This window comes from Manacus candei, unplaced genomic scaffold (assembly GCF_025592945.1).
Source record: "Manacus candei isolate 608988 ecotype Guabito, Panama unplaced genomic scaffold, ASM2559294v1 h1tg000049l, whole genome shotgun sequence".
Taxonomy (NCBI): domain Eukaryota; kingdom Metazoa; phylum Chordata; class Aves; order Passeriformes; family Pipridae; genus Manacus; species Manacus candei.
The window spans coordinates 573,308-645,396 of NW_026138097.1; the positions used below are offsets into that span (position 1 = coordinate 573,308).

General features: G+C 39.3%; 2 protein-coding genes across 12 annotated transcripts in view; both read right to left on the bottom strand.

Moving 5' to 3' along the window:
• Positions 1-558: 558 nt before the first annotated feature.
• Positions 559-27,927, bottom strand: STK17A (serine/threonine kinase 17a). The gene is made up of 7 exons (XM_051799430.1): positions 27,570-27,927; positions 20,075-20,287; positions 12,780-12,924; positions 6,644-6,770; positions 5,860-5,908; positions 5,560-5,739; positions 559-4,753 (listed from the first exon to the last, which is right to left on the bottom strand). The coding sequence occupies exons 1-7, from the start codon at positions 27,749-27,751 to the stop codon at positions 4,420-4,422; spliced, it is 1,230 nt and encodes a 409-aa protein (XP_051655390.1). The 5' UTR covers positions 27,752-27,927; the 3' UTR covers positions 559-4,419.
• An 11,451-nt stretch (positions 27,928-39,378) lies between these two features.
• The window catches only part of HECW1 (HECT, C2 and WW domain containing E3 ubiquitin protein ligase 1), a 258,654-nt gene continuing 225,943 nt past the window's right edge, over positions 39,379-72,089 (bottom strand). For 10 of the 11 annotated variants that reach the window (XM_051799421.1, XM_051799422.1, XM_051799424.1 and 7 more), the window contains 6 exons: positions 56,162-56,260; positions 54,652-54,781; positions 50,797-50,943; positions 49,278-49,392; positions 47,844-48,042; positions 39,379-39,870 (listed from right to left, as the gene is read on the bottom strand). In XM_051799421.1, coding sequence (XP_051655381.1) covers positions 39,759-39,870; positions 47,844-48,042; positions 49,278-49,392; positions 50,797-50,943; positions 54,652-54,781; positions 56,162-56,260 — 802 coding nt within the window. In that variant the 3' untranslated portion in view covers positions 39,379-39,758. Of the gene's footprint in view, positions 39,871-47,843; positions 48,043-49,277; positions 49,393-50,796; positions 50,944-54,651; positions 54,782-56,161; positions 56,261-72,089 lie in introns of those variants that run through there. The other variant, XR_007906638.1, reaches the window with a different exon arrangement.

A 72,089-nucleotide genomic window follows, 5' to 3' on the forward strand; every position in this document is an offset into this window, starting at 1 on the left:
ATACACCAAGAAAAACCCAGGAAGATTTACATGGATAATGTGACTATATTCATCAATCCCAATGACAGCTTAATTCAACATCGGTAAATGCTGTGTTGTGAAGACCTCTACAGTGGAAGCACATTGCTTTTGAGTGGAAAAGATGATTGGTGCATTTTATATTTTCTGCAAAAACTGAACAAATATAGAATTCAGAAAACTAAAATAATCCTTCTAATGAGTGTTGAGAAAAATAACTTCACAATAGTCCTTTGAGAAAAGCAAGAGACTCCATGTAACATACTACAACCTAGATCCATCAGAATATTTCTAGCTAGTAGTCAAAGCCAGGCATAAAGGTGTGCAGTCACCAACCACAGAACAGTTTAAGTTGCAGTAATTTGGAATGCAGCACTGTGCTTCAGCTTTACTATTAATTTCAGTCATCATGCAGCTATCCTGCACCAGATAAACCAGTGTAACTTTTTGGAATTCAGTTTCTAATCAGCAATGCTGTTTTGAGGAAAGATCATGTTTTTAAGTGTTTCCTGAAGCACAAAGAATAAGAGACCCATTAGCTGTTCAGAAAACAAAATTTCATTTATTGTAAAGTTCCTGAAACAGTAAACACCTTATCAGAAGTACAATGAACTGGCAATATTTCTTTAAAATATTGAACTCTCTTCCAGGGACAACACCTGAAATATTCAAGAGAGACCTTAAGCCATGGAGTAACTTGGTGCAAGGCCCACCTCCCTCCCCATTCCCTGCGAGCACCATCAGTGGAGAATGGGCAATTAATTTTTATTTGCATATGTGACTTAACAGCTCTCAGGATTCACTTGGTAGATCATAAGCTGGGACAAGCTTTTATTCAGGGACCCACAAATGAAAAGTGTGACAAATGAGACAAATCACAATACAAATTCAGCTTTGGACAAAATGAAAAATATTATTTTGCAGAACTTTTAGTTTAGTGACTATAAAATCTATAGCCCCTTACTTAAAGAGGGGAACATAGCAACAAGAGAAGACAAGGCTGTGCTTTCAGTTAGGTGTTTGCTATTTATTCCAACAACTGCAAGGGAGGTCTAAGCCTGGATCTACCCCTCTTATTGATAGAGTTCATGGGTCTTGCAACAGAACCATAGACATAACAACCCTTTAGGAACACTGCCCTTCCATTCCCTCAGCATCCTGCATCTGAGCAAACAGCCATGCTCCCAGTGCTACAAAGGCAGTCAGCAGGTGCCCAGTCTGGAGAGCAGGGACTGGGAGAGCATTGCCCACAAGGTCCAAGGAGTTGATTCTTTCTCCACATCAGCCCCTTCCCCACCAACACAAGCAGCTTTTTTTCAGATGACTCACATATGTACACACAGTCCTCTCTGTTCACAGAACTGTGGAAAACCAGTTCTTCCACATAAAATAACGATTTGTTCCCAGTCTTCCTAATGCGTTGCTTCACTAGTAACTGAGCCTCTCAAGAACATGGACCGCAATAGTCCCTTTCTACAGTGTAGGGTAAGAACACCTCATTTTCAGCTTTACCCACACTCACAGTAGAACAGAAACAGCTTCAAGTGTGTGGGATGGCTGATAGTCCTGCAGTTAAATGTTATGGAAAATTTTCCCTGTTATAGGGTGAATCTAAGATGCCTTGTTTATAAATTATACTATTAAACTTTCACAACTTTATACAAATTCTTAATGACATTAAAAAACACCGTATAAAACCACCTTAAGGCACAAAAAGTTAAACAGAAATGCAGCCCACTGGAAATCTCAAAGCAGCCAATTCAAGAGAAGCTGGCCTTGTAGTAAGTACATAGTTCATGTATACATGTTAAGCTTCATTGTCATACATTAAAAACAGTATATCTAGGACAAACTGTATACTGCTCAGCACCTACTCTTTTCCATTAGTACCAGTCTCCATCTGAGACATGATCTGTGGTTACAAAGAAGAATTGAAACAGGTACACTTCCTCAAATGATTTGCTGCGAGCAACCATGAGCTATTAAACATTTATGTATGCAGACGTGGCAACATTGTTTTGTAAGGGTGGGCTGTGAGCATGCTTCAACTCACTGCTTTGCTCAACTTTGTAAAGTAAGGAAGTATGGATGTACCAAAAAAAAAGTCAAAATGGCAGTGATGGAAGCTGGGAAAAACTGTAATCTTGCACAGAATTTCACAAGTCAATGTCCCCTCACCCAAGCAAACTGTCTTGGGCAAATGACTGGACGGTAAAAGAAAGATGCTCCTGAAAGGTACGGTCCTGTCTAACAACCCTGAAACCGATCAGCCTTGTAGGTAGGGTCAGCTACCATCTGCCTCCAGAAACACCCAGACAACACAGATACTCTGTTGGCTCTAAGATTCGTGTCTAACTCCGGCTGACAGCCAGACTGAGCTATCAAGCAACTGATTGATTTCTCCAGAGCACGAAAGGCATCTCTGCATTACAATATAAAACAAATCCAAACTCAATTCTCAGTACTACTGGGTGTTTTCTTATATGAAGGTCTTCAAGGAGTGAGAAGCTGCCCTACTTACATGAATACTCAATATGTAATTCCTTAGGGGAAGAAGACTGATAGAACAGTTCAATTTTTCTGATGTGGCTTGAAATGAAGGCAGTCTGACCTCTGGCAGTACAGCCTTATGGAAAACTACCCACTCAGTGTCACACTGGTTTTGGTTCAGCTTTCTTCTGTACTAGAGCTTTTTCCCTCACCATTCCAACCCTGCTGATCAGATCATCCCAGTACTGCTGGTCTTGTTAAGAAGCCATTTAACTTTTGTGTGAAGGAGGAACTGTAACCTTAGCACAGAGCACTGAACTCCTGCTCACTAAACAGAGTAAGAACATTTGATACATTTGAAATTAGGAAAGTCTGTAGTAATATGGAAAAAGGGGAAAAACTAGCTTAAGAGTTTCTATTCATTTTTTTATAGCAAGAAAACTTTTGTCAGTTTATTATAAAGGAACAGCATAAGGAAACCAAATAAATAGTTGAATAGTTAAACGTATGCAATATAATAGTACTAAACTTCAAATTACATAAAAATTAAGCTTTGGAACAGCATCAATATGAAAGATTTCTTAGAAAACTAGGACTCAGTCCAAGATCCTCAGATCTGTACATTGCAAAAACCACTCAGTCTTGATGCCCAGTTGGTCCCAGCTTTGTCCTCTGAGGGACTGCGTCCATTGAGAACTATGACCCATCCATACTGCTCCCTAATCCCACTCTCTGCCCCACCATACAACATGCTGTTTTTCCAAGTGTCTAAAGGGGAGTGATCAGGAAGCAGGAGGCATAAGCTGTGCTTTGTTGTTCCAGAGGAATTGGTATGTTCTTCCTCATGTGAAAGCTATATTGAACAAGGTAATGCAATTTAGCTTAAGAATACTTCTTTCTTCCTTAAAGCAGCAGTTAGAGGAAAAGAAAGAGGGCAGAAATGACCTCATGCTCCCAGTAAAACCAGAGCCAAGTACTGGGGGAGGTGGAATCAAGAGCTAATTAGTTGGCCATACTGTCTAATCTAACATGGTGAAGTCAGTGGAGAGAACTTCAACAACTTCAGAGGACCTACATCAGACTCTGTAATTCTTTTCCCCTCTCAACACTGTGCAGTCACACTGAGCTGGGTTCTACTGGCACATCTCACCCAGCACAGGAGGGGAAGGGAGCGATCTCAGCTGCCTCATGAGTGACTGACTTAAGCAAACACATCACCTTCAGGAGCAGGATTTTACTGTGCTCCCAAATAAAGATGTATCTCCAGTATAGATTTCTTCACCTGTGGGACACGTGCATCTCTTCCTAGAGAAGAGCAGCCCAGTGTTTGGGCATACATCATATGAGTCTGGGTCTTTGTTTATATCTTCCTGATGGAAACAAAGAAACATAGGGATTTCAAAATCATACTGTGTGTATGTCGAACCAGTCAATCAAATTCTCCTCTCGTACAAGTTTTAGATTAGCAGATAGTTCCACTAAAGTCAGGAGTGACAAAAGGCATCTGAGGAAAACCCAGCATTATATATTTGCATTAAATGCCAAAACATGTCCTAAAATACTCCTCTTGACATCTGTCACTGAAACACTTCCAATGTCAACGTCTCCAGAACACTGGAACAATTAACAAAAACGCTGCTATCAAGCAACAACAAAAAAAACCACCTCCCCAAAATAAAAATTACAAACAAAAATAAGCTTATAATCTTTGTTAAACTCCTTCCAGCCACTTGAAATCTTGTTTATCTGTTCCATGAAAATAAGAACTTGGCACATTTTCCTTGTATGCCATTTATCAACACTTTCTTTTATCTAGAACATTTATTGCATATCAGAAATTCACTTGGCTAGGATATTTTTGTTTAGTAGAAAACATTGCCTCCTAGATACAGCTATGAAGCTCCACACAGTTCAGTAAATGAATTCTCCTGGTATTTCCTGCAGTAATGGTTCCTCAAATTTAAATCGTTTGGAAATGGCTTTCTGCTCAGTTACTTTTTCTTTTTCTGACTGCCTACATTGTCCCAGTGTATATGAAGCCACTACAATTAGTTCTTCTGTCACTATTGATTCTTCCTCTTCAGTTTTCTCAGCATCTACTGATTTTTCAGTGGCAGAATCTGCATCCTTCTGGATGGCATCACTGGTCTCCCCTCCTGCACTCTTATTCCAGGCCCTGCAAGCAGGATTATCACTCTGTGCTAACCATGGATGTTGAAGACATTCCTCTGCAGTTGCTCGATCCCTGTAGAGGAAAGAAAGCATTAAAATAAACGTCCAAATGAACGCAAAATCCAGTGCCTTGCAGAAAAGATCCCTACTGATTATTCCAAGGATATGACTGTATTAAAGACAGATTGATAGAATAGGGGGGGGGAAAAGCACATTAACAGCTGTCTTTTACCAAAAGAGACCAACAGCAGCCCAAGACGATGAACTGCTAGCATTTAAAATAAAGGAGTTCATGGAACCTTAAATACGAGTTTATGCTCCCATGTTGCCAACCAACTTTCAAAGTTTATATAGATTTTCTTTTTATCCAACCCTTACATTCTTAAAGTATTCCCATAGACAAGCAGTAGGCAATTTCAGTAGCTGACATGCCCCATGAAGAAGTGGCGAAGTTTCACAGAAAACACCTCTTCTATTTAGAGACCTGGAACTTCCAATTTGCTGCCCACTGACAAAAATGTACAAATGAACCAGAAAAGAGCAAGGTAATCTATCCAGCAAAATTAAGGACTCAAAACACAGTTCATTTAAAAGACTTCAGCAAAGTAACTGTAAGAAAAATCAGTATACTGTACCACACACTACAATTCACACAGTTTTCTGAAACTAATTTGAGTTTTAATTACTAACACTCGTACGCATTCATAATATACAAGCTTGGATGGAAATGGAGGAATTATCTTTTCACATACATAAAAAGTAATAGCACAGTGAAATCAAAGTTTCATTACAGTTTAAAAATGAAAACACTAGCACTTGCTACATTTGAAATTAATTCAGTATGACATATTAGCATATACAATTGTGTATTTTACTTACTCGGGTTTCTTAACCAGCAGAGTTTTGATGAAATCCACAGCAGACTCTGATACAAGGTCAAAGTCCTCTCCAGAGTAACTTATGTTCATTTGAGATATATTTAAGAATGTTTCTTGTTTATCATCCCCCAAGAAAGGCGATATCCCTGTTAGCATAACATACGCCAGTACTCCAATGCTCCTAAATTTAAAGTGAAAAAACAGAAAAGCATTTTGTTTTAGTTCGCCTTGTTTTCTTAAAAAAACCAAACAAAAACCCTTTTCAGTGAAGTTATGATGACCATTAATTTGTTCAACTTACCACATGTCAGTTGCTGTACTGATTGGGTCATAACTCAGAATTTCAGGAGCTATTGAGGGGGGAAAAAAAGTGGGCTTTGTCATATGCAGACATTACATTATAGTTCTATAATGCAATAATGGGCATGTGGTAAAATTTAAGGTAAGCCATTTGAAGCATGACAGTCTTTTGAAACTAAGATATTTCTGTTCAAGTTAAGTGATTTCTATCATCCACTCTTTTTAAGTATAAAAAACGTTTTCCTTTTATTGCCATCTTCAGAAGCCAGGCCAGTCTCCTTCCCAAATAAGGAATCTGTATACACATTTCCTAAAGAAAAAACAGAAATATCCAATATTCCATATTCCAGCACTGTAACCTAACCCATAACCATGAAGATACACCGCACAACTTAAAGACATTTTCAAGTATACTTTCAAGGCCTGGAATGGTTTGGGCTTTTTAAAAAAAAAATAAAATGGATACAAAGCTCCACAGGCTAAAATATTGTATTCAGAGACTGAATACGCGAATTTAAACTTTTAATCCAAGTAATACTTGTTATCATTGCTAGTAAGAATCATCTAAAGCATGTACTCATCTTCAACACAAGCAGACAATCATTGTTCATTAGCCAGGCAAGACTTGCCAGTTCTACCTTTTAGAGCAGTACCACGTCCAAGGGATAACTTGATCTTGCAACACTGTAACTACACAGCCAGTCTGGCATTTTCAAATTGAGGTAGTTTCTCTTTTCACTCCCCAGAAGCCTGGACTATACATCACTCCTACAGTAACAACTTACCTACGTATTCTGGAGTTCCCATAATTTCTCTTAGTTCCTCACTGCTTTTCATTATTCTGGAAAGGCCAAAATCTACTATCTTAATATCTCCCAGAGGGGACTTACTGGTTAGTAGAATATTTTGAGGCTGAAAAACAAAAGAAGACTTTTAGGATCACCCAAATCTAATGCCTATGACATCATGTTGCATAATTATTTTAGATCATGAGTAGGATAATGTCTTCCATAACAAGCACGATACCCAGGATCATTTATGTATTTTCCCCAAGGTGATCTTGAAGAGACACGTAGGCTAAAAGGAGTGGCAGGATTTTCTGTTTAGAACAGAGGATCAAATCTTTTTTAGCTTAGAACACGTACAAAATACATGCCAATAGCTGTCTTTTAACAATAAGTACCTCCACATTTGTACCTTTAGTCCTTCATATCACCTTTTTAACTACCCTTCCTTCCCTCCTCATTTTCTTCCAATAAATAGTGTAAAATACATCTCATTGAAGGGTGTCCAAAAACACCCAATCATTTTAAAAACCCTGAACATACAAAACTATTTTGACTGCACCTTTTTAAAGAAGGTCTGTTGCAACCAGCCTCAATCCTGTTCAAAGTACAAAACAACTGTATTACAGAACACTAACTGAAGAACAGTTTAAAAAAATATAGCAGCCTGAAAAACAGGTTTTTAAGAGCATCACCTTTGGATAAACTTGTTTGTGCTGACGTCACTAGACCTTGGCTCTCTTCCTTCAAAGCACCTTTGTGGTCATTAAGAAGTTCTTTATTTTTTTAATTGAGCTAGCATTTAAAATAGTAATCTGAAAACTAACTTTAGACAACAGGTCTTAGATTTTTGCAACTGAAGCATATCCTTGCCAGAAAAAAACCCATAAAAAACAACCGTGATCTTCCCTGCCCCCAGGCCAGTGATCACACTGGGTTTTATCATTAACTTCTCCAAATAGTAACAGTGACAATTGACACTGCATTCATGCCTCTTGTGAGCACAAGTTCCACTGAAGTGAAGAAACCCTTATTGGGGACCTGGATTGTCTTGCATTAGGGTGGTTAAAAAGGGAGTAAGAACAGCAGAACAACCACTGACTGATAATCCAACTGGAGTAACACCAACATTTATATTTCTTCCCTAATCACAGAGCTGTTCTCTCCTCCATACTGTACGTCAGTCATGAAGGCACATGAACAGTCTTGCTTTTGAACACAGAAATGAACCTGTGCAAGAACATTTTAAAAAACTTGGGCCAGTTCTCCTCACTGCAAGACCTGAATAAAGTCAAGTTCTTCCACTCCTGCAAAGTTATACCGTGGTATTTCAAACTAACTCCGTGATGTCATCAATTTATTTCCTGTTTGTAAACCTACATATTAAGAACAGTTCTTTGTTTTTTCTTTACAAACTGGGATCTAGTGGCCATATAAAGACTTTTGGAGCCGCATATCACCAAATACTTTAGTTCATATTTATTATTCTCTATTTGTATTAGAAAAGCAAACATCCAAAAAAGCTGATCATACCTCCCTCATTACCCTCTTTAATGTTCTTCCCACTGAGAAATGTAGTTATGTTCTGAAGAGGCAAATTAAAAGCATGAGAAAAGTATTTGTTCTCTACATTTACATGAAACAAAATTTTTAATAGAAAAGTTTTGCGAAACCCTTCAGCCTTGTATTCTAATATTTTAATAGATAAAATAGTTGCCAGAAGTAGTTTTTATTTTCTTTAATAAACTTATGTGAAACACACCTATGCAGAAAAAACCCTGTCTACAGTATGAATTGAGTCATAACTCTAAATCAATTCATAATGAGATATCAGTCATTTTCTTATTTTAAGGAATCATTATGGGTTTCAGGTAAAGTGACTGTCTAAACACCAGCATAAAACCTTAAAGAGGTCATAGCTATGAACTTACCATAGTCTTCAGCTAGACACCATTACTCTAAAACTTTCAGAAAAGGAAGATCATTTTCCCACATCTGTAATGCTGTTTCTCTCTTGTTTACACTGCTAGAATACATCTAGGTTTGCCTAATGCTGATCAGCCCACAAAAGCAAGAGAGAAGCAGGCTGGAGGTTCTCTTGGTTGACATTCTAAAAAGGACCTTTTGCTCTCACCCTCAGGCACTTAATGAAATAACTGATGAAAATCATCAAATGTCAACATTTAAAAATCTCCATATCTACTGCAGTAAGGCTTAAAGGTTCTAACTTAGGTCCTCTAATTTCTCGTACCTTTAGCTGGTTTCAAGAAGATACATAAAGACTAAGGACACGTAATAAAGGTCAGGTTTTTAAACTAATCAATGCCTCACCCTACCTAACTTCAGCAATGTTGCAAGATATCTAATTTTATAATACTCTAAAAAATCACATCCGTAGAAAAAAAGACATGAATTATCCAAGAAAAAATGAGCAGAAACAGGAAAAACAGACTAGCTAAGATACCCAACTTCATTGTGTGTAAAGACACTAAACTAGGCTGATCAGTCTGACTTAAAAAAATTTAAAGGATCCCCATATCTTTAAGTAATTGAAAAGTAACAGAAGAGTTTGCTTGGGAGCTAGGTTTTTGGGGTTTCTTTGGTAAATGTGTACCAGTGGAAAAAATGCAACAGTCACACTAAAGGACAAGGCTTGCATCACAGTTTCTTTCCCAAAATAAGCAATGCAAGTCCCGTAAAATAATCAGAACGGGCTCTGTAGAACATGGATATTCTATACCTGCCTATTAACAAACAGTTTGGCTCTAATTGCTGTAAAGGTATGAACTCCAAATTAAAGTTTTTTTCTCTGAAAATTTACTATTTCCATTTTTTAACTCTTGTCTTAGTTTATTGAGTGTTCCTTTAGTCAAGGAATAACTACACATCTATTAATATTACACTTCTGTGCAATAAACATTTCACCTTAATCCACCTGGAAAACTCAGTTAAGAAAAATAGTCTTTGTTGTTATTCTAACAGGCCACTTTTGTAATTGCATTAGTTTGCTTTCTTAATATTGGTATAAAATGACACCCAAACCAATTTGAAATAATGATTTTGCTAGTTGCCATCTCTGAGTACAATCAAGAAGAAGGAAGGAAAAAGCTGTCTGTTGGACAGCCAGAGTACTATCCAGTATAGGAGAGTGCTGCTTGGAGCATTCATTCTCCTGCACACAGGGCTCTTAACCTGTCTCTGCTGAGGACAAGAGGCAGCAAGTCCTTCCTCAGCCCCCACACCTTAAATTCTCTTCCATTCCCAACTCCTTTAAGCTTTTACCAAACACCAAGATCAAGTCAAACAGCAAATGAGAACACAGAGAAAGGAGTCTTCCCTTACTCTGCAGCTTTTATGCACCATTAAGAGGAGATGAAAGACTCCTGACTACAATCTATGCACACCCTGAAAATTAAATGGCATTAACACAACACTGTCAAGTGATACTTAATTTGCACTCAGTAGTATTATATTTGCTCTTTCTCCAAGTCAAAACTGGACTATATAATTGTATTTTTGCTATTAAAACCAAGACATATTTCAACCATCTTTCAGTAAAACCATGCTTTTGGAAAGAAATTATCAGGTGGCTACCTTGCTAAAGCCACATCAAAATACCCCATTTCTTTCTGCAGTGTTCAGTCTCATAGGAAAAATCTTCTGTTTATAAAGAGGGCAAACAGAAGCTAAAGCAAGCCAGCTGTCAGTGTCATAGATCAAGTTCATTAGATTTATAGTATAAAACTACAACAGCAAGCTAGCAACTACATACTGACAACCATTTGGGTTTAAATTCTTTTGGGTGTAGAATTTGACTTTTTTGAAGGTGCAATGTACGGAAAATTGGATGTACCTTTCCAAAGGTATTTGTAAGGGACAAATGAAATTAAAATCTTTAAAGACACAAAGGTGAAACTAATAGTACAAGGAAAACATTTTACCAAGAATTTGTGAACTTTGCTATTGGCAAACACTTTGCATAACAGCAGCACACATACATGTCTTCCAAATGTCATCACAAAAGTAGCATTTACAAAAAATTTAGTATTTACTAAATTCCACAGTGCTTTAAGCCATGAGATAAAGCAGCATGAGACGTACCATACAACAGATGATGGTTTGAGGGCAGTGGGTTAACAAATATGCAGCCAAAACCAGCACTCAACTTAACTTTTTGAGTTCCTTGTAAAATGGGCCTTTTTTTAAAGTCTTGCAAGGCATGTCAATCAATCAATCTCTGCAAGTCATGGTTTTTAATCCTACAGTGTCCATCATCTTTATTTGCCAATACTCTGAAGAGTGTTAGTATTCCCTAAACCTTATTTTGCAAAAGACTGATAGTTTTATTTATCATGAAAGTCATCACATTGCAATTAGAAATCCTATTAAGATCCACCTTTAAAAACACATTGCACACTGTAGTAATGTATAAACATGTTAACCTCAATCACTATACAATTTACTCTGCTAATGAACTTTCTTAAGGCAGCAAAGCAATGTTGGATCTTTCAGTGAGAACTGCTATGGTCCATTTTATAACAAAAGTTTTCTGATCAGTTGGACAGTTTTTAAGTAAGCATTTACTGAACTTTGAAGAAGATACCCATTCAAATGCTGTAATCAACATCCCAGTCTGCTTTTGCCAGTAAGTACTGTAGTCATTTAAAACACATTTCTGATTACAGTTAACCAGCTGATGGTGCTAAGGAACACTCCAGCTTTAACTACAAACATGTATGAATATATCCTGTCCACAAGAGATGTTTTAATTTAAAACACTTTGCTTTAAGAAAATTCAACTGGCCAACCTTTGTAGAGACACTGAGTATCTTGCTTAAGCATACTAGAACTTTAGGGAAGTCTAACTGCTCATTTTTAGTCTTTCTGAACACTTACTCTCACATCACTTGCTAAAAATTTTCCATTAATTATTGTAGTACAATTATTAATATTCTGTGTGTATGACTCAAAGTTTTAAAGGATTCCACATATACTTTGAATAAATGGTTGGAAAACCAGGCAGGTGACATATTTGTGTGCAAATATGACTCATCATCTGCTTTAGCTGATGAATGGTTGATGACATGCTAAGTTATAAAGTATGTACACCTTGATACTGGAATCTACTGGTAGCTTTGTAATACAGCCAAAATACAACCAAGTAAGGATTCTCAGTAACAGAACAAACATGCAGCAGCCTACAACATACTTAGTAAATATGACAATAGGACATGTAAAAAGAATTTAAAAAAAATTAATGCAAGTTGCTTTTTATACAGCCTTGCTTAGTAATAAACTAGTTGAACCTCATAATGAGATAAAGGTGCATCTTCCATATGAGTGTATGGACGGAAGCTAAAGAAAATTACCTGCAGCTTTAGACCAGTTGGAGAGGATAGTTTCCTGGATCCCTGCTACAAGTCTCTTCTTGACCATGAGTGATATTCTGGATTTTGTATGATGGCAACTATTCTTTTCTCTTGATTTGGGTCAAAACTATTTTTCAGTATGAAAAACTATTTACTCCAGTAAATTATGATAATTTATATACCAATAGGGTGTTGGCCAACTGTTTGGCAGCAAATGGCAAACATTTAAATTATGTTTTATAGCTTTATCAGGAAAGAAGAAGGAAGTGCTATAAATGGATTTAACACATATTTAACACATTAATTTACCAGTGCTATATGAACATTTCATTCTGAAACATTATACTTGATACTACCAGTGTCTCTGCTACCCTTCTGCTTCATCAAAATTCAAGTCAATACAAAAAAACAAACCTATTTTTCAATGGCCATACAATACCCAGACATTTTTACTGCACTTTAAAAACGCGTTAGGTCTTACCCAAAGCACTCATTTGCAATTAAAGGTGCAAGGCAAATCCACTTTTGAATTCACTGCACTTCACTTAATCAAATGAAGTTTATATTTCACATAATTATAGAAACTTTCCAAAAGGCTTGCAAAGCCCAAGGTTAAATTTTATCATTCTATCCCAAAGGCTGAATTTTATCACTCAAGGTATAATTAGAAAAAAATTGTGTTAATTATATATTAGCATTATTTTGACATATGACCAGCATGAAAGTCAGCAGCTCAGAAATTGAGAAAAATACAGCAATCATCTTACCTTCAAGTCAAGATGAACAACATTGTTTCTGTGCAAGAATGAAACTCCTTCTAATATCTGCCTCATAAGTCGTTTAACATCTTTTTCTTTGAAGGCTTCCTCTCTTTCAGCCACACACTGGTCAAAGATTTCACCTCCAGCAGCACTATGGAACAATATGAATATTATTAGTTCAAAGACCAAGTTATAGCACCCATTTTGCTCTACTTGCACTGTTTTGTTTCATGCAAGCAAGAGCAGCAGGTGGTAGTGTCCGATAGTGATATTTTCAGTTATTCGACATTTGACAAGCTTTTACAGCCTCGGAAATGTTCTCTGCAATATGGCAGCTATATAGAGAAGCAAAGATTTTAGTCATTTAAGTTAGAGAATACAAATACTCCAGAAATTTTGGGGACTGCTTTGGAAACGCTGCTGACTACTCTTCCAGATGAATGCCACATTTGTTTAAGAACAGTGTTTTCATAAAAGATGTGCCTTTTGCCATTCCTATGAAACTACATGGGAATTTGGCTAAGGTAAGCCTTTGTAAACATAAAGAAAAGCAGCCCCACCTCCCATCCTCCTCAAAACTCTTTGCATGTACTTAAAAGACGAAATGTAAAGTCTGTAAATGAATTGTTTATGAAGCCTCTGGTACACAGGGTTGGATTGAATCTCTAAACATCTTTCATCTAAAAATACTTCTGAAAATTTTAGCTCTCAGCTTGCTTCCTCTTTTGTTTATATATGTTTTAATAAATAACAAAGTAACAAAAATATAAAAATAACTACATATGAATGAATGTTTTTAAAGTACTCAGAAGCCACACACAGTACCATCTCTGTATAGCAATGACTCAAGAGAACTGACAGTGTTTTACAACACAACCCTGTAGCATCAAAAATAAAATAAACTGAGCAGAGGTTCCATCTTAAAACAAAATGGGCGTAAGAACATTAGAATGGGGCCACTTTGCATGTGGATTGTTGAAATACTACTATGGAATCAACACATATACACTTCGTTCTGCATGAAATCCTATAATCACTCCTTAGTGAAAGATGGTGAAACCCCCGGGGACAACATCTTCTCCAGTTACACCAAACTGTGACATGCCAAACGTGACTTTGCACAAGCATTAATCTTTCTTGAGGTATCGCCATCTACTCTGCCTTTGCTTGCTATTTCCCAACAAGTTGTATTACCCAGGCAATCCAGAAGACAGTGAGGCATATTCAATATGAATATAACAGCAAATGAGAGTTCTACAAAAATGGTGCATTTAGACTGTGCACTCTCAGAAAAAGAACACTTAAATATACTCAAATTCTCATTTTGCCTATATTAACTTCATTGTTACAGTCCTAGAGTTCTGAAAAGTCTCACAGCTTTAAAAATGTTTTTTGCTTTCCCAGATATTCTCACTACTGTTAAATTTTCCCTTGCAGATTTTCTTAAAAAAAATAATTAAAAGAAAGTTAAATCTTAACCTTTTCTAAAGAGTTTTATACTTCTGTTCTATACACTAAATGGTACAGTAGTATAATTTCATTTATTAAACTAATATTTTCTTTCTCAAAAAGTCTATTAAATATTTTCTTCATTCTGTATCACAGATGATTGAGCTCAAGAATAAAATTCCTTTCTCAAAGGAACATTAATACTTTAGTTTCTTTTGAAAAACTGCATACACCTGACACTATTGCATCTTTCTGCGGTCCATTTTTATTTAATCCGTGAAAGTAGTAATATTTCAGCTTTGAACAGGATTCAGATATTAATGACATTTTTAAAATGGACAAAGTGTATTTACAGGTTAGTGTATTCTAATATTCTAAGCCAAATTCTTTGAAAAAGCAACATCAATTGGATCTTTCAGACAGGGATAGAAAAACACCTACTGCAATTCATAAATTAAACTTTCTACTTCAAGAATGTCATAATATATTACTTGAAAGAGTGATTTAATTCCTTTTTAGCAGTGATCTATAATGATATAGTGATAAGATCTACTACCAAAATTACTAACACAATGTGTTTTACAGCAACGACCCTGGGATTTTACTGGTATAGCTCTGCCACTTCGAGTAAGGAAAAAATACTTCTGTATTAATATATATAATATTTAATTCTGTGAAATAGGATTTATACTCAAAACCTATTGTTGTCAACTACTTTACATTTAATAAACCCAGCTGAAAAAACAGTGGGAGTTGAGGACACGGGGGGCCTTATAAAGCCCTATTTGCTATATCTCTACTTGGTAGTCATCTGTTACCATTTGTTTATTAGTGTAAATTAACACTGAAGTAGCCACCAAGCTAAGATGTAAGGTACCTAGAATATTAATACTACACTTAAAGAACTCTGAATTATAAGTGATAAAAGTCAAGGCAATAAAAGTTGAAACAATGTCCCATCACTGAAATTGAGACACAGTGCTACCATGAGAGAGTAGAAAACCCTTGATCCAGAAAAACTTTTTTTTAAAAAGGTATTTAAGTAACTCCCAGCACTTCTGAAGATGCCTGGATTCATCAGCATTTTTAAGAGTGAGACATGCAAATACAGCCCTTACACATGCACACCCACTTCATAACTTATGAGACGTTGCTGTTCCCATCTACCATAGACACCTGGCTTTACAAAATAGTTGAACAGTGACTTCCCATATAATGTTTCATTTTTTGATTTCAACTTTGCTATTCAGGATGCAGAGAGAACAACTTCTTCTGGACAATTCACTCTATCCAAAAATTACCACACTCTAACAAGTAACCAGCAACCATTTACAAGAACACACAGAAATTTGATACCGCAAGACTGTTCTGTGTATTGTTTCTGTGGAGTGAGGTTAATTGATTTCCTTAAACAAAACAGTCGGCTAGCTGTGAGCCAACCCAGTCACAAGTGGTTGGAAGCACAAAGTGAACTCCAAAAAGACTGCCCCGCACATCTATGTCAAATTTTGCCGAGCTCCTTAACAATACTTTCAACTCGGTTATTTTGTGTTCACCAGTTAGATTTTGGGAAAAAAAAAATCTAACAACAGAAGGGATTAAAATACCTGCTAGGAAAGTATCATGGGCATGTCATTGCTATGATTTCTGTATGCAGACATGCAGACCAGGAGTTCTCTGGTGTTAATAACATTTATGCATTTTTTCTCTAAGAACACATCGTCCATTAAACTGTAGTTTTTCTATTTGTCATTATGAAATAACTTTGCAAACAACTGGGCATCCCCACCCCCCTAGACAGAAAATGTTGCTAGGGAATAAAAGCAAAGAATTATCCTTAGGACAGCAAACTCTTTAGGAAAACAAGCCATCTTAATCTGAAAAAAACAAAATGGATAAGGAAATATTTAATAGCACAACATTTTGAAATGCAGTGTTACTTAGAATGCATTATTTCTCTAGTACATGCTCCCCTACCTAGCGTATGAAAAAAAAAAGTGAGATTGAGAAGCCTTTCCAAACTTGAAAGGTATGGCAACCATAATTCTTTAGCTATTTTAATTTATTTATGAAAGTACTGTTGTGCTATGAACTTCTCTAGTTCAAAGTGAAATCCAACTGCTCTTCATCAATGAAAAGCATGCTAACACTTTATTACTGCTTATCAGCATAAACGAGCTAAAAGTCATTTGGAAGTCTGAAGCACTAATCTTTGTTACAATTATGTTGACTTTAGATTAAATGGAGACTACTTATCTTCCTTGAAATGTATCTTAACAATGCAGTGTACGAAATTCATCACCAAACTTCCTTCAAGTGCACTTATGATACACTTACAGAGTCATTCAACGTATCATTAAAAAAATATTGAACAAATCTATTTTGGTGCATCTGAAAAAAAATTAAACATTCCCCCCGCTTTAATGGATCAGACGTTAAGCTAGTGTTCTGAAGGACTCAGAAGTACAAATCATCGGAGTACAGATATGTAGACAAGTTCCTAGAATATACTTGATTTCAATGCTGAGTGAGATCATATACAGTCTGCATGGGAAACAAGGTACTTCCTGAATATTAAGCTCGGTCAAAAGTCTGTCTTGAAAGGGTTATCTCTGCAAGATAATAGAAACTCATCTACTTTTTGTACATGGAGCTTATAATACAAGAAGATCACACCAAAGTGGCTGTAACACTATAAGGAAAGGCTCATGTTCACTGCTGCTGACAGCCATACCCCCTTCCCTTGGCTAGGTACACCATTAGATAGTAAATGCATTTACTGATAGTTTTCCCATTGTAAAGCTACTACAACATACCAGTGTCCCCAAAGCCTGAGAAAACCATAAATCCACATCTGATGAGAGGACATAAGGGAAGAGAAGTATACAAATGCATTAAGTTGTAGATACTGTTCTTTTAAGTTCTTGGTTCCCTGACAAATGCTTTTTTTCCTCCCCAGCCTTTCTAATCATGCAGCCCAAGAATTCAATGAAATGCAAACAAAAGGTTACTAACACCATTTGAGAAGTTTTCCCCTAAAACTTTTTGAAGAGTTCCAGTCTTGATTTGAGACTGCCATCTAGAACAACTTTGCTAATTACTCTACACAAGATACAAACCTTGAAGCACCACATTTATTTCTGACTACAGTGTTTTTGCTTCAAGTTTTATCTGTTGAATCCCATATCAAATCAATAGTTTCCTACAGCAGACTCCTACTCCAACCAGTCACACCTTCAGTAAGTAGGACAATAAATAATGTCCAAGACAATACAAGTAGTAACATTACCCAGGTCTAAATAACTACAGGTGAAAAAGACACTCCATCCAGCATATCTGATAAACACTGACTGTGCCTTCAAGATGATAGAGACAACTTTTTCCTTTTTTTTTAAAGCAGGCATAATGGAAGTCTACTATATTTACATAAGACCCTGGCAGGTAATGTCTCAGTTCAGAAGCTCTTCACAACACAGTACTTAATGGCTTAGATTTTTGAAGTTGCACTTACAGGTTTCTGTAACATCTGACCCACTAATGACTCACTAATATCATCTATCTCTTCAACAGATGTGTAAAAATATGGGGATGGAACACTTACAAAAAACCCACCAGATGCTCTATTGCTCTTTCTTTCAAAATAAATTGGAAAAAGCCAGGTAAGTTGTATACATGCATCAAGCCCCAAAATTATCAAACTTGCTTTTTTTTCTTCTATATTTGATGTGTCAAGTTTCCCAGACTGTATCTCTACCTTTTCAGTAATATTCTTTAGGACAGAGAGTGTTGTCAGGGTGGATGCAGACAGCCACCAATTTGCTACGCCACAGCTGAAGTCAACGTTGTAATGCCTCATTGCTTCCCATTGCTCAACACTTAATATTCAACAGTTAGTGGCTAATTTTAAGTTCGTTTTTTGTCAAAAATTGATACCACTTGAAAGACAGCCCTCCATGTAACATTAATACTTCTCTTCCTGAAGGCAAAACACAAGGTGTTCCCCTCAGCCCTTATGGCAGATTCAACATCAAGACAAGAAACTTTAAAACCTTAGCAGATAAAGTTAGTGGTCAACGATTATTTGTTTTACTCCTTCACAAGATAAAGATCTGCCACATAGACCATCAAGCTTAACAGAAACTGAAATGCCCTAGAGAAGCTTGCAGTCTAGGTATGTTCTTTAATCCTCTGCATAAAGAATGTCAGAAATTCACTAACATTCATACCTGCTTTGTTGCAACATGCCTCTGAAACATGTTGACATTAAAGAAGCATCCAGACATATTTGCTGAAGTCAGGGAAAGACTGCTTTTGTAATTTATAACTCTTAACACATAGCTATTTATCTGAAACAAGGTATGACTATTTGATGCACATAAACAAAATAATTTTGCTATTTACTGAGCAACCTAGTTAATTAATACTTTGGATTAAAACAGTTTTGCAACTATAAGAGAATTGAGATCTAAAAGAAAACTAGCAGTTTTGCATTGAAATTATCAGAAAAATCATTGCTCGTTTGGATTCTACTGCTCACATTAAATCACCATGGGATCCAGAAATTTAAACCGTATTCTAGTTTAAATTTCTGCTAGTGTCCAAAGCAGATATTTATGAGTCTCCAGTAACAGCAGTTAAAACTCCAGAAGCTCTGTCCCAGCTCTACTTGAATATTTCATATATTGTGAATTCCATGAGGGTACAATGAAGTTTAAAAAATGTATTCTAGAAGGAATTTTGCCTTAGCAGACACCATCTCATTCTAAAGAAGATGTGACTGGGAGAAAAGATTTCTCACAATTTTTTTTTGATATCAAGTAAGAAAAGAGCTGTACAAACTAGATTTATCTTAGCAGACAGGTTAAGTCACTTCTGAACTACTGAGCCTCACTGCTCTCCTAATTATTTAAAATCCATAGAGCCTGAAGAGGAACTTAGCAACAAGCATTTGGCTGCATCTTGGAACTTAGCTGTCAAGTATCTAAGCCACTGGCATAAACAGTCACAACAGCTGCAGCAATACCCATCTGGACAAACTCAAGTGGAGAAAACCACACAGACATGTGCAGAGTCACAAGTTAGAGGTCCTTTGAAAGAAACTATTCTAGGTCTCAACCCTCCTCCTCTTTTTCCTTCCCCCAGAAGATAATGTTTTAGAGAGCTTCTCATTGTAGGGGTTTTTGATAGTTTCTTTCTAACAATGATGTTGCTTTCAATATATTTTCCATAACTTATCACACATTCTTATCACAGAATATTCTGAGTTGGAGTTGATCCACAAGGATCATCAAGTCCAACTCTTAAGTGCATGACCCGTAAGGGAATCAAACCTGCAACCCTGGTGTTTTTAGCACTGTGCTCTAATCAATTCAGCTAACCTCACTGGTAAAAAACCCCCACAAATTTCACCCCCTTTTTGTCACTGTCAATGAAATAAACTTCATTTCATGAACAGATCCTCATTGCTTCTTCTTCTTCCTCTTTTACAAGTAGGGAGTGTACACATATTTCATTAAAGATTATTAAAGCTACATAAATTATAGTTCAGCTTTGAAAGATACTGCATAATTAGAGAAATTTATTATCATGGCTGGGCTTCGCAAACGAAGATTTGGGAAGGCTCTATCCACATTTGTTACAGGAGAAATTTATTATAATCTGAAGTAATTATGAGACTGCACATAACTTCTTGTAATAGTGATTTTCTTAGCAATTCTGTTCAAAGTTAAGCAAGGGTAACAGGCAAGCAATAAAAACTTCCACATTATTCACATTGATACACAGTATTTTTACATTGTTAGTTTTAAGCATATACTGCAGAAGGTTATTCAGGACTTATTACTAATACTTACTATTCCAGGACTAAAATCATCTCTGTCGCAGTTTCATAAACTTCATGCAAGTTAATGACCCAAAGGTTGCACTGTGCCAGCTCAAGGACTGCAATTTCATGGATTATTTCCATCCGACAGTCTTGGCCCTTTCTTCTTTTTCTCATGAATTTTGCTGCAAACTCTTTTTCAGTGTCTTTCTGGATACACTTCTTCACCACTGCAAATTTTCCCCTGAAATTAAATAAGGATTATTTATAATTAGTGACAGCTTCAGTACTGCCTTTATAAATTAACATCTCAGGAAACTTGAACCAAATCCCTATTAATGGGTAAATTTAAAATTTATTCCAAATTTAGAGAGATGCCTTGCTGAGTGATGATCCCTGTGCTTAAAAGTTAGGAACACTACAGCCCACAATGTAATATAACCTCCATGAAAAATGAGGAATTTAAAAAAATCTATCGTTTCAAAGAATCTGAATTTCAAAGATACAGAATAAAAAAGCTGTGCTAGTTCCCAAGATTAAGTTATCCTCAAAATATTAATTAAAAAAGTTGGCAAAACCCAAATGTACAAATTTAGGCAAATTGAAGGCAATTTATGCTTTCTCTGACTACCTCACAATAACCCAGCTATTGTTTTCTCAAGTATTCCACCATATTCAAGGGAAGAGCAACCAGCGCTCTCACCAAACCCTGCTCTATTTGCCATGCACTATCCAGACTCTACTCTGCATCTCCTAAGATGGCACTTTGTATTTTCACTATGGTATGTCTCAAATGATAAGAACCAGAGGTTTTTGATTGTTTAACAGTTCTCAAAATCCCTTAGTCTCACTGTGTAAGTAAGCAACATGGATGATTTAAATAAAAATTAAGCAGCTCAACTAACGTCAAGCTTTCTAATAGAATTTTTGCAGCAATGCTGAGGTGAACAGGAAGGCACTCTGCACAGAGCTGAGCACAGTGCTCAGCCCACATTAATGAGCGTCATCTTCCACAGAACACACAACTGATGATACACCAAGCCAGCAGGGCAGCTAAAACCACACTGCAGCACTTACGTCAGGAGACTTCCCCCACAGCACTTTGGCTGAAGTGTCTGCTCTAAACTTTCCTGCAATAGTCCTGCACCTACTCCACTCAGTTCCATTCATACAGTGCTGATTTTTAGACTGAAAAGGTTTTTTAATTAATACCTGTTATCTAATGAATGATGAATTCTCATACTTTCAAGTATAGTAATCTTACTTTGGTTCTTACCATACTGACATAATCTTCATCAAAACTATCTTTTTTTGTTTACATGTAAACATTTTCTTATAAAGCTGCAGGAATAGCTTGGAGATCTTTATTTTCGTTCTTTACTTAAGTAACTTATTTTAGGGTTGCCAAAACCAAAATAGTAGTCTTCATCTGTTCTGAAATACAATTACAGTGGGTTTTGCCTCTCCCACCTGCAAGCCAAAGTGCACAGAATTAACTAATTCAGCTCATGTCAGAGTTTTCACTTTCACATCTCCTGACCTGCTAGCAGAAGACTGCTATCCATAAAATCTAACTGCTAAACCAAGTTGTGGTCAGTTTGCTTTTAATAGGCATTTGTTTCAAAATCACACAGTCTAAATGGATCAAGTTGAATAAACACCCACAAAGTGGGTATTTGCTGGGCAACCTCAATAAAATAATTGGACTCGTAACTACTGATACAGCCACAGTTATTCATCTAGGAATAATATTTTGTGGAAGCACACATTATCTACAGCACAATGTGTATTAAGACTAGATCACAGCTCAGCCCACCAGATGTCTGGTGTAGGCAGACAAACAGTAAGAATATGCATTCAATGTCTTGAATAAAATTTTTTGGGAGAAAATTCTTAATTATTAATGTATACATGAAGACAATACTATAGAGCTTTGCAAATCCATGAAAATAATTTCACAGGATTTTGTATCCTAAAATTCACATACAGTACAAAGCTATGCATTTATCAAAAGTGTTAAAATACTTGCTGAAGTTCTTAGCACCAAAAGCATCACAAGAAAAAAACAAACAACTGGTGACTACGCTGATAAGAAAAAAACCCAACAGATAAATTGAGAAACTAACAGATAAGCTCTTGAACACCAAGTTATTCTAATATCTGATAGATACTAAGCCTTTATTCCAAAATATCTAGGCCTCTTTCTGGGTTCAGCCTTCTCTGATTTCCTCCAATAGTCTCTGAATGCACTGCTTCCTCCTGGTTGAACATTGCCTTAGCACAGTCAAAAGTTTTTAATTCTAGCACCAGGGAAAGACCTAGAGAAAGCAGCTTAGAAAAGTTTAAAATCTCTATAATACAGCTTTCAAGCACTGTGCTGTTCTGAATTACATACAAAATCTATCTGGAAGCAAGTTAATTAGCCTAATGAGTACCGATGTTGCCAATTCATCGCACATTAGTCATTATGGAAATAAAACAGTGTTCATGGAGCAGCAATAGACAGCAAGAGCCACCATCATTTGTGTGGCCACACGTGTCCTGTTTAGCTGAGCTGGCCAGAAGCCTGATAGGTGACGTAATTAAAAGGACAGGTTACACGGGAGTTCAGTTGGCTGACGAATAATAATAATTCTTAGTTGTTTGAGACCAAGAATCCTGCCCAAATTCTTTATGGTTATGCCTATAATTAGAGCTATTTAACTACTACCTGTTAGAACTCATCTTTTCTGAATACAATCCCCAAAAAGATCAAACTTGACAAACCTGATGTTTATAACTAACTAGTAGAACTATTTACTGTGCAGCGATCTAGATTCATGTCTGAGAAAATTTCAGAGCTAAGATCCAAAGATAGCATCCACTGTACGGCTAAGCCAAAGATAAATTTTAAAGAATTTCTTTTTGATTGAGAAAGAATAGTAGATAGACAGCTATAAACAAGCTTTCTTACAAAGTACACATTGCATACACTTCATCTTTGCTTTTCTTAAAATCCTGCTTTTCAGAACTCCTTATAAAAAAATACATCAAAGAGTGTTAGATCCCATCATTGTATTAAGAAGAGCTAGCAGAGAGAACACTGCATGGAAGGAAAAACAATTTTGAGATGAAAAACTTAACATACATTTTTGAAAACAGACTACCAGTCACCCCAACACAATTAAAAATGCTTTGTAGGGAGACAAGAATAGGAAATTAGAAGTAGTTCTCAGTCCTCACAAGAGTCTCATTCAAGAGTTATGATTTAAGATAAATCATATCTGATTACAAAGAAGCTCAATGTCACCTTTTCGTATTGCCAACAGAATTTGCATTGTTTCATCAGGCACACATAGCTTAAAGGAAAAGTGTCAAATCACAAATAAAATCAGATAAGAAGGAACATTTATGTCACACCAATTAATTTTGGTTGTCCTAGGTTCAGAACAACAAAGAACTAACCTTACGTTAATCATTATTTTTTAAGTGAGCTATAAAACACTGTCACCATAACAAATGCAGGAATAACAGCAATTCCTCTGAAGATATTTACTTTTTATAAAATTCAGAAAACTTTTCTGAGATCCACAATATTATATGCAATTTATTTCATAACTCATATCAAATTTTTTTTCTGAAGTGTGGGTTTTTTCCCCTGACAATTTTGGATTTCCAAACAGGAAAGTGCAGGGATTCCATTCCTGATGTTCACAAACAGTTTACTCACATAAATTTATTCTCAAATGGCGAAACCAACTACTTGCAAGACTACTTCTTCACCTCTTTTCCACTTCCACTTAGTTCCACAACTATTCCACCCCAGCCATGCCTCTGCAGAAAGCAGCTGAGGACAGAAGTGTGACAGCAGATACATTCTCACTGATGCACAAAATTGTACAAGTGTCATGTCCTGCTAAGATGCACATTACTGAAAGCTACCTGAGAAATAAGAATTGTTTTTCTTTTGGGGAAAAAAAAAGGATTTAAGACATGTGTTACCTGCATGTGAAACTACAGCCAGGTAACTTAGTCAGGAACAAAGAATATTTCAGTCTTCTCAGATGATTACAGTATTTCTTATTCTTAGGTTTGGGTGGAGAATGAGCTTGTCTGCTTAAACAAAAAACTGGGAATGAGGAGAATCAACTGAATTGCACTAGACTTATTTACATGTGTGCACTGCACACATTATTTCGCTAGAAGATCGTTTATTTTGTATCAATCATTTAAGGTGACTGTTCTACCTTTCAGAAGACAGGAAGATCAGTCATTTATGCCTTCCTCCAAGCCAGCTCTAGCATCAGGAGTATTATTTTCTGTACACAGAAAATGATGACTTCCAATATATGCATAGCTTGTTTCACATGAAAAAAAAAGTGCAATACTCCATCAACAAGCTGAAGAATTAATAGTCTAGTAATATTTTGTGTGTAATTAGGAGTTTTTTTGTTGAGGAAAATGAGCAAAGCAACTAAATATAATTATACTAGACTCTTTAAGGAAGCTCTACGTAGTAGAAAATGTATTGTTCCCTGTTTTACAGTACAATTATAGCTTAAGCATGGATGGTAAGAGGAAGAGTTAAGCAATTGGTGTCTTGTCCTCTGCAAAGGTTACACTACTTCAAACTAACCTAACTCAAGCTAGCACTGTCTGAAAACATTTAAGTCTCAGTGAGCTGATGAGAAGAGGCACCCTAAAAACATTCATCACAGGTAAGTTTCATTTTAAACCTCATGCAACTGAAGATTTGTGTGAGAACATTCTGATTTTGAGGACAGTAAAATTACTAAGGCTGTGAAGACTGGACCAAAATTTCATATATTAAATAATTTCATTAAATAACTGCTATTTCCATGTCATCCAAAGCAACTTAAAATAATTTCCTTTCCAGAGTGGCCATTATAACCAAGTTTTTGATATTTTTCTCAAATTAACCTGGCTTTCCTAACAGCTGTATCTCAATAGACTTGCAAACAGCTTCTCAGCTACTGAATGAAGCAGCAGCATTTTGAAGCACATTAGCTTTACATTTTCAAAGCAGTTTTTTCTCCATGAGCAGAACTAATGAAGCCTGACTTCCTAAGGGTTTGCACCCAAGTCCCTCTGGTGACATTGTGATCAGGTTCCTCCAGGCTCATGGACAACTTTGAGCAATGCTTCCCCCAGGACCTTTGCTTCCTAAGATGCCACTAGGGGCCTAAGTTTTGTTTGCCTTGCTAGAACTACACCACCTTAATATTTTAACATGTTCCCCCTTCTTCCCACCTCCTTCACACACAGGTTACAAGGGAACAGAAAACAGAGGTTCCAAGTGCCATGGAAAGTTCAATATGTATGTGTTGACAGACAGAACTGGAGGCCCAAGAGCACACAGACCTGCTGAGCTCACACAACAGCCCTGATCTCAGCAAAAGTGATAAATCTACTTTGTTTTTTCTCCCCAATGTCAGTTTGAAACACAATTCACATGAATGTTATTACTCTCAAACCTACCTAAAGTCTGGCTTTTAAATTATTTCCCTAATTCTAGGAAATGAGTATAAAAACCTTTTTTGTTAGCAAATTCAGCTGCCAAATTAGAATTATGATAGATTATGTTGTGTGTACGAGGACTGCTTTTCATCCAGGATGAAAATCTTTCATGTCTGGGTGCTAATTTGTCCAAGTCCTTTGTAAAGATAAACCTTATCCATAAGTAGAGAATTACACACTTTATGAACATATAGAAGTGACACAATCTGTGCTAATGTATTACCAATAAAATGACAATTAAAAGTGGCAGAGAGACTTTCCACCTATGTTTTGCCACAGAGTTGGCAAAAAATGGTCTTTAATGGGAGTACTTGAGCCAAAGTATCCACTTTTTAAAAATAAAAGAGTAGTAAAGAAAAGCATTCAAAATTGTTGAATAAAAAAACAAGCACATACATTCAAGTGTATAGATTTATATATTCTAAGAGACAAGATAGTGAAAACATTTGTGAAGTTGAGGAGAGAAGAAGATAGTCTGAACCAAAATATGTGCGACTTGCACAAAAACAAGACAAACATTTATAACCGTCACTTAACTAATTTTAACATAACTACAGGTGCAAAATCACAACCTTCATGCAAAGGTCATCTTTAAATATAGTTCTGATCAAAAAATATTCCTCACAAATAAAGCCATGCTCAGATTTACTTGTTTAAACTGCAGACTAAGACTTGCTGCAGTACTTAATTCTTGTTCATAGTGTAAAAGCTAATAATCTCAGTTGTACTTTTGTGTGCCAGAAGGAACCTTCATCTATTTCATGTTCTGACCGAGCCAATGACTATCACCCGGGTCTAAGAGAAACTCTAATTCCATGGTAGAACTGCAAAATATTTTCTGAAAACTCATCTGAACTTCAAATAAATTAAAAAAAAATAAAAAAAAGCAGAAGTGATACCAGGACATCCTGTTCCATACTGCTCCTACGCCTTCTTGGTTGTTTCTTAGAATTTAGGCTGATTTGTAGCCTGCTTCCCATGGGAACACTTTAGTTCACTATGCTTAAACAGGTATTATCCTATTAATACATCAGAGTTACTAAGTGAGCATTAAGCTAACACCTAGGCAACCTAAAAAATTGTTAGACATACTTACTGCAGCTACATTTGCTTTGAAACTCCTCTTTAGCTCCAAAGGGGTTGATTTTGCTGCTGTATAAACTGAGTAACACAGCAAGCATAACTTGAAAAAGAACATACATTGAGGAGGGTATCTTGTCATATATCCTGTGGTATTCCACCTAATCTTTTTTACCTGAATACTCTTTAGATGAAGTACATGCAATTCTAGGTAGTGTTACTCTTTTTATGAGAAGTGACAGAATTTTAAACAAAAATAGTGGTTCAGTGGTGCTGAAACTCTATATATGTAGCTCCCAAGAAGCAAAAACCTTCCAATGAGAATTTTTGCCTCAAACCTTCCTTTCTCTCAGACAGGTGTTGAAATTATAAATGGATTAAACCTTGCATGTGGAATCATTTCCAAAACCAAGATTTTCACCAGCTTTTTAACTCTTTGAAAAGTTCCACCATTAGGTTATTCTCAAGCATTTGTTACCCCAAACGAGTCTGGAGTTGTTTTTCCGCATGTCACAGATTACAAAGCCCAAGGAGAAAGGGGGGGAAAAAAAAAAAAGGGCGGGTTTCCCTCTCCAATGGAAATCTACAGCATTACCCACTACTCCACACCGGCTTCCAGGGAACACCACACCACCTTCCCAGCCAGATTCGCAAGGCTAAGGAGCTGAGGGTGACTTTTCCAGAGGGAGGAGGGACAGACAGAGGGGGCACTGCCGTCTCCCCGCACACTTCCAGCCAAGCCAGTGCTATGGGCACGTCCATGGGCTGACCCACCGCAGGCAGAGCCACCGCTGGGTGCCCCCGGACGCGGCTCTGCCCGGCAGGGCAGAGACCCCGCAAGGGTGGGATCCCTCAGCCCCTCGGCCCCGCTCCTTCCTCTGCCATCGAGCTGGGCTCGGCCGGGGCGGCGGGGGAGGCACCGCGCTCACCTGCCGAGCTCCCGGCCGGGGCTGAGGCTGTACCGCTCCTGGAAGGGCTCCGTGCGGATGGGCGTGCGGATCTCGGCCAGGAACCCGCCCCGCCGCCCGGATCGCCCGGCAGCGGGCTGGGGCGGCGGCGGCGCCCGGTCACCGCGGGAGCGACTGGGTGGCGGCTTCTCGTCGGGGCTCATGGCGCGGGGCTTCTGCTTCGGCAGGGGGACTCCTTCTCCTCCTCCTTCTCCTCCTCCTTCCCCTCCCGGTCTCCGTCCCGTTCCCGGCCCGGCTCCCTGCGGGCGCTGCCGCCGCGGGCTCGCGCAGGGCAGCGGGTAGCACGCGCCGGCCGGGGGGGGGCGGGGCGGAGCCGCGCGTGCCCCGCCCCGCGCGCGCCTCACCTTGGCGGGCGGGACGGCCGGGCAGCGCCACCTGGCGGCGGGAGCTGTGGACGGCGGCTGCACGTCACCGCGTAATTTAATTTAAATTTATTTAGTTTAAGTAAACCCCCGTAAAGCCGAGGTTGAGTGTCTGAGGGGACCTCTGCCTCTCTTCGTATCTATGATGTCTTCGTGTCGCAGCAGGTCGCGGGAGGCGATCCTCCCCCTCCACTCGGCCCTGGCATCTGGAGTGCCTGTCAGGTTCTGGGCTCCTCAGTACAAGAAAGACAAGGAGCTACTGGAGAGGGTCCAGCGGAGGGCCACAAAGACGAGCAACAGGAGCACCTCTCTTACGGGGAAAGACTGTAGGAGCTGGGCCTCTTTAGTCTAGAGAAGAGAGGCCTGAGAGGGGATCTCATTAATGCACGTAAATAACTCAAAGGTGGGTGCCAAGAGGATGACGCCAGACTTTTTCCAGTGGTGCCCAGTGACAGGACAAGAACCAGTGGCCATAAATTAAAACACAAGAAGTTTCACCTAAGCATGAGGAAGAACTTTCCATCGAGGGTGGCAGAGCACTGGAACAGGCTGCCCAGGGAGGTTGTGGAGCCTCCCTCTCTGAAGACATTCAAAACTCACCTGGAAGTGTTCCTGTGTCACAAGCTCCAGGTGACCCTGCCTTGGCAGGGGAGCTGGGCTGGATGATCTCCAGAGGCCCCTTCCAACACTAACAGTTCTGTATTTCTGTGATCTGCCTGGCCCAGGACCTCACTCTGTGGGCAATCAGGTGTGCCCCACGGGAGTGGCAAGGCAGGAGTGTAAAGCCTGAGGTGAAACTGCAGGAACCGGAGGTAAAGGGCATGGCCATGTGGAGAATCTGGGCTCGGATCTTGCACCGAGGAGCAAGGGTGGTGGAAGGCAAGGAGACAATTGGCAGCAGCAGCTCTGCAGGGGCCAAATGCACCCGAGCTCACCTGATGAAGCCTTGGCCCCTGCAGTGCCTGAGGCACGAGCCTCAGTTAAGCCTTTCCCACAGCTGGGGTGTGCTGAGCACCTCTCCTCCATGCATGCCTGAGATCCAGGTGTCCCTTTGAGGTGTGCAGGAATTGCCTCCCAGTCATCTGTTTGTGCAGGCTGGTGGGAATTGCCTCATGGATTTGGCATGAGCCTAACTGGAAAAGGCTTGAGAAAAGGGTGTGCTCTGCTCACTTCTCAAGCTCTTCACCATCCAGCTCACTTCATGTGCATGTTCAAAGGACCTGTTCTGTGTGGCCATCATTTATCGAGGCAGTGCTGTGGGATTTGTCTCCATTAAGGGCACAGAATCTCCTGCCAACATCCAGAGCACCGAGGAGAAAAGACTAATGAGGGAACAGCTAAAGATTCAGTCCAAACCTGGGTCATTGATCAGGGATTGAAAAACAATTGCAGAAAAGACATTTTGCTGGAATTCCCTCATTAATTTACTGCCAAATCTGATTTGCAGAAAAAAGTAGAACCATAGTATCATACAATGGTTTGGGATGGAAGGGACCTTAAAGGTCATCTAGTTCCAACCCCCCTGCCATGGACAGGGATACCTTTCACTAGACCAGATTGCTCAGAGCTTCATCCAGCCTGGCCTTGAACACTTCCAGGGATGGGGCATCTTGTAACTTCTCTGGACAAGTAACTTCTCTGGCCTCATCACCCTCACAGTAAAGAATTTCTCCCTAATATCTGATGTAAACCTACTCTCAGTTTGAAGCCATTCCCTCTTTTCCTGTCACTACTTGCTCTTGTAAAAAGTCTCTCTCTAGCTTTCTTGTGGCCTCTTGAAGCCTTCTCTTTTCCAGGCTGAACAATCCTAATTCTCTTAGCCTTTCCTTATAGGAGAGGTGCTCCATCCTTCTAATCATCTATACTTTAGGAATAAATTCCAGAACCAGTATATAGAGTAATGGACAGTTCAAGACTTACGGTATCATGTGGTTTCCATTCAAAAAGTTGCTAAAGTTGTAGCAGAGCCAGGCTGTTACTACTGAACAATAAAATCTGGATTAAACAGAGGTTATGAAATTGTTACATCTGAAAATACATATCAGTGGCATTTACTATGGAGAAGAGGTTGTTGCCTGACAAATATATTAGATCTTAAAAGTATGTTAATCCTAAATGAAGGTTTCAGATACTTAATTCTTGTGATATTTTCTACTTCTTTACTTACTTTCACAATCACATTTTTCTGGGAGGGACCCTGCAAAAAATTTAGGAATCTTGAGGGAAGGATGCTGTGGGAGACCTTGTCAAAGCCTTTACAGAAGTCCAGATAAATGACATCTGTAGCCCTTCCCTTGTCCACTGATGTAGTCACCCCAGCACAGAAGGCCATTTGTTGGGTCAGGAAGGACTTGTCCTTGGCAAAGCTGTGCTGGCTGTCTCAAATCTTCTCCCACTTTACTATGCACCATAGAGCAGACTATGTTTTTCCTAGTTGTACCAGAATATTGTGGAGCTGATACATCCTGTATTAATGTAAATTTTCCCTCTAGAAAGGATAAACATAAGCTTTATAACTCACTGTAGTTTCACCTGTGCATTAAAACAGCACTGATCTTAAATACTGCAGCATAAACTTAAATGTGCTATCTACACAGGTAGAAATATGTGTGGATATGAACAGTGCTTGATTTACTTAGAGACAAGCTAACAGACATATTTAGGCTGGTTACTGTCATACATTACCTGCTAGTAAAATGTGTACGCTTTTTCTCTGTTGTTTGGATATTCGGCTTCTATCACTGAAATATTATTAGCCTGCTGTATGCTCAGTTGCGCTCAGATGGCATAGCAAACAGTGATTCCTGCTGGTACAGGTAACATTAACTGTTTCACACTTCCATATATTTTTTTTTTCTGGCAGTAGCATCCAAGGAATTCATTCTCATGAGCTGTGTTTGGCCTGCAAGCTAAGCAGCAGGAGGTGAGGTGGAAGGCACCACCACAGTGTTCTGTTTAAAACAAGTCCTTTTCAGTTTATATCTGCATGCACTGGAGTCAAAGAGTGATTTCTATATTGCCCTGAAAAGGTGGATCAAAAATGTTGCATAGGGACATAAGCTTTGTTCAGTTTTATCAGTCTGACTCCAGCCTCATCATTACAAGACATTTCTCTTCTCAATATGTATGTATTCAGGCAGCTTGTGCATGATGGAGAAGTTACCCAAAGTAATCATCATCATCACGATCATCATCATGGTCCATTTATAACAGAAATATGAAATCTTACCATCCGTAGCTCAGCACACATAAGATTGTTTTTCAGGTGCTAAATTCATCCTTTCAACTTCCATAATGGTAGATCTTCTGTGGCTGGAATTTCTGCAGGCTGCTGAAGTTCCATTGTGAAGTTAGTTATTTTTCACTGAAGCTACTTATTTCTTGATGTGGTGGTTTTACCTATGAGGCAACAGGAAGAGTAGACATTCCTCACCTGAGGTGATTTGCTCCTGTATTCTTTAAATGCCTCTTGTCATCATGTAAAAGCACTTACACAAGAATTCTGAGTACCGAGCACCACTGAAAAACAGTCTTGCCGCACTTTTGTACGAATGGAGGTTTCTGACCAGCTGCAACAAAAAAAGTGTTACTAATCTACTCTTTTCTAATTTAAGGAAGGAAAGCACAGCTCCACTAAGTGGCAGCAGCAGGCATCATTACTGCCAGCTTCATTGAATTGTTTTTATATTTGTGAGAGATTTAATATAAACTAGTACTCATGTCACAATAACATTTATTCCTCTTTTTTACTCACAGGGTTTGATTTCATAATTTCCAAGACAGATGAATAAACTTGTGCTTAGGAAACCTAAGAGTAGTCTTTCCAAATACTCTCACGAGTTCATATTTTGCAGAAATTCTCATTTGAATATCAAATTTACATGTAATAATATTAATTTACCAGTTGGAAAACACATCCTAGAGGTCCCCATGCTTTATGTGGGTGCTCCTCAGGTCAGTTTCAGCTTCTCTGCAGTGCCCAGGCAGCCCCAAACACTGATTCACCTTTCACAGATTAGGGAGACTATATTTTACAAAATCCAAGATGCATCACTGCTTATTTTATGGCTTTGTCCAGAGCACAGAGATAAACTGTTTCAGTCTGTACATTAGGAGGACTAAAATATGTAGTTGAAGCACAATGATAATGTCCAAAAGTCATGTTGTGGGCTTTACATACCATAGAAGCAGGGGCTGAACTGTAAGGTCCCAGTTCTGTTAGTCAGTGCATGGATAACTAGAGCTGTTAACTTACATGCTTAAAGCAGGGAAGTTTATATTCAATTGCCAAAGATGCCAAGGCTGTCAGTAAACATATCCTCACACACTGTAAGTATAATCTTTTATAGTAATCTCTATTACTGATTTCAGCCATTCTTGAAAAGTCACTGATCAGATTTAGTACTGGCATACCTAAGAGGTACTGCAGTCAAATCACAGCTTGTAACACAGTTCCTAAGGAGATTCCAGTGCTGCCCCAGCTGCATTCCTGAAAATCTGTTACCTAAACAAGGTGACTCCGTGTGGCATGCTGGTTAGGAAGCTATACTGCTTTGTCTACAGAGAGAACCATATTAAGTGCTGAAAACAGAAAATAGGAGCATATGTAATTTATTTTTGTATGCTGTTTTGATTTTGGAAAAGCATCATTAGGAAATCACACCCAGCAACAATTTTTCAATTGCTCTCTGCGGTCAATTTCAAAACTGACTGAACAGATTTTCAGGGTCACACCAGGGTATTTACAGCACTTTTTTCTTACTACTGATTTATTTTGTAAGTGGGAAAAAAGAATAACCCAAACCAGTACTCTATTTTCATACTGAAAGATTTAAAAAGGGTCCCCAAAGTGTCCTCTTCACAGAAGGAAAGGAAGGTGACCTCAGTGTTAACTATTGCTTATCATTGACACAGAAAACTCCCCCATGCAGCTCCACTATCTTCTGGTACCATAGGAGTTAATGAATTATATGAAATCCTACATGCCAGCAAAGAAAAAAACATCATTAGTTGCACATTTTGTGCTTTCCAGTGACTTCTGTTCTATTCAACCTCAAAAAGCTGTAACATGGCACTGTGGGGATGAGCTTCATTTACACTAGAGTTGAAACTATAAACCTGCTTTACATCAAAGCCTAACATAATAAGAACCAGGGCTTGTATTTCAGGCAGAATAATGTATTGGGGGTTTTTCTTCAAAATTTAGTTCCAAGAGGGTAGGAACTAAACAAACAAAGCCACACACTCTACATCTTGATAAATTAATGAAAGGTATTTTCAGTCAAAATTGATTTTCAACTTTACCAGAATTAAATTAAAAAATAATAAAAGAGTGTGGCTTTGCAGCTCAAGGAGGATTTATGATTAGAGGAGACTCAGCAGATCCTTTGTGGCTTTGTTCTCCAGATGTGACAGCTATTGTCCAGTCTGCCCTCTTGTACAAGAATGAACATCAGGCTGCAAAAGGATTTATTGTCCATTGTAGGTAAAAACTATGACACTGCTACCACAGGGCTGGAAGGGATTATTATTGCTTTGTAATATTCTATAGGATTATGGAGTTTTGTTACCATGCCAAGAGAGACATCTGATGTACACATGGAGCATTCAGGTGGGCTGCTGCTCTTTTTTAATGGAAATTCAGTAATTGGAATAGAATGGGTTCTGGTAAAGGGCATAATTCCAGCCACATACACAGATCACCGCTGCAGAAACCGACACCTCTGATGCACCCTAATGATCAGCAACTCATCTCACTGCTTTTTATTAAATATTAATTTTCCCTTCCTTTATATGTGAACAATTCAGAGAAATCTAGCTTAGTGTCACAAATGGCCTCTCCCTCACTTCTTCCTCACACACATGCACAATCACACAAACAAGTTCTGAACAAAGTCTGTGCTGAGATCTGGATTTTTGAGCATGTGCATGTGCAGGTGCTGCTCTTGCCACCACCACCATCACCCCTGCCACAGGAGAGCCAGCAACGGCCTGGGGCTTGTGGACCTGTGCTTCTCCACACAGGATGAAAGGCAGTGCTAACTGCAGAGGGTCTCTCACCAGTTCTCACAGTCACATAGTTTCACATTTGCTACTGATTTGTCCTGTGCAAGATATGCTTACCATTTCTGTTGGAGCATCTTCCACGGATTTATATTTTCCCTCATAAAAACTGTGTCTCGTGTTTAAGCTTTCCCATCCTTCACATTGTACCATAATCCCTCGTGGGGTGCTGTTTGTGTAAGAAAACAGGTATGGTCAGCAAGGTGTCTGCTGACGGTGTATCTGAGGCGTGTTAATCTATCCTGGAATGTGTTAATGAAACATGCCTGAGATATTACAGTGACGAGCAGGAGAGAAATGGGTGTGACACACTGAGATGCCAGAGCATCTTGCTATGTATTTGCTGTCAACACTTATGCAGACCCAGCATATGCTATTAAGAAATCATTGCACTTGCATTTCATACCTATAATGCAGTAATTATATCTAGAAGCAAGGTATGCGTAAGCAGCATATACATTTCCTTTGTCCCTCTGTTTGACCAGACATTTTCCACAGTGAGGAATAAGCTCACAGGCTTTCAAAGCAGGGCTGGCCTTAGGGCAGTCTAGGAGAGTATGGGGGCACTGTTTATGCACACTTATCTGGAAAACCTCAAGTTTTAGATGTGTACCCTGAGAAATTGAATAAAAGCAGTGGAAGGGCCCGAATGCAACGGTCAGAAAGGATATGATCCTGGAACTGCAGTTCCTGAAATGAGTGGACTTGACCAATGCCAGTATCCACCCACTCTAACATACATCCTCTACAAAATAATTTATTTGTAATAGACAGTCCACACAATGCCATAACAAAGTGATTTTATTGACATTCCTCTATAGTGATATGGTTGAATAGAAAGCACAGCCTGAGTATCATGTGATATTTTTCTGTCAATATAAGCAAAATCAGTCCAGTAATGAGGACCTTTCCTGCCATTGACTTTATGTAGTCTTTAACAAAAACCATAACAGACATTTCTGTTAGATAAAGTGGAAGCTGCAGGGAATTTGGTTAATGGTACAATATTTACTATACCTAGTAACTACTATCTACAGGCATCTGTTTTTCTACTAGAACAAAGGACCTACATGACTCACTAGAGAGAAAGTAGCAATCCAATCTTTTGGACCTTGTGATAACTGGAAAACCTATCCCAGATTTAGTATATTGCAGTAATTTTATCTTTCAATAATGAACACTGAGGTACAGCAAGAATAATAAAAAAGCACCGCATTTGTTGTAGAAAGATCTGTTGGTCTGCACTGGACTGAAAGTGTTTAATCTTGACTGGGAAGCCCTATTAATATTACTACAGAGACAGGGCAAATATTATTTCAACAGAAATTAAAAAAATCTCCAGTCAAATTTGTCCTTCTGAAATTCCATAGACTGTCACAGGATTAATTGTGAAGGACGAGTTTAACTCGTCCCCTGTGCGCTTATATTTTAGCTTATTTCAGATTTGATTTTCATGTTCAAATTTAGTATCCTATTGTTTCCAACTAGAGGTATGTCAACTCTTTGTTACAGTGAAACTAGAATAACAAAACACAAACGAAACAAACACCCCCCTCCCCACAGGCTGTTTCTCAGACTAGACTATGAACTTAAACCTCAGCTACAGTCCATTGAAAAGTTCACTGGCACTTGAGCAAACTGGGTGAAAAAAGTCCCCTGTGTCAGATTTGTACAAAACTCATGATTTCTCCATTAGGTGTTAGATGTAGTTTGGACCACTCACTTCTTTCCTTGTCATAGCCATGGGTCTCGGTCTCCCTGGAACACAAAAGTCAAGTTTTGAATATGCACAGCCACATGACTGAAACTGAAAGCTCATGCAATGCATCGCAGACCCAACTGACAGCATTTGGTAATGCTGTTAACAATAACACTTGTTTTTACTGGATCAAATCCTGCATAGCTGATGTGGTTGAACAGTCAGTGAGACTACCTCAAGGTGGAAGACCTACTGGTGATCTAAAATACCCGTTTTCATTCTCTTATCTTCAGATCAATGTAGGGCAACAGGATTTCATAAAAAGAAATATCCCCTTCCCTCCCTCTACCATTAATACTATCATGACAACCACTGAGAAACATATAGACCCTCTGAAAACATACAAGTTGTCAATATTCATTGCTCCCATCAAAAACTAGAATTCACAAAAGCTGTCAGATTGCCTCTTTCATTTTTCATTTGCATTTTAAAAATCTATTGATGTTGATGTCATACCTTAATCTAGCCACCACGATATCTAGTCACCGCCATGTTTAAATGGAACTGAGGTTTAAAGAGCTCAAAAGATTATTTTACTGTAAATCTGCCCTATGGAATATCTTCTAGTCTTTCCCATGGGGAAACAACGAAACCAGAATTTCTGTAATCAACAGTCGGTGTTTAACAAATGAAAACGCAGACTTGGGGAGTGAGTAACAGCATTTGAATCAAAAGATGAACAAGGAAGGGTATATGGCTTGCATATGCATAACAACAACAAAGTCAACGAATTGCTTAATGGGCAGGTTAAATAACAGGCCAAGGGAGACAGGTTCCACCCTCTCTCCTGTTAGCACCATTCACTGCCTCACTCCAACATCACGACGCCACTTGGATGCATGGCTTCCCCTTACTCCAGGCTGGGACTGGATGCTGCCCATGGTATGACACAATGAAAGGAGAAGCATCGACCTGGGTATCCTAGAGTTTGAAAACCTGTTAGGGTAGGGCATTTGGGAAGAGAGAGGGATAGGACTGGAATGGTAGAATACCAGAACAGCCAAGTATGTAATTTTCTTTTTCTTTGTTTTACGAAAACAGCCAATTGTCTCTATTCCTGGCTTTAGATCCAAAAAACTTGCGAGGAAGTCTGCATGACTTCGTCAACTTAGAAAGCAACCTTTTAAAAATATTAGGCTGTGGGCTTGAAAAACAGCTTGGATCAAGGATTTTGATGGGAAGTAGCTGGCTGTGCTGCATGTTTCTCAGAGCAGGAATACAAAGTGCTCGAGATGGCATCTGCCAAACATAATCTATTTTACATAATCTAGCAAGTGTCAGAACATGTCATGAAGAAAAATTTTAGGAGAAAGCTTTCCATATTTCAACCAATGGGGTTTGATGCTGTCTCTGAAATACAAACATCTTTTATTATGCTACAAAAAATAGTTTCACTTTTTCTCAATAAAATATAGTTCTAAAATACTTAAAAAAATTCAACTATACAGCATTGTAAAGATTGGATTTTTTTTTTTTTTTACTTTTTTATTTTACTTTTTTACTATGTTAATGAGACAGCTTTTGATTTTCTCTGGCCAAACATGGACCAACCACCTGGATGCTTCTCTTTCTTTTCTTCTAATGTTGGAAGGCATCCAACATTTGACATAGTGCAGGTAACTATAAACACCTCACCAGGAATAAATTAAGAACCATACAGGAATCACTGGATTTTGGGGCTCAGAGGTGAAGAAGCAGAAATTGGAAGATTTCACATTCAGTCTTTCCTGGTGTCACTTGTTCTGATGGAATTTATGTGCATATGACAGATGCTCTCAGAAAAACGCTAAGTTTTCCATCTCTCCTGAGCAGGTGGGCTGGTCATGTGGAATAGATGCCTGAGAGTTCATTTATGGAAATACTAAACATCATTTTTGGTGTGTGGTACAGTGAAGCTTGCCTGTAGATGCAGCCTCCCTCTGCAACTGTAAAATGATTACTCAATAAGAACAGTAACAGCATACTATAAAATAGATTCTCAGTAAAAGCCATACATTAAATTAGTATAAAAGTGGCAGAAATATCACAGAAATTGAATGAATGGGGCAATTTAAATATTCTAACTTTTTAATGTATCATTGACAAAAGCTATTATTTCTGCTTAGAAATGTTTTTGGGTCCATCACCTTTCAAATACCTGTTGTTCTAAGAATAAAAGCAGGAGAATGATCTAAAACTCTCAGATGCAGTTTTTCAAGTGAGATGAGATTCTGTACAGCCACCATAAAACTCTGCAAGAAAGCAGCGTCCAATCTTTTTCTCTGAAGAGAAAACTTAGATGTGTTAGACCTTACACTAATCTCCTCATTTTACAATTTGCTGAAGCATAGTTAACACAAAGCTACCAGTAACAAGCCCCCAAGGGGGTGTGGTATTTCATGTGAGCTGCTAGACACCATGATGTTACCTTCTCACTTACCTTCACAAGGCTCTCTGTTCGTATTTCACGCATCCTTTAACATATTTAGTGTCAGAAGATACTCGTATTTCCTTTTCCCAGTCAAGACAAACACTTTCAATCTGAGATTAGTCTTGGAAAACAGGGGCAGCAAAGATTAATAAATAGAACTGTAAGAGCCTCAGCAGAATTCATCCGAAGACAATCTTACTGCTGTTTTGCTTTTGTTGCCTGGATTCAGAGCTGGAATGCAAAATACACCAAACTGAAGTGGGTTATGTCTGTTGTAACAAGAGCTAGATTTTTAGTTTAGTGGTATCTAGCATGACTGGAGGGCCTTTGGGCTTCCTCCAAGAGGAAGTGCAACAAAGTCTTAACGCACAGAGAGTTACAGTCCTCTTCATCCCTGACAAACACCCTCAATCAATGCAGCTTCTTATCTGACAGACCCTAGATGAAAACATTTTGTCTACAACCAACCACTCTTGAGGATATGGAGAATTCCACTGAACAAGAAAAGAAAAAAGACAGAACCGAAAACAATCCCCACCAACCACAGATTAGCCCAGCCTGACAGAAAATAAATGGCTTCTGACACAGGGGATGGGATTGTCTAGACTTCTCATTTGGAAAGGAGCATTTTCAACATCAGAAAACAAAGATCTGGTAAACAGAACCCAAGAGTATTCATAAGAGTAGAACATTCTTCTTACTTCCCCTTTTCCTTGTCATATACAATACTAAGGTAAGGGAGCCTTGTCCTTTATGCTACATAATAAAACATCCTTCTTGAATGTGCACAACCTTGTGCTTCTTGTGTGGTAAACATTACAATGGAGATGCCCCTCCCAATATATCTGAAGTGCAAGTTCTCTCCAGTACTGGCAAGCAACAATCATAACAATCACTGTTATGCTTTTTGCATTGCATTACAGGTTGGGTTTTTTTAATTTTTGAAGGTCATATCTGCACCATGTATCTGTGCCAGTTCCAGCTGATGCAACTGATCATGAGTTCGTGTATAAAAATTTCAGTTTTCCTCACAGATGTCTCTCAGATGGACAATACACACAGGGAAAATAAGGATGGATGAAGATATATTTGACCAGCTCCTAGTACTGGATTCAACAGTTAAGAAGATGGGCTGTGAATTGATTTTAGAAGATGTGGGTATATAAAAGCTTGGAATGTTTGATGAGGTTTTTTTTTATTTTTTAATCAACGCAGGTGGAAGTAAACATTTATTAACATTTGGTCAAGTGTAGTGTAACTTGCATTTGTATTTTCATTGTTATTAATGGAGGTATGTAGAGATATACAGAAACCTTGAGACAGTTGTTTTTCTATTGCATACAGACTAGCAGTCCATTGGAAACAGAGGATGAAAGCATGAAGGTTAGATCGTAGAGGGCAGCAGTTCTTCATGCACAGCTTTTGTTAATCTTGATTTTTTTGTTGTTGTTTTGTTTTGTTTTCAAAAATAAAAACATGGGAAACCAAGATCAAATGATGGTGGACAGGAAACGTGACATCATCAGCCATAAAAACACCAAAAGTGCCTGAACCCCTCATTCAAGTCCAAAGGTGCTAGTTTCTTCAACAGCTGTCAGCAGCTTTTCATACAGCATAGAATATGAGGGGTAAGGTGGAAGATCCAAACGGTTGAAACATGTATGTGCCCTGCAAAAGGAAAATAAGCTACATGTTAAGTTTAATCTAAAAAACTTGAGAAAATAATAACTGAGAAAACTTGATCCTACTGAGACTCAAAACATTCAACTTCACTTAAGAGAGAGAAAAATAAATCCCAACTATTAAAGGAAAATCTTTGAATTGCACCAAAATATGAGATGCTGAAATGTATGTGCACATACACATGAATATTTCATAAAGAAGACACAAGCTAAGTATCAATGTAACATCATTCTCTGATATCCCTGCTTTAGATGCTGCAGGGATCTTGTAGGGATCTTGATGGAGAAGAATGCTGGAGGTCACTGAGGAGCTGGGGTCTAGGCCCTGATAGAGGGAAAACTTCACTACTATAATTTTAGTTGCTTTGTGATTTTTTTACAAAAAATGGAATTGAGCTGTACATCCAACACAAGCAGCCAGTAAGTTTTGCATCAGTGGATAAGGATAATGTGATGGACTATACTGACAGAATGGGCTCAGCATGTGTTTGCAAGTGAGGCAGGGCTGACTGGTAAAAGACCATTCAGGGATCTGCTAACTGAAGAAGGAAGGCTGCTGAAAATGTTCCTGCAAGTCAGCTGTTGGCCATCTGCTGTAAGTCTGGCCTTTCAATGTTATTTATTTGCAGTAGCCAAGACAAAAGCAAAACACTTTGTGCAGAGCAAGCTGCAAACTTGATGACCATCTCTCCCCCTGGTTTTACCATTATATTTACCCTCCATTACATTTACATTGGCAGCACCTTCAAAGGAAGCTGTGGAATGGGTTCCATGAAAGCCTCCACCTTGTTGCAGCTTTTCTGGCAGCAGCAATCAGACCCAGAGGCAGATTACACTTCACTGTGTGAGGTGCTACACAAATGTGGAGTAAAGAAACAGTCTGCCCCAACAATTCAGCCATTTCAACCGACAGAAAAACTGTAGAGCTTGTTCAACAAACGGGGATGAAGAGGCACCTTTTCATTAAAATAGTTCAAGTTTTTTCAGGCAGCTTAGAGTTTTACATGATGCTAGCAATATTTCTATTTCCTCTTGCTCGCTTGACAAATGTGACTTGACAGAACTGCGCAGGAGGAAACGTAGCCTCAATGACTAATGATGTCTGAACTTCTCGCCCTGAGTATTTTTAGGAGCCATGAAGTTGCTTTACTTCTAGCTTTCTTATCTCATACTTTAATTCAATGCTATTTCTTCAAAACTGATGCAGCAGAGCTATCTTGGAGAAAACTACTTGAAACTGTGCTAGTCATCTCTTAGGCCACCCACAAAGTGGGAAAAACATAATACTAGAAGGTGGGCTGGCCTGAGACTTGTAGATTCAAAGGGAGAGTTTTATCAAGCACCAGTGGTGAATCATTAAAAACAATCAGGCAACTGAAATAGCCAGAGGCATGTAATCTTCACTGCATCACAGAACTTCAATTAGGAGAGCTTTACCATCCTTTTTCCCCTTCTGAATGAAGAGCTGGTCACTCTCAGAGAGAATACAATAAACACAAAATTTGTGGAAACGAGCTGGGAACACTTGAGTTAGTGAAAAAGGAACATTAATAAAGCCATTACTCAATTCATCTCTTGAAATTAAACATGGCAGCCCATGTGCATTATCCACGAGGAGCACTGCACTGTTTATTGTTTATCTCAGCAATCTTGTGGCAGCATAAGTTGTTTCTACAATCCATTGCCAATACATATCAACCACTGGGAGTTAATTAACTGAAGGATTCTTGTAGTCCATTCAGAACATGTCTATCACAGGCAAGACAGCACCATGCAAAGACAGTCTTGAGGGGCTCAGCTGCCTGGCTCCAGAACTGGAAGCAGCATAGCCATGGTGGCTCAGGTGTGGATTCTGCTAATGTAACTTTGCAGAATCCGAAGATATCTGTATGGTACTTAACCATGGTACATTTAACTGTTTGAGACAACAGCATCTCAGACGTTGCTGTTGTGCATCCTATCGTGTGGTGCGGACATATCCACAGCCACTGACTCTGATGTTTACTGTCTTGCAGACATTCATCTTGACAGATCATTATCCATTTCATTTCATGCTGATTATGAAACAACCTTGCAATGCTGTTGACTTCTAGTTATCCTTGACCTAGGCAAACTCAGAAAAAAGATAATTCTTTTAATTAATATGAGGTTTGCAGAAGTGGACTCTTCTATGGAAGGTCTCAAGCAATTTACTGTGGGGAGAAACTATTACAAAGAAAGGGAAAAAAGTTAACGTTTCTAGAAACACTGAAGCATTTTGCCAAGCAACACTCTCACGTTCACCACTTAAACAACTTTACAGAAAAAAACCCTTTCATTCTAAAAAATGTCATCAAATTAATTAATGAAAAATTATTTTCAGGAGTACGATTCGGGTTAGGTTTATACTTCTACCTACGTATGGTGCAAACCACAATATATTGCTAAAGGCAAAGCCTGAGTTCAAATTCTGGTCTGTGAAACTAATATGGATCTACTGCAGCTTCAATGATGCCTGTGAAGCCCACCCAATCTTACAAAAAGATAATTATGTGCAAAACTGTCTATTTTACATTCAGCAATGGGCCTAATTGCTTCTTTGCTGCAAAGGTTGTATCTACTCGTGTAACTGCACAATATACTCTGCTTCACCTGAAATGAGAGAGAAGGTTGACTGGGACTCCTTCTCATTCAGCTTTCCCTCTCTCCTCAGTATTGCTGTGCATACTGCCTTTGCCTCTTGCAACTGAAAGCTGAAACATTTATTTTCCAAACTGGACTAAAGCTAAATTGCTCAGTCTCTAGTATGTCACATCATATGCTGTGTGATAAAGCAGTACACAGGCAATTAAGAGTCAACAACATTTTCCATAATATTTTCCACTGTTGCCTAACTGTGCCCTGTCCACTAAAGGGGTAAATTACTCCTGAACCATGTTGGCCTCCTACTACTCATCCCAGTGACAGTGTCTACAGTAAGCATAATTCAGGGGACACTTGCTACATATACTGGGGTGAAAACATTACATTAGGAGTGCAAGAAACAGTCACAGCAATAAGAAAATATTTCTTCCCTTGATTAAGCCTTCTACCACATAAGCTTGGTGACATTTGAGAGGGTGTTCAGGGAGTGAGAGGTCTGGAATAAGAATTAGATTGGTAAGAGCTTTTATGGGAAGGATTCTGGCTTCTCTAGAAGAAAATGGAAGATAAAGTCATGTAAACCAACTCTGACCCTCATATGCCCTCATCCTCCAGTAAGTAAAGCAGTAAATGGACCACTTAAAATTTCATTCCTCTTGGCAGACTGTGTTTATTGCTTAAAGTAGTTATGGTGGGCTTGAACCTTTAATCTTGCTCACTGTTCACAGTACTGTGCTATTTCTCTTCTAAGAATTCTCTCTAAAAATTATAAGCTTTTAAGACTTTTGCATTCTTCTTTTCTTTGTCACTTCCTTTATTCCCCATAAAGATGAGAATCTAAAGGCAGTAAAAGTGGGCACAGAACCCCTTAATTATAGCTTGAACTCTTCAACTAAAATAAGACTCGCATTCTAACATAAACATGCCTGTCAGGCACAAACTGGGCAGCTTTCCTTTTCACCTTGCTTTCTTTAGATGAACCCACAAACCCCTCTTTGATCAACCTCAGAACCCACAGGTAGCAATTTTTGTTCCTTTTGACTTATTTGCTGTCTGGGAACCAGTGCTTAATAGATGAATGTAGATTTGTAGATAATATTCCTGTTTTATGTGAGAAAAGAGGACACAGAAGAGGGATGAAAGATAAGGAAAAAGAAAAGACAGCAAAGCCCATGCACCCAGTCCACTGGGGAAGAAGGAAATTTTGAGAATAAAGTTCTTTGTAGTCCCATACAATCTGTCTTAGCTGCTATATGGGATTCTCTGGTGATTAAATACTTGATCATCTAACAGAGAGGGACAGAATTCTCTTACAAAAGTTCAGATATTTACTAGCACTGGTAATTTGTATCATATATAACATGCATTACTGTGCTGAATGAATATCTCTTCTGATGAAAGGGTAGTTGCAGCTCAGCACTGTTGGGAAAAGTGACCTCATTGTGTCAGATGTGATTATTTGAATCACTGCAATACATTCTGAGGTCCTTACCTAATTGACACTCCAACAGACATAACCTTGGAGCTGACAGGAGTTTTTGCCAGGTGAGGAGCACAACCGGAAGATGGGGCAGTGGCATTTGTAGGCACTGAACACTTTTGTGACTGAGAATTTTAAAAGAGGGAACTGTTGCCTCCTATAGCTGTAGTAGAAAGCACTGCCAGTTCTTTGTACAGCTTTGTTTTGGGCTGGGAGTTCCAATCCCACATCAGATGAAGCTATGATGTCCCAGCTAGAAAACCAGTTCATTAATGTTTGGTGGGTAACAAAAAAACAGTTCTTACAGAACTACTGCTAAAACTACTAGTTCAGTCTAAAATATCTGCATGACCCAGGAAAGGTGAAGAGAGGCTTCCTGCTTCAGAAGAGTCCAGAAGAATTCTATAACCATCTCTACTCAGGCAACAGTTACAAGAAGTAAAACATGTAACTCCTTTATTTTGGGGCAAAAGTTTGCATATTAGATAGGGAGAGTAAAACTCAACTGTGATGAATACGATTGAACCTGTTATTTCATATGACCTGTTATTTCATATTCATATGTTTGGAAGAAACCCTGCTGAAGATTTACACTGACAGATCTGCAGACTGACTGCTGGCAGTCTCCTTGGGACCTGCTTCAGGGTCATTGTCTGGAGGTTTGGGATTAAAGCAGCGTCTCTGAGCTGTACTGGGCCTCAGCTTTCTAACATGTGTGGTCTCAAAAGTAAATATAGATAGGAATAATGGTCTGGCACACATGCACACCACAGAAATAAGATACAAGTGTTATCTTACTCTTAGAGGAACACATTACACCACAATTACCCTGTTCATGACAGGGGAACTGGTACTGATGAACAAACCCACCAATTTAGAATGAAGTTACTGGATTCTTAGCCTTCCTGAAAAAGTCTTTCTTACCCTCAGTGCTTTCAAGAAGCACTCTAGGTGTCATGTATTAGTGGTTATTCTTTGAAAAGTGTTGCATTTTAGAAACTTACACCATGCCTCTTTTCTGGGAGTGCCATGTTGTTGCTGCAAGTGCAAAAGCATAGGTGGTTTAGGTATTATGTTAGGTATTGCATCTTTGCTCACTATAAGCAAATGGTAGTTGCATGCTCCATTGCCAGAGTGTAAGGACAGGATGCAAGGGAGGTTCACCTAACTACTTCAGCCATCTGGAGCAGAAGCAAGGGAATACAGAAAGAGGCCTGGACTCTCCTTGTAGAGCTAAAAGTTCTCAATGCTTTGTAAAGCAATTGAAAACTGAAAGGCCAGACTAACCTATCCCCAGTGACTATCTACCTGGATGTCAAGAAAGCCAAATACATCCGCTTCCATAATATCTTTCAACACATTGCATTTATTGAGTCACAGACTAAGAACTAAGGCCACTAGAACAACTATGCATAAGCACATAAGCAACTAAATTTGATGATTTCTAAGACATGAGAAAGCTGGTGTTTTTTTTCCTAGGACTTTGAAAACATGGAGTGACTCTCACTGCGAAACTGTAGGAATTGTTGAAGTGACGAGGGAATTTGTTGTGGTTTATTGTAAACAGCTAAAGTTAGTTACACTCACATCACAGGGCCCAAAAGGCCTACAGGATATGACATATGTTTTTTAGCCTCTAAGTCTAAGTAAGTACAAAAATCTAAATAAACATGAGCAAACCATAAACAGGCATATAAAAAAAGTTTTAAGTAATACTCATTTAGTTGCTTAACTAAGGATTTAGGGAACCTCCAGGCTTAGCCTGTGTGTTTTATGTTATTTCTTAACACCGTGTATACTTGGCAGCAGCCCATAATTTTATAAAATGCAGGCAATAATTCATGGTGATCAAGCTGTGTTTATTCCCCAGGAGCAAGTGTTGTTTCTTTTTCCTCTGGCCGAAATGAATGCAGAGCTCTAAAACTTCCAAACATTGCTACCAACTTTCACCTGGAAAAGAGGTCTCTTTCAGGGAGAGCAACACGTTCGGTGATCAGCAGACAAACATAAAATTGTTAATGTGGATATCTCGGGGCTAACTGAATCTAGGTCATAAGTAATGCCTAGGTTCACAAAGAAAGTTAAGCAGAGCAGAAAGAGGCCAATTACCTTTTCAGAACTTGACGGGTCAGCCCAGGGCATGTTCTGTGCACGTGCCAAGGTCCACCCTCCCCTCTCACCCCTTTCCACCCCAGAAGGAGTGCAAAGAGAGCTCTGCAGAAATGCTGCACAAGTCTGTGACTGCTAGTTGCTGACTGTCAACAGGCAGGAATGCCCTCATTAAGCTCTGAACCTCTTAGATAGAACCAGGCTATATATATTCTGCAAATGAGGATCCAGACTATGCAAACTTGCTTTTTGGCTTTCTTTCCACACTGTTGGCTGAAGCTGGGAGTCATCTCACTGACCTTGCATGTTTTCATTTGTTTTTAAATCTAACTTTCATGTAGGCTCTAGTTCTCCATATTGTCTCTATAGAGTCTTTGTGGTAGATGGACATAAATCAGAATGTACCAGGTGTGACTCAGCTTAATAATTTTAAAAATCTGTGTTCAGGTGGGATGAACTGTTCCTTAAAAACACTTACTTTCCTTTCCCTAACTTTAGAGGGAGTCCACATAAGATGTCAGCTCCGAATGCCTGGTGATATAGTGCCCTGGTCCAGTTCCTGCATCTCCCCACTGAATAAACATGGGCTTGAGCATGGACTAAGAGGGTGATCAGATTTGGAATTTGCCTCTCTGGAGGACTCTGGAGGTTTACTCAAGTTCATGTCTTATAGCATGTTTCTGGGTAAACAACATGGACAGCAAGTAATGAGAAAACTGGACCAGACCCTTTGTTAAGTGATTGTCTGAATACATTTCCAAGGTCTGCGCATAGAGATATTTGCTCTGTGCCATGGAAGTGACCTCCTTCGGACTGCAGCTGAAAGCAAATGATAGGAGCAGGGAGACAGCATCCTTTGGAGGGCAAACGTGATGTAAAAGGGCCACGTAGCAAAAGTGTCTCAGAGGTGCTGAAATGCTGTGTAATGTCAATGGGGCAGAGCCTCAGGCAACTGTAAGGACATTCAAGAAAAGGTGACTCACTTCAGTGAGAAAGGATGAGTGCTGGTCACTCATGAAGTGGTGAGGCAGAACTCAGAGTTGAATGTATCACTGGCTGTGCCAGGGCTCTCTTGGGTGGCCTTAAGCAAGTCAAACCACCCCTCTGTGCCCCTGTCCCTTTGTTCCAAAAAGGAAGATGACCCCTCCTTTGGGAAGCACTGCCAAGTCTGTTGATTCTGTATGACATTATAACTCATTTGCTCCTAGTTGGCTGACTGAACTAGATGTAACAAATTGGATATTATCACCACAGGGTCTGATATCCTGTCACTAAGATTCTTCATTATGTAAAAGGGGAACCATCAGAGCAAATGAAGGGATTATGCTCAGGTCTCCAGCCAAAACTCAGAAACAGATTTTGGCTTCATGTCTCTGTAAATTCACAAGTATTTTTACTAGTACTCGGGAAATAAAGGGATCAGAATCAGTTGACACGTTCCTGCTGGTCTGGATTTGTTCTAGAATCAAAATAAGAGAACTAGGTTTGGATCTATGGAAATCTTTATCTTAACCATTTCCAAGGATTCCAACTAGTTTAAATTGAGCCTGTAAATCAAAAAAGGTAGCAAAAGAAAACACTTTTCTCTGAATATAATTACAGAACAAACTGATAATTGTTTCTCTGTTGGTTTTTTTTTTAGGTGTCCTTACTGCATTCATTATCTTTCACTGGCAGACAGATGCAACAAAGTACCAGGTCTACCTTTCTCACAGCAATTCTGGTACAAACTCCCAGCTGGGACATACCTTGGGAGGGAGGTTATTTTCCCCCATTTCTCTATACAGAAGCGCCGTAGCCCGTTGCTCCCTCGGAGAGCAGCAAAGCCCTCGTATGGCACGCTGGATGTTCCTGTGACGAACTGTAACAGCCGGAGCCTCTGCTCGTTGTTAAACCTCTCCACTGCTGCCCAGAACCACCGTATTACTATGTGTCCATCATGGTAACCTAAACCAACAAGCAAGAGAAATTAAAATCGCGCCCTCCTAAGTGGGAAGTGCAACACTGAAATATGTTCCTACTGGCATGGGTCAGAAGATCTACTTAAAAGATCATGACCTAACAATATACCTTGTTCTTCTTGAGCAATAGGTCCCAGGTTCCATTTTGTCCTGGCTGTGGATATTATAATATTACTAATTAATTTCAAACCCTGAAACTCAAATATATATTTGAGGTACGCTAGCCTCTCACAAATCCTTTGGCAAGAACTGGTGTTACATGCATGAGATATTAAAGACCAATTGCAATATGCCACACAGTGTGAGTCTTAACAACTTAACAATTTCTCATTCCCAAATAAATTCTCTTTTGGATCGCAGTGGTGTTCGACATATGGAGAGGAGTTTGCTGCCACAAGCCCTTCCCTGGCAAACTTCCCACCTGAGGGGCTCTGTGCCTTGGTTTGTGCTAGTGAAAGCCAGCATAAACCCAGGCTGAATCTGTTTCAATAGCTAAAGAGAAAAAAAGTAGGAGAATAACTTTGGGGATCAGCTGTGCTTGTGGTAAGCTGTGTATTTCAAGGTAACACAAAGGCTGGGCAGTGAGCAGCAAAGACTGAAACCTTGTATTTCAGAGGAGGATATGTCAACCTCAGGGACTTTCCATTTGTGGTGCAGAACTGGTGGACTTTACACTTATCCATCATCCAAGACAGGCTGGATAAATCATACTCAATGTTTAAAGCAAAACCAGGCCAAGCAGTAGAGAAGTGATATAGTTTACATTAAGAGGGGACATTCAAGCAAGATCTGTATGTTGTTGAAGTGTAACTGGGAACTATGAAATTCAGCTCTTGATTTCAGCTCCCTGCTGAAGCTAAGAGGACTTGTGAAACTACTTTCAGTGAAGCCAGGAGTTCATTCACAGTCATCTAAGTAACTTTTAGATCTAATACTGCAAATCCCTTTCAGTCTTTAATAGTCAAAACTCCTGCTAAGTCTGTAGGGACTGAATGGATAAAATCTGGATAGAAACAGCAGAAGCAATTTCAGTACTATTACACCTGTTGATCCAAACCTGACATCTTATTTGTTTTATTTCATGAGTTATTCTTCACAATAACTCTCTGAACAAAATAAGGGCATTTTTCTTACGAAAGACAGAAGGAAAAGATGGACCAAGTCTTTCATGTTTTAGACTGAACCAGTCAAGATATTAGTAAACATGAGCAGGCAGTTTACCTCCACGATATTCTGTGTTGTTCCTCCAGTCATTGAGATCTATTTCTGCAGTGCCAGCTATAACCAGTTCCAGTTCTCTGGCATCAAAAACAGAGACGAGCCTGGAGTCTACAACCTAGAACAAAAAACACTTGTAAGCACAGTTTCAGATGGGAAATAAAGCAGATGCAAAGTCTCATAAACCTATGGCTCTGATGGCCAGCTGTTTATTGTGACGAAGTGTGCAAGCTGACAGCTAACTTCCACTCCTCTGCTGATAAATCTGTGCTCTTCTTCAGGGAGTCTACTGATGAAGGACGTCTGTTCAATGAGCTGCAAACAACCACCACACATGAGAATTGGCCAGAATGAAACAATAAAAGTGACAGGACATAATCTGTGCAGAACATTCTTCATTGTTACATTCATTCTGACAAGTGATTTTGATAAAGCCTGGATTCGTAATATGGACAATTTATTTTGTATTTGTTTCACACTGGAATTTGATTACTATTGTGTGGGAGTGCCCTCAGGTCTTCATCCACTGAAGATGCAGCTAAGGTTCACTTCCTTCATTGTGTGAAACCAAAACCTTTAATGGCCTGTAACATTCACAGGGAGAAAAAGGTAGCTAACTATACGCACATGTTGTAAACTGCATGGAATCACTCAGCCAGACCCTTTCCACAGAAAAGGGTTGACCAAGTCTATGCAGCCACAAAGCCACCCTCACTGACTTCCACCCCCAGTAAATTTGTCAGTGCATGACTGCTTAGGTCCATTAGTAACAGTATTATTCTGCATGTCCATTATATGCTGTTTCATTTTCCAGGCTTGCCATTTGTTTCCCTCTTTGAGACAGACCTCAACTTCTACTTAGATAGCTGCCAGGGCCAGGGCAAGATACATGATTCATGAGGGGCATATGATACATGAGGGGCAAGAATAGGTGACTGCATGGGCTGGTCAGCAAAGCCACAGGTCCTTGTAGCAATTCTAACAATATCCAGTCCTTGTAGCAGCTCTGCCAGAAGGATGTTCTCAGATCCAGGTCTTCATCAAAGATAAATGAGGAAAATCCAGGGACAACAAAGAAACAGCATCCATGAATACCAGCCAGATAACAGCTTGGACTGCACTCAAGGACCAATTTTATTGGAATGAATCCCTAAAGATACAGTGTGTTCCACCAGCTTCTCATCAAAGTATACAGCTTTCACAATCTTCCTTTGTAACACAAGAGGGTAGAACAAAATTTGCAAATGACTACTTCTCTTACTATGTGAATGGAAAGCAATGTCCTTCTTAGCTCTTGATCATAATGCTTTATTATAATCAGAGTACACATTTCTTTCCTTTCTTCCTTAATGCTAAACAAGCCATATATATACAAGGTCTCCATCTCTACAGATCCACGAATCCTTGCTGTTGTGTCTGTTCAGCTCTTTCCTAGGGTCCCGATGAAGCACAGTTTAACCATGGGTGTAATCTCATTCAGATGAGGAATGGAAGACTGTGGCAGCATCGTTTTGTTACTTACTTCATAGAAGCCACGGACCAGGGCCTCTGTTTGCTGAACTACTCCTCGTTCCACTCGCCACTTAACCATCCTCTCGATGTACTCTTTTTTGTTCTTTTCTGTCACTGCTGTATTTGCCCCTCCAGATTTCAACTCTCTCTCTGTCACCTGCAGAACAAAGATAAACAGTGGTGTAGCAATGTATGGATCATATTGTGTTTTAAGCTCAAGGCTATCTAAGCAATGGTACAGGAAACAACAGGCAAGGATGGACAGTCTTGGAATAGGCAGACTGCTCCACTAACTGGAAGAGATATCTACTTGTGTCTCAGGCAACAAGCATTACCCTTCCCCAAGTGCTAGTAAAAGTGTTTACTCAGAAATTCCAATAGCCAAAGAAATTATCATAAAATGAATACTCCCAGTACACTACCTAAAACAAGACCTGTACAGCAGCCTTGCACAGAAAACAAATAGTCACTGTGAGATTCAGATTTTTGTATCAGCCATCCAAACCTGAGAAGTGTTTGTACTGTAAATAATTTTTTTTAAAATCAAGAGCTAAAGCATTTCATTGCATTTTAATGGTTAATTTAATTGGCTTGGGTTACTAAGACTTGAGATTGAGAAGGGATTTAAGGAATCAATCTGGATTCCATTCAGCAAGCAATACTCCTTCTCCCATGTGACAGAAAATAATATTTATCTTCCAATTAGTTTCACATTCAATTCAGTGGGTTTAAAAGGAAGAATGTTTTGGTCTCCTCTTCAGTTTTCTGCTGCTATAACAATGATGTCTAGCACAGATAGTAAATGGAGTTGCACAAATACATATTCATTATTAGTATTATTTATATTATTATCTATTTATTAGCCCAAGATAGCACAGACAGTATTTAGGTCACTTTACTTGAGGGACCTGTTATAATATTATGAATTAAGGAAACACTGAATGAGTCATCTAATCTGCAGCTTTGTTGAGAAACAGCAAGAACAGGTAAGGTTGGATGGAATGAGTTAGGAATTCTTAGGTGTTTCAGGTTAAATTCCCAAATGTAAATCACTGCATCACCATTATACAAGCAATGCTGCATTATCCAGAGGATAAGACTCTGGCCCAGCTGCCATGTTGTATTCTTCAAGGCTGCGTGGCAATAAGACACATCTGGAAAACCAAAGACTAAACGTTGTCCGGCTTTAAGCACAGCTGTAAGTCCAGATGTTCTAAGTCTCCTGCAAGATCTCCCACAAACATCTAGACAAGCTGGCCATTTCTTCAACTTCTCATTATCCATATGAATTCAAATACAAGAAGTTCCCTAGAACTGGAGGCCTGCAATCAGTGTCCCTATTTTTCCTTTCTTGTTCATAGAAGTATTAACCACAGCTGTGAGCTAGAATTCAGAATCAGGTTTCAGAGTAGCAAGGAGACATTTCAAACAATCTAGCTCATCCCTTTTACCTGACTGGAGCAATAGCCAGGGCTCAAGTCAGGCTGTATCCCCATACAGAGTTCAGAGACAGGCCTAAAAGAACACTTTCTACTAGGTAAAAGCATGAGAAACTACTTTGGGTCACAAGTAACTGACACCTCTCTCTGTCTTATAAGTGAAATTCTCAAATTAGCATTCAGTCCCCACCAGTAAAAATGTGCCGTGCTCGATTTGACATCGTATCTTTGCTATGACAGGAGTGTTCTGGGTTCCAGTATGCAAAAAGGCTGTAATTCATTCTAATTAAGAAAGTCCAAGAAAAACGATTTGGCCTGGAAGGCTTAAAAGCTCAGTACACATCAGAGATGAGACAAGAGAGAAAAAATGACAGAAGCAGTGACTGGTCCAGAGTAAAGTCATTGTGGAAGCAGACAAAAGGCTTGTGACCCATCTACCATACAGCTTCTCAAAGAGTCAGTATTTCTTGTTTCCCTTACCCAGCCTTGGAAATTCAGCTTCCCAAATATTAGCAGAGCTCCCACTGTGATGTACACTTGCACGTGTATCCAGCAAAGCAATGCTCAGATGGCATTTAAGTGCTCAGATACTCTTGGCATGCAAGAATTTCCAACTGGGATCCATCTGTGAGCATAAAATGTGACTGAGATTTCTTTGTTATTTTGCTGTTAGCACTTAGCAAACTTTAGAAGGGGGAAATTCTCACTTTCCCTTTGGACTCTTGGATTCTGACAGTTGTAATTCACAGTGAGAACCATTTTTTAACTCATCATTAGTTCTAGCAAGGTTAGTGTCTAGTACATATGAAATAAAGTACTAGACAACATGTGAACTGGAATCAAAATCTGGCTTTTAGTGTTCTTTTGCTTTCATACCACAGCATCTACAACAGATTATGATTTTTTTCTATTCTCTTTGGAGTGCCATCTTCCCCAACAGACTCCTATCTAATTGTCTAGTTCTTACCTTTGGGGAAAGTATAACAAGTAATTAATGTGCCAAATGTTACCTTCAGATGCATCAGGGCAACTCAGGTTGAGATTCTTATTCAACTTTATAGTCTTCCAATGTAAATATAAACTTGTCTCATCTGTCTTTGTGAGTAGGTCTGTGTGTTTCTCTCTGTCTTTTTGTATTAGTCTTATGTGGCCATACCTTCCAGGGAAACCGCTGTACTGTCAGTTCAATGTCATATAAGCTCTCAGCTCCAAGCCCATGAAAAAACTCAGCATCTGAGTCTGGGAAAAACAGTGTTATCGTTCCTACAGAGGCTTCCTACATCAATTCTTCGGCCCCATCCTTTTCATTTCATCTACCCTTAACTCTGCTCATCCTTAGCGACCTTGTACTATATGCAGACTAAATTCAGTTTCGAATATGCTCCCTGAAGCCTTGCTTGCTTTCTTTTACTTTCAAGCTTATAGCTGAGCAGCCCTTTAACTTGCAGGGGCAGAATTCCTCCCCTCAGAAACTAGCCTAACTCTCCCCTAGCTCATAGAACTACTCTAGTTTTGTGCAAACTCCTCCTGGCAATCTTATTTTGGAGCAGTAAGAGCCATTCTCTGCATATTCCACCTAATCTCTCTGCTCCCTTTGATGCTGTGTGTCTGTTTCTTACACAAGTTAACTTCATTCCTTGAGCTTCTGCAGTGCTTGGTAAGCGTGGCTCTTCAGCCTCCCTAGTTTTCAGTATCACCTTGGAGGTCCTTAATCTTATTCTGAATGTTGCTTTGGGTCCCGTGAAGGTTTTCCAGAGACAGTTATAATCTAGCATGAGTTGCAACAGCAAAGAGCACCAGGCCCTCAGTGCAAGCCAAAGAATCCCAGAGGAGACACCTATTCTGGTTGCCAGACTTAAGTGCTGCACTCTATTTAAGGCTGTAGTTCCCCAGATCAGTCAGGTTACAATGACTAAGGTAGAGCTGAGTTGTAGAAAGCATAATAAATGGATGTACATACCAAGTTGTTAAGCAGGTGCAAATTAAGTAAAAGATACAGAATCTAACAGCGAGACATTAGACAAAATAATGGTGAGAGCTGCCAGGTCCTACACCACCTGTCAGATGTTTTTCTTCCCTCCTAACCCCCATCCTTTCAGTCACATCAGCTTTTAGTTACATTGCTTGCATTCAACGAATGCCACATCTGTGTGAACTACACCCTGGACAGAAGAGCTGCACTCCAGAGAATTCCTCGTGCTCATCAGTGTGTGGCTTAATAGGCCTGTAGGAGGGCTGGTATTTTATATTATATACCCTAAGAATAAACATCTGCCTTGGAACAGGTGGCTTGAAAGAAACAGAAGGTAGGAGAAGAAAATGTTATTGAAAGGCTAAAGGATCTGTTCTGACAGAAAGATGTTCATCATGCCCAACTTTGTCAGCTTCAAATTTTCTTTTCAGATGTTTTGCATAGCTGTGCTCACCTGTCCAAACACCTCCTCGTTCACTGTGAAGGTTAAATCCAGGATATCTGTGATGTTGTTATCCTTCATCCACTGCAAGCTCTGATGGAACTCTTCATCCAGGTACTCTAAGTCACTTAAATCACATGGTCTGATTGAAAGACAAGAAAAAAAGATATGATCCCATGACTACTGGCAGGATGACTTATTACTAAGTATGTGAACAAATTTATGTTGAAGATCCAACATAAAGGTGATGTTCATTTAGTTTTGTTAACATCAAAGCCTGTTACAACTCTTGAAGCAGTTGTGCAACTATCTGCTTTGCATAGCTAGGCTCAAGGCCAAATCTGTTGGCTGCCTGCACTATTTGCTGCCAGAAGACACCCCTGGGGCTTGATTTTATGTGATTCTTCAGGATGCCCTGCACTACAGAGCACATGCTTACCTTCAGCCCTACCATGCTGTGCATGGCTGCTTCCACGTACCGATCCTCCTCAAAGCGAGCTCACAGGACTGACAAGGCAGATCAGGCAGCCTAAATTTCTGCAAATAAGGAGCTGTCCTTATTTGCTGAAAGGACAGGTGGATGTTATGACCAGCCTGCTTTCAAACTCCCTAAGGGGGCAATAAGTATGCAGGGAGCAGTCTAGGTTTCAGGCTATTTCCAGACTAGATCAGGTACAATTGAGATATGAGCATTTGGAACCCAGCAATACTCATTGTTAAAAAAACCACAACGAAACCCAACATGATAAAGAACTCAAAGGACTGTTAAGACAATTATCATTGCAGATTTGGAATCATCTTAATTGATAAACTATTTCAGCTAAGCTTTATTCTGCTCTTTGTCATGCAACTGCAGTATTGACATAATACTTATTATTAAGTAATTTTATTAATGCTGCAAATTTTACGTACTTTGTCTTACTTCAGTCTATTAATTAAAGAGAGACAGATTGTCAATCAAATATAAACTAGAAATTGAAAGCAATCTATTACTGGTAGCTTCTGCTTAATAATACAAAAGACAGTAGAAGACCAAAAAGAAACAATCACTGTTTGTATCTACACTAGCATTCCTAATTAACCCCAGTTGTGTTTCAGAATGAAAACCTACTCCACCAGTGAGGCATGACAAATTATGTATTTTTTCTTAATATGACCTCCCTCCTTTTTTTGTTGTTATTTTGTTTCGTTCCATCAAAGATGCTTTTCAGTCTTCCACATGGTTGAAGTTCTAAGTTTTCCTCAGTAAACTTGGGAATTATGGGTCAGTACTTTCAAATGTGTGTTCCTAAATGTCATACTTATTATTCATTTTTATCAACGTAGTATTTATGACTTGCAAATTCTTGGAGAAAGTAAAGAAAAATTAAAACGTGTTCATTTTCTTCAATCACAGACCAACCAATTAACATCAGAAAGAACCTGAAGGTCAGGGCGCTCAAAGCAACTCCCCAAGGGTCTGTGTTTCTGTAGGACTCACTGTGGGATCACTGTTTCTGCATGGTTGCATGCTTATACTTACAGCCTTAGTAGTGCTTTGTAGAACGGCCTTGTGAAGAAAGCATCAAGAAGGTACTGATGAATGAGAGCAAGGCCAAGAATACGACCGCTGAACCTGAACCTGTGATATAAAAACACAGAGTAAATGAAGTGTAACTCAAGACTGCCAATACAGAAACTTACACAGGTAGCAACTGTTTTTCTTTTTTTTGTTTCTGACTTAGTTTTTCCACATTTATTAATTGATTTCTTTTTTTCTGAGCAGATACTTAATGCCACCCCCCCATGGCTGATTAATAATGGATCTCTTCTTGATCCATCTCCTACAGTGCCTATACCTGCAGCTGGTATGTTATGTGCTCTCCTGTGCCAAACCAATAAACATTCACCTTCTGTGAGCTTTAGTTGAATGCTCTGATACAGACTGACTCAATCAAGCATAATATTTAGCCTGTGAAATACTGTAATATTCCACCTCACCAGAAAACATGCTATCTCAAAAGAGCAGCAAAGGATATTTGGAGAATCAGTATATCCAGTTTCTGACTAGTTACAACCCTGTTCAAGGTGGGGCTTTAAAGTACTTTAAAAGGGTAGCGAGTTGACTTCATAGGGGAAAACTGAAGTTCAAGTAAGCTAACTGTTGTGACCAAGGACAGATTAAAATCAGTATCTAAAGCTCAGGCACACTGTCTCCAGACCACTTTCTTAATGCTGATGCTCAGTTGTCTTCAGCATTTACATTTTCTGTGTTTTTTTCTGTTTTCTAAGAAAAACAACCACTAGTTCCACAGCAAGTACACTCAAATAGTGCCTTGCCCATTACAGTCTTCAACTTGTGATGATAAGCTGCTAAATTTTTCTTTCTATGATTTCTTCTATGAGTTAGATAATTTTCCATCAAATCTACTTTTAAATCAGTAATCTCAGACAAATACAGAATTGGTGTGAGGTCAAATGAGTTTGATTTTTGTAAAAACAATCCCCAACACCCATTCAAAACTTGATTATTTTTAGAAAAGGAGCAGAAAAAAAATCCAACATCCCAAATGTGAGTATTCCAAGCCTGAGCTGACTGACATCACAGCAAAGTTTTATTGCACAAAAGATGAGAAACAGATCTAAAATCCAAGAAACCATTTCTTCCACTACAGGAACCAGTGCAAAGACCTCTCCTGCACATGAATGAAACATGAGTCTCATTGTAATAAAAGTGACACAAGATATCCGTTCATTCAACTTTATGCTCTTGGGACAGAACAACAAGTGCTTAGTATGTCAAATGGGGCACCAAATAGCATGCTGTGGGCCCAATTAGCATTTACATCACCACAGGAGCTGCCTCTGGGTCCCCTGCATCCAAAAAAGGTGCTTATGATATGCAGCTGACTGGCAACAGAAGAGTGATTATATTACCCCCTTACAGCTGTTTCCACAGCAGCAACAAAAGGCAGCTGTTGGGTCTAGTTAGGACCTGCTTCACTTCACTTGTGCTCTGGTGCAATGTTTCCAGCAAAAACCAAGGGAAAGAGGGGGAGCTGACACAATGAAAGCACAGTGGAAGCCAGACAGCTTAAATCCCAGAAATGCTGAGCCTATAATCCATCAGTTTTATAGCACCTTCAGGATCCATAATCAAGTCCGTTTGTCCTAAATAACACATTGGCTTTTTTGGTTTTGTTCCTCACCCTCATCCATCCCTGTGCATTGAAAGTGAACACTGAAAATCCTGTGAGCACTGGGGTGTTCCTCACTGCAATGCTCAGCCCGTGGCTACTCAGCTGTGCAGGATGGGACAGGCAGCAGCCATCTGGAATGGAGTAAAGCTGAAAGTAAACTGCCAAGAAAGATGTGGGAAGGCTGCTTCTCCTAAGAAACTTCTTGAATGTGTGAACAGCATTCCTTTCCTCCTTGCTGGTTACATCACTTCTATACCTCTGCATGGCTTGGAGGGCATTCATGCAAAGCTGACATGAAACGGCAGTGTACCAAGACCAAGGTGTTTACAACCGCGAGCACATGTTACGGTGGCCGTTAATGGTGAGTTTAAATTGAGTCAGTGCCTGATGGCAGAACTGTATCAAACCATCCCAAAGTCAGGAGTAGCATTTTTGTGTGAAAGGACCAAGCCTGGTGGGTCAGCCTAAGCAAATGTGGGCAGAACAACTCTGGGTTGTGTGGTGCATCAGTCTGGCCTTGCACTTTCAGCTCTCAGGAACACACCAGATCTTACTCAAACAGGGGGTATGACCATAGCTCCACAGTCCCAGCCCTTGCAATGGTACTCTGTATGAAAACAAGTCCAGTACTATCTGATTTAGATAAGGGAGATGACACTCCTGGTGCCTATCAATACAAGGGATAAAAAAGCTACCAGCAGCTCCATATCACCCCAGTAGACACATCGCTTTATGTCCAAAGTATGTGAGCTCTCCAACCCACAGACCCTTCTGCCCTTGCAAAAAGCTCTGGTATCTCTGCAAAGACTTGCTATACTTGACTCTGTGATCTGAAGAGCGGTGTATGACAAGGTCCTCCGGCCCCTTGCCCAGGTTGGACAGGGCCTGGGACCAAAGGTGACACTTCTGTGGTCCAGCAGTGCACTGAGAAACATTGATCATGGCAAGTCAACAGTTACCTGAGAAACATGGACCATGGTAAAGTCAGTGGATACCTATCAAAAGGGAAGCATTTGCTGCGGTTCTCAGAGAACAACAATACAGTCTATCTGGGTGTGTGTCCATACAGTCCATCAAGCTGCCACTACAATAAGCCAAGCACAACAGTCCAACTTAAACTATACTGAAACTGACAAAAAAGCAAGAAGGAACTAATTGCCCTCCTTACAAAAGCCAGTTAAAACAAAACCAGACTCCTGTGTTTATTTCTTCCTGAAGGATTTAGAGCATGGGTGAGATTTATAAGTGGCTGAGACAGTCCCTTCAGAACAAAACAAGTTTTCTTGACAGAATAAGCAGCACAAAGGTAAATCCTGGCTAGAGGGCACATACCTTTCTTTAAACCTGACTTACATTTATCTTTCCAAGGAAATGTAAAATGCTTGTTTGGTTTCTTTCTAGCAGAAAACTTAGTTTGGGAGAGCTGGGGAATGCAAGGTCTTGCTCTGGCCTTTTCTTTCAACACCCTTCCTTTTTGGAGAAAATGATTGAGTCTGAGTAATGTGCTCCGGCAGAGAGGGGAAATGCAGGAAGGAGTTAATGAACAGGAAACGGTGGAATGAGAGACAGAATTAATGAGCATTAGAGTTACTCTGGTTTGACTGCCTATTGACACCGTTTGTCCACTCAAAAAGGACATTGTGTGCACCTGCTTTCTGGCTTTTAACAACACTACTCTTTGACCCATTTGCAGAAGTTTCCACAGTACCCAGCTAACCCCTTTTCCTTCTGGAGGCTTCAGGTGCTCCTGAAACAGCCTGTTTCACAACAGCCTGTTGCAAAATAACAGGTTCATTCCCCTCAGTGGGACTCTCTTACTCTGCATACTTACTGTATGCCTGTATACTGAGGGAGAGACAAATCCATATGCTATAGCAGTGACTGGGCAATAAATTTTCCTGCAATTGCACCTGGGTCACAGGAGATTTAATTTACTCCAGTTGTTATCACATAGCACCAGAGCAAGACAGGACCCATAATGACACTTTGTTACAGGGCTCTCTCTTAACTGGCTGGATGAATGCAGCTCTACTTCATATGACAGTTTTAGCTTGGATTCAGAAGGATAATGATGTACCTTGAAAAAATTGTAATCCATGTGTAAAGAGGAAGAACGGTTTTTATCATTCTGTTGGGGATGCTTTGGGAACCATACCTTGTGGGCTAAATTGGGTATGGTATGAAAACTTTAAATCCTAAATAGAAGAAGTACCTAATGGGATTAAAAAGATTGAAAATCTTGCAAGCCTTATCTCACTCAAACACATTAGCTGTGTTTAAGGGTGCCCTTCTTGAGGCAGTAGCTTGTGAAAAAATATTCAAAGAAGGGCTCAAGAGAGATAATATAACATGGTTCACACAAAATTTGAAAATGTCACTTTCCTTTCATAAGACTAGTGAAAACTTGCTTTCATCTGAAAGGCAAATTTACACATTCTCTTGCACCAGTTTTAAAGCTTTTGACTGTTTAATTGTGCAGATGAGCTTCTGGCCACCTGAAAGACAAACTGAACAAATGATGCTTCACCGTAGTACAGGGTTTCTGTCCTTGGCAGCTCTTCTGAGGGAGAATGATATTTGTCAGGTGGATGCCTGACAGCTGGACAGCCTATTAGTCCTTTCACAGTGGGTGAGACTGGACCTAATCTCAACCCTTATTAGATACCAGAGAATCTAACAAGAGGAAATATTTACAAAGGCACAGTCACAGAAAAGACTTCACTCTGAACATGCATCTTAATAGACAGCAGAGAATTCAGTCATGAAACAGAAATTTGTAGGAAACCAGGTATCATGGATTCAAGCCGTTGTGGTACAGCTTGTTTTAAAAGGACAGTTAAATCCACCATTGTTATGAAGGCACTCATGAACAACCTGAAGGCCACAAACTGCTGATTAAAGGAACTAAAAATCCATTCTTATAGCCTAAAATTTTGTGATTTGCGATCTTGTGATATGAAGGGGGAATGCAACATGCAGAGGAAAATTCTATGATTTCTGAATTTTGGTGTTACCACCAGCACTAACACTTTACAAATAAAGAACTTCTTTTTTTTTTTTTCTTTCTTAATGCAAGAAAGTTCTAAGAATGTGTATTTTGCAAGAAAGCTGACCAGACGGTTATGTCAACTCTGCCTGGACTCATACACTATGAATTTTAAGGTAAACTGTCAGTGTGTTAGGTATATGCACCAGAGGTCTGTGTCTATATGGTGGTAGCACATATCCTTCTACTGGCTCAGTGCAGTGTATGAGCCACATTTACAGAGAAATAATCTAGGAGTACATCAGAGCACCTTTACAAAACCTTGGCAGTGGATCAAATCCACACCTCTATCACCCTTCATTAACAAATGCCTTTCTTTAATTTAGTGTGCATGTTTAACCCCTACCCACACAAATGACAGAACACTTGAACGGAGCAATGTAATGACGTGCAGCGTTCTGCTGTCAGGAGGGTTTGGCCATGCAGGCTGGGATAGCTAACACTGTCCTATCTCACTTGCATCTGCAAACTTTGCAGGCTGCCTCTCTGCCACTGTGTCATTTGGCCTTGTGGCAAGTTTGCTCTGCATATCTGCAGGCTCAGAGGTGGACGCTGTGGCATTCCGGCATGATGCCTCTTCAGATCAGGAATCTGATGAGCTCATGTGTCATTAATATGAAAGGAATGGCTCTTACAAAGGCTGTGAGACAGAAGTCCATGAGGTCTCAGCACATTAAAAAGAAAAGGTAGAATAATTGCTGAATTACTCATGGAGAAGAATTCCAATACAAGAAGTAACAAGACTACTATTAGCTCATTTTCTTTTCTTATATCCATCTCTAATAGGAAGAATTCTCAGACAGACCAAGACACACTGTTGGGTCATCTATGCACAGCATCCTTCAATGTTGTGTTGAGAACTTATCCCACTCTTCTAACACTGGCATGCCACCTGAGAACTTACTCTAGATCCCCACACATGTTTTTTGAAGGAATGGTAATGACTCACTCAACCAGGTTTTGGTGTTACCCCCTGTGAGTTATGTTCTAAATACCGAAATACTTATCCCATACATGGTCAAAATTCATTACAGGTTTTCACACAGTTACTGAGTTTTTAAGGGGAGTCTCCGTACTTCCTCACTATGTTTATTGCTAATTTGTGCATAAAGTTTCTCCTGCAAAAGGCAAGTAAATACTGATGCCTCAGTAAGATCTTGCCCTACTTTTATTTTCTGGAATAAGTGGAACACAACATTTCTGTTTCTCAAGTACTAAGGAGTAACCACATGAAAAAGATCTATCACTTATAGGCAATGAAAATGTGAACTATCCATGTCCTAAATATCTGGAGCTCATACACCCTAAATTAGCAACTAAACCTCAAACTATTCCTGAAGCTTAATTTACCAGCAACTGAAAACCAAAGAGATAATGAAAACCTTATTGCTTCTTTACTTAACCTAATCAGATCCTTCAAGTCTTTTCCTTGTCTCTAACCTAGCTATGTTGCACCTTCACTCAAAAGATCTTTTCATCTTCCTTATATCCTGGCTATCTAAAATGAAGATGGTCTCTCTCTGGAACAAGAAATCTGTGCTATGTGTCATTTTACCAGCAACAAAGAAGTTCCGTGAATGCAGAGTTTTGAAGGAGGAGAGGAGGAGTGTGGCCAAGTGTTGAAGTGACCATCTCTGCTTGCAGAACTATCAACCTCATAGACCATAATGTGCAATCATCCTCCTCTGGGAGAACTCCTACATGGCAGCACAAGCATGACTAACCTTCATCAGAAACCAGTCTGCCTGCAGGCTTTAGCTTTTCTTGCTACTACAATGGATAAAACACACTGACCTGTGAGACTCTTGGCAAACACTCCTACAATTCTGCCCAGTGCTACAGAGGAGATATAGACTGAGGTATGGACTACTGGCTAGAAGACTACAAGCCTCTACATTTTGTGATTCTCATATCCTAACTGTATTTTTGACTGGCAGATGTCAAAGCAGCTTACAGAGGAGATAATTTGAAAAATGAGAAAACTTAAGTACAAAAGTAAAATGACTTATGTGAAGTTTCTTATCAAGAAAACAGGTGGTGAAGACAATACAGGAATCACAGTCCTCTGAGTCCCTGGTCCACTTTAGTTGCTTAGCCTATTTGATATTTTTTACTTTCTCATCTTCTGTAAAACGATATGTAATTTTGTCCATCAGCTCCAGTTAATGATCAGCTCCTTATGGACCAGTTCAGTCTGATGCATATGGGTTGTTTTTTTCAAGCCAGCAAAAGAGCATTTTCATCAAGAGACTTTGATTTCTCAGTAAAAAATTTTGGAAAGGTTGGTAGTGGGCATTTTCAAATCTATGAATTAGTGAAGTTTTATACATTGCATGATTTATGTTTGCTTTCCATAGCTTTGCCATGTTTTGAAACAAACTAGTCAAGCTACAGGGGAAAATCCAGAGATCTAGTCATCTGCCAGACAAGAGGGTCATAAAAGCACAAGCTGAATGACTGCACATCTTCCTTCAATGGCCTACTATGAACACTGAAGCCACAATAATTGGCTTATTTCCAGTCAAAGGAGGCACATCCTTTCCAGCCTGTCTGGGGTATTTAAGCATGAGAGAGACCGCTCACCATAGAGTCCCAGGTAAACACCCAGGACTGTTTACACCACGTAATGAAGCATGATGCAGATATTGAGCTAATGGCAAAAAGGTCACCCGCAGTGCAGAGCTGTGGGGACTTACCCTCCCTGGTCCAGAAGCTGTACACTTGGGTTTGCACTGTGCTGTGATTCAGCCAATGATCCCTGTCTCTCAGGATGAGGTTCCTTAATTGAGTAAATAAACTCAGAAATCTCTGTGCTAATATTCACTCTGTGCTATTAGTTGCTTGACAGTCTGCCTTAAGTATATTGTTTTGCAAACCATCGAATACCTTCGACTTTTATCAACACCACTGCAAACTGACTGCTCCAATCCTCTCCTGGGAATGTGCAGAATAGAAGACATGAACTTTTATATTTCTGCTCTGAGGTCTAAGAAAATTTTTGACTTTTCCTTTACAAATCTTGCCAACACAATTAATTCCAGTTTCTACTCTTTCATTTTCCAGAATGGAAGACATAAGTCACAGTGTAAAAAGCTTCCTTCAATCAGCCACAAGATACTGAATGTACAGCTCTGTATTCTTGTTATTAAATGAATTTTTTCTCATAGAGGATGATCAGGCCAGGATTTTTCTCATCCTCCATAAGTTTACTGAGATTTGAAAAATAAGTCTCAAGTTGGGGCAAACTGACAAACTCAACATTGCCTTTCTCCCTTTAAAAAACATACAGATCAGCTCAAATTAAATCTTTAATATTCCCTTTTTCTAGAATTTAATGTAACACTAAGGTAACATACTTAAATGAAGAATAATTTTAAATGGTCAAATGAAACACTTAACTTTCAAAACATCCCAGGGAGAGGCCTACACAAAGATAAATGTTTTTTCTACTCAAAAATACCCAAAATGAATTTGGGTGATTTACTGAAAACAATACTGCTCTGCAAGCAGTCTTTCTTTTGATGTATGAATTGTGTTGCTAACAAAAAAGGTTAGCTTGGGAATTTCTGCACCTGCTCTAGTTGACTTTTCTTTATCTTACCAAAGTCGGAATAAAACGTAGTGAGAAACAAGGAGGGGCAATGATGACTGAGCAATACTTCACAGTGACAGCTCAGCCTTGCCATTCCAGTGTGGCTGGAACAGGAGATATGAGGACATTCATCACTCCCTGGGCGTTTTTTGCCACTACAAACATACATACAATCTCTGCCCATCCCGATGGTTCCCTGTAGGCCCACGTGCTCAGGGACAGTGTGTATTTTACCCTTTTCTCCTGTGCCACATACAAGGTGGAGACACTATGGAGATTTTCATGTGAAGCCTCCCGTCTCTGGCCAAATTTAATCTGCAGTGTTGCAAAAGACTAAATGGCCCCTAGCAAGGGGAAAAAAGCATAAATACGACTTTGTAAAAACAGAACAAAACAGAACACCCACCTTTCCCTCAAACCAAACTCTAATTATGGAAGCAGTGTTGGAGAGACTATGAAATTCAGAGAAGGAAAAAGGGGGAGAGATTGTGAGAGACATCTCTTCTTTCAACTCATATAACAGCGCCATTCAGATCCTCAAAAGAACTTGGAAAAAAATTCTCTAGTAAGAGACAGAAAGTCAAGAATAAGGTAAATATAAAGCAGAACCTTTTTTCTTAAAAAAAAAAAAAAGGTTGCTGTACAAGCTCAGTTAAGGAGAATGTTTTTCTTCTCCTTCAGTTTTGGTTTGTCTTTAATCTTCCAGTTCCTCCTGACCCTTAATAATAATTAACCAGATGTTGAGGTAGGCTCTATGTGATATAGTCATACATCAAAATTAATAGGAAAATAGAAGTTTACTTAAGTACAGAAGGTATTGAGAGAGATCACAGTACAGCAGCAAGAAGGCATTTCAGTAACATACCCTTTTCACATAGTGAAAAGTTCTTATAAAATTATTTCAGCTGCCCATTTATTTTAATATGATTTACAATAGTGCTTGAAAACTTCTCATGCAAACATAATTTATGTAAAATAAGATATTGCTAGTAATTAAAATTTATAGTGTAACATAATGTTAAATCCTTTGGTTTTCTATGGTGCATTTCATCTGAGAATTTCAAAGCAGTTCAGAGCATTAGTGTGCATCAAATGGATTTCAAGTTGATTACATGCTAGGAAATCTCTTCAGATGGAAACTGAGGCAAAGAGGTAATCATCTAATTTAAAAAAACAACTGGATGTAGCTGGATGCCCCACTCTGGGGTGCTGTATCTGATCTGATTTTTAAGAGGATGATTTTTCAGTGTTTAGCATAAACAGGCCCTTTCAAGACAGCTGTAAAATTGGTCTCTAAATTTATTCCTCCCCCAAATGTAGGCCCACACAACTGTCCCTTTTGAGCCTAAAACCAAACTCAGAGTTTCTGACTCCCTGACTAAAACACATATTGGCCATATGTAGGCTGACTGCCACAGCAGTTGAAAAATTAGACAGATTAATGAGTAACTCACACCACATATTCCCCAGAGCTACTTTCAGTCAGTGGAGAGGAGTAATGGCAGTTTGCAGACCTCCTGCTTAGATGCTGTGACTACATTTCTCCACTGTTTCTATAAAGAGCCACGGAATGTGCTAAATCCATCCTATGAGCTGGTCAGCATCTGAATATAACCCATTAGGTCATGAGGCAATTTGTCACTTTCTTTAAAAACACTTTAGTTGAAATAAGTCATTTTCTGTGTAGCAGGATTAATGGAGCTTTGTTTCCTATAGATCTGTCTCTGATGGCCTTACATTACCACACCGCAACAGCTACAGATCCTCCTACACATCTCTGCTAGCACTCCCCTTATTTTGGAGTATCTCCAGTTTCTCCCTTCTGCCTCCCCTGAGCTTTCACAGCTCTCCCTCACATCCACAAGCAAGATGATACAGCTGGTTCGCAGCCTGTGCCCGTGAAAGACCTGTCAGCTCCTTCATCCCACCTGGCCAGCTGAGAGGACAGAACAGACCCCTGTTGAGCTCACCAGCCCACCTCACTAAGGCACTCTTCTGTAGATCTATCCTGTAGCCTGACACAAGTTTCATAAAGCTTTTAGGAAATTAGTATCTTTGAGACCTTTACCTTCCTGTCAAACAGGTCTCAAACTTATCAGGAATCTGTCTGATCAGGGCAATTGCACAAGGCACTACTCCTAAGGAAATTGGGTTAAGAAAACCAACCAAACTCTCTAAGCTGAGGTTGCAACATTCTGGGTTCTTCTTGGGTTTACTATAACAAAAAATGGGAAAAACCACACCCTGCATTGTTTGGCATGCTAGAGATGGATTGTGATGGTTATGTGATTTCTCGTTTACACAAATAAATAAAAGGGCCGCTCAGAGTTTGGCTGGGGCTATACCCACACAGCACTGTGCAGGCAAAGGGAGCATGCTCTATCCGTGTGCCAAGCCTGCCATAGCACCTAAAAGCAACCAAGGCGGTGCCAAGCCTGAAGTAACCAGCCCTGACGGGAGACAGTATAATATTTTCTCAGCTCAGTGTTGTGGTAACCATGTCAGCTGGCTTGGAGCACAGGGAAAGCAAGTTCATGTCGGCATGGAGGGTGGGCGCACCCGGCTTCCATCTGCCTGCAGAACACAATGGAGCAAGACATGCAAGTCTTCTGTCTGACTCTGTTCAGCAGCACAAACTAGTAAACGAACAGAGGTATTGGAGGGCAGAAAGAAAAGTTAACTACGGGAACTGAATGAAGAAACTCCTGCCCCAAAGCAGTTCAAATGAACATTCAGTTAATGGAGTTCATTCAGACATTGTAGTCAGGAATCAACCTACAGCTTCTGGAGACCTGGGCTGCTGGTTTAGACTATATCATCATCTTTGTGGTCTTCAGTAGGGTTCTGCACAAAACCACTTTACTCACAGGTCTTCAACTTTCTAATAAGGTTCTGCTTTATAAATAAATGTATTGATTTTCATATACAGAAAAACAAACAATGCAACAGGACTTTTCTGAGATGGATACAGAATGCTAAGTATGATTAGCAAGCTGTAAATACCTCTAAGATAACTGTAACACTGGGGTACTGCTCTCTGGTTGCATAAATGTCACAGCAAGGTCCACAAATGCCTGACTGTTACAAAAACCCATGCTGTCACTAATTTACTATGAAAACACAGAAAAAGATGTTTCAAGTTATGATCCCTCAGATCTCCAAATGAATGTCTGTGAATAATTCTTTCTGTCTAGGCCATTTGGCCTTTTATGCAGAGAGTGGGCTTCTTTTCACATTTCTGGCTTTGGTTCTACATTTACAAACATGCAATGGACCAAAAATTCAAAAGCAGATGATGTGACATGGATTGCTGGAGCAAGTCAGATAAAAGAACAGCTAAGGGATCTGGTGACAAAAAGTCTGGTGCGGATGACTGTGACATGAGTACAGCGCTGTCTCTCAAAAAAGATATTGTGTATTACATTGTGTAATACATTATCTTATGTATTATCTTATTATGTGTATTACATTATCTTACTGCACTACTCCTTGGGACAGGACTGCTGTGAAGGAAAACTCTGGCCCACTCAGAAGACATGAAAAAGAGAGACTGGATTGCCACCTGACAGCAGAGTATGAACACAGTGTCTTGTGAACCAAAAAACAACAGTACTTTTGTTGTCATTGTCAGATGAAATACTCATAGCAGTGAGGGGAAGTTCACGAGAAAACACTGAGAACTGCTTTATTCTAAGAAGCAGAACTTCTTAAGTGATATTACGATGATAGCCAAATAATAACATATGAAAATGGCAGCCATGTGAACAATGAAACAGCACAAAAACAATACTCTTCAGGTTTGGTGAAGATGATACAGAAATTATCATAGAAACAAACGTTCAGTTTACCACCTTGCTTAGCTAGAGCAGAGTAGCAAAATAATATGGAAAATGATAGACAAAATATAGACCTGAGGAAAACCACAGCGTACCACAGAATGATTAGGTAAGTCATCTTATTACAATACGGAATGAATGAGATGCAAGGAAAAGATGCCAGCCACTTTCTAGACCTCTTGAAAATGCACCATGAAGGCAGGGAGAGTAACCAGTAAGCCATATGAAAATCTGAGACTATGCAAACTCTGGAACTAGGCATTTTAGTCCCAGAATTTAGAAACATATTTCCTCAGAGTTGATCTACCCAACCAATCTTTTATTATTTACTGACTTTTGGTGAAAAAGAGAGCTACAGTATTCAATCAAACATTAGTAATTCAAATCAGAGACAGAAACCTTTTTCACTTCAGTGAAAAAGTATCTTTGTATATCTGCTAATACCAGTCATCCTGGACCCCAGGGCTTCAATGCTTCAGGAACTCAAAGTCCATCTGCAGTCTTTCAAAGAACTGTTAATAGGGAGGAAAGTGAGAAGCCAATTTGGCAAGTGATTGGGAGTCATTTATTAGTATGTAGGAATTCAGCATTATGGAACTGTACTGAATATCACAGCTCCAACTTTCACAGAATCACAGAATATGCTGAGTTGGAAGGGACCCACAAGGGTCATCGACTCCAACTCCTGGCCCTGCACAGGACCATCCCCAAGAGTCACACCACGTGCTCGAGAGCATTGTCCAAATGCTTCTTGAACTCTGCCAGGCTTGGTGCTGTGACCAGTTCCCTGGGGAGCCTGTTCCAGTACCTAACCACTCTCTGGGTGAAGAACCTTTTCCTAATATCCAACCCAAACCTCTCCTGACACAGCTTCATGACATTCTCTTGGATTCTGGTCACCAGAAGAAGAGAGAGAAGAGATCGGTGCCTGCCCCTCAGCTTCACCTTGTGAGGAAGTTGTAGACTGCAATGAGGTGCCCCCTCAGTCTCCTCTTCTCCAGGCTGAACAGACCAAGTGACTTCAGCCACAAGAGGTTGTGACAGAAACATTTAATATTCCCCACCATTCCATCTCCCAGCAAATTGAGCAAAACTTGAGAAGGATTTTTCAGCGGCTCACCCTATTTCAGTTGTTCAAAACACCTGACCGAGTGCAAAGACATGAATGTTATTTTTGGGCAAAACTGTACTCTTTTCACTGAAATAATAGATATAGTTGGCACAATATTTTGCCCACTTACTTGAAGAAGAGCAAACTACCTTAAGTGGGGGTGTATTTTAGAAGATTTTTTCAAATATCAGGTAAAAAGCTAGATAGAGTACCCAGATCAGACAGAATGGTTCATTACTGGCATGGATTAAAAGCAGCTCTTCTGGCTATGAGCTTCAGGTACATCCTGTACCATGCAGATAAAAACGTGTATCACCAAACTTATTTGGTCTAGAGAGTTATAACAGTGTCCTTTCAGATAAATGGGGATTTAAAATTTTTTTTTAACTTTAAAAGTGTGTGATATCTTATATTTTGTGTGTTCAGCATGCACATATGTTAACTGAAAGAAAAAGTCTTATTCAATGGAAGCTTGCAGGAAAGGTGTTAAATCTCAGTTTCTCCATAAATGAGAAATATTTTCCAGTCATTATGTCTCTTTCATAACTTGGCATACATACAACTACTCTGTGCTTTGATGTGCTCATTTTGGACTCAGAATGCTGTTTGTACAAAGGGTAAAGCATGAAATAAGCCATTAAAAGGGGTAGAACAGTAACTTTTAGGCTGGGGGAAAAAGAGCAGTGTATTTCTCAATTCTGCCAATATGAACAAAACTTCACATTGCTGCATTTTGTTGTATTTATCTCAAACTCACCACTGTTCTCTTAAGAAAGAGAAAATGTAAAATAATTTTGAGGGAATTTTTTTGCTAGTCCTGCTTCTTAATATAGCCATTCTTGCAGAAATACATGCCAAGGGTAGATTTCACACAAATGATAAGCCCCCAAGCACCAAAAAGCATACAGTTGAAGAAATCTGCAAATCTAAACCAATTGCAATTGTGTGGTTTTCATGACTGACATCAGACTTCAAGCTTTGAAAAGACTATGAATATTAATTTTCTGTGACCCTGGAACTCTCAAGCTGTTTCATCTGTGTTAACTGGTGCTTCATAACAGATTTGAGAACTGGAAGATAATCTTTATTTTTTGTATGTTAGAGCGAGGCGGCTCTGCTGGAATCACATCAACAAGTAAATTTGAGAAACAGAAGTTTTAGCACTGATTTTGATGAGAATGAAGTTGCAGAAAGACTGAGAAAATCATAAACCCCATTCCTCATGAACAAACAATGTCAAGCACCTTAGTACAGTGCCATTGGAGAAGTTAGCCTACAAAGCCTTTATGGGAGAGTCTTATTCTGAGTTTTAAAAAGCTTGGTCCAAATCCTATCTTAGCTGACTGCACAGACTTCTGAATACAGCACTGCAGGGTTATACATGAACAACTGAGATCAGTCACATAGATAAGCATAACAACATTTAGAATGTCTAGATATCTACAACTCAATCATGAAACCTATTGGGCTAATTCTAAAATGCTGGTCTCAGCCAATTATTTCCATAACAGGTTCAAGAAATATTTCCAAGTACTCACTGGATTGCTTATCTTTCCCTTGGGTTCTGCAATCTTGCCCTATTTACAATACTTTATGTGCAAATCTCTTCATTCATAGCATTTATTTCTTTCTGCAGGACAAAAGACTTATCTTTCTTAAAAAAAGAAAACCAAAAATGCCCAAAGGCCAAATAACATTTGTATGCAAGAAGCCGATATGTGTAATGGAGAAATATCCCAAGTGTCTAACTGTTGCTGATTTCTGAGTTAAATGCTAACTGCCAGAGAAAATCATATTAGGTGTCTTTCTGCTGTGCTATAAGCCCAGGATACATTTAAAAATCTGTCTCTTTCATGCTGAAACCTCTCAATGCACAGAAGGACAAAATGAAGGGATCAAACAACCTATATATTTTTTGCAGAAGAATTTATCACTTTAAGAAAATTGCAGCTGAACTCTTTGCAATGACAGTGTTTATAACACATAAGAGTAAGGGCCTATTTCAACTACTGCTGAGATAACATGGCAACACCATTTCTGGAGACAGAGGCCTGCATTCAGTTTGCTCACAATGTGGGCAGAATGATCTTAGGTTTGTGCCAGCCTAAGTGGTCCTCTGCCCTGAAATCAAAATACATCTCCACAAATAACGGCCTCCTAAATCAAAAGTTTACCCATGCAGTCTGGTAAGATGAACAAAGGTCAGAACATATTTCTTCTTGAAAACTGGGAAGGCACCACATGTCTAATGAACAGGATTGTAGTGGGAGGTGGACAAGGCGTAAGAACTAAGCAGCTCTCTTCCTGCTCATGTCAGTAGAGAAACACTCTAATGCAAGGATCATTGTTAGCATAATGCTCCACTGCTGGAAGTGATAATACCAAAAAAATCCCAACAATTCAGAGACCATGCTAGTCCTAAGAAACATTCTTTTTTCTCCTTCAACCTTAAAAGACATGACAGTAGAACTGTTCTTTATCTCCGGCCCACTGCAAGCCAAGCATAGGAGGATCTGTTTACAAGAATAGAGGGACATGTACTATTTGCAATTTAAAAAGGGCCTGAACTGCCTTCCATTTTAAAAAAGGAGCTCCGAAAGAAGTCAGTGAGGTTGACAAAGAAAAACATCATAGGAACAAACCCACGTGGCAGTGCTTCTTTGACACAATGAAATCCCACAAGGGA

Coding starts and splice junctions, on each gene's coding strand:
- STK17A (XM_051799430.1), bottom strand. CDS start 27,751: ATGAGCCCCGACGAGAAGCCGCCACCCAGTCGCTCCCGCGGTGACCGG. Junction 6,771..12,779: donor TTGTTCATCTTGACTTGAAG/GTAAGATGATTG, acceptor TTTGTTTTTCAG/CCTCAAAATATTCTACTAAC. Junction 5,909..6,643: donor GGGAACTCCAGAATACGTAG/GTAAGTTGTTAC, acceptor CCCCCTCAATAG/CTCCTGAAATTCTGAGTTAT.